Source organism: Nicotiana tabacum, chromosome 13 (genome assembly GCF_000715075.1).
Source record: "Nicotiana tabacum cultivar K326 chromosome 13, ASM71507v2, whole genome shotgun sequence".
Lineage (NCBI taxonomy): Eukaryota > Viridiplantae > Streptophyta > Magnoliopsida > Solanales > Solanaceae > Nicotiana > Nicotiana tabacum.
Genome location: NC_134092.1, coordinates 930,530 through 1,000,821, shown reverse-complemented (window position 1 = coordinate 1,000,821; position 70,292 = coordinate 930,530). Strand labels below are relative to the sequence as shown.

General features: G+C 36.6%; 7 protein-coding genes, 1 non-coding gene and 1 pseudogene across 13 annotated transcripts; 6 read left to right on the top strand and 3 right to left on the bottom strand.

The window, feature by feature from the left end:
* Positions 1–2,044: 2,044 nt before the first annotated feature.
* On the top strand, positions 2,045–4,112 carry LOC107782519 (uncharacterized; annotated as a pseudogene).
* An 18,324-nt stretch (positions 4,113–22,436) lies between these two features.
* Positions 22,437–22,805, top strand: LOC107819702 (uncharacterized). The gene has a single exon (XM_016645841.1). It carries the CDS (start codon positions 22,437–22,439, stop codon positions 22,803–22,805), a length of 369 nt encoding a protein of 122 aa, XP_016501327.1.
* A 10,075-nt stretch (positions 22,806–32,880) lies between these two features.
* Positions 32,881–35,340, top strand: LOC107781899 (remorin-like). 3 transcript variants are annotated; one of them, XM_075227665.1, is made up of 5 exons: positions 32,881–33,189; positions 33,687–33,731; positions 34,182–34,269; positions 34,432–34,513; positions 34,680–34,953. In XM_075227665.1, exons 1-5 carry the CDS (start codon positions 33,141–33,143, stop codon positions 34,755–34,757), a joined length of 342 nt encoding a protein of 113 aa, XP_075083766.1. In that variant the 5' UTR covers positions 32,881–33,140; the 3' UTR covers positions 34,758–34,953. The 3 variants fall into 3 exon arrangements, with proteins under 3 accessions (XP_075083766.1, XP_075083765.1, XP_016458207.1); XM_016602721.2 differs by lacking the exon at positions 34,680–34,953 and adding an exon at positions 34,960–35,340 and having other exon boundaries at positions 32,905–33,189; XM_075227664.1 differs by lacking the exons at positions 33,687–33,731; positions 34,680–34,953 and adding an exon at positions 34,960–35,340 and having other exon boundaries at positions 32,893–33,189.
* A 6,587-nt stretch (positions 35,341–41,927) lies between these two features.
* Positions 41,928–46,307, bottom strand: LOC107781910 (transcription factor MYB17-like). Of its 2 annotated transcripts, XM_016602733.2 has the most exons (4): positions 46,094–46,307; positions 44,183–44,488; positions 43,206–43,335; positions 41,928–42,878 (listed from the first exon to the last, which is right to left on the bottom strand). In XM_016602733.2, the coding sequence occupies exons 2-4, from the start codon at positions 44,313–44,315 to the stop codon at positions 42,245–42,247; spliced, it is 897 nt and encodes a 298-aa protein (XP_016458219.2). In that variant the 5' UTR covers positions 44,316–44,488; positions 46,094–46,307; the 3' UTR covers positions 41,928–42,244. The 2 variants fall into 2 exon arrangements, with proteins under 2 accessions (XP_016458219.2, XP_075083764.1); XM_075227663.1 differs by lacking the exon at positions 46,094–46,307 and having other exon boundaries at positions 44,183–44,839.
* A 2,289-nt stretch (positions 46,308–48,596) lies between these two features.
* LOC107781918 (LIM domain-containing protein PLIM2c-like) lies at positions 48,597–51,598 on the top strand. 2 transcript variants are annotated; one of them, XM_016602741.2, is made up of 5 exons: positions 48,597–49,117; positions 49,384–49,486; positions 49,588–49,616; positions 50,246–50,335; positions 51,067–51,598. In XM_016602741.2, the coding sequence occupies exons 1-5, from the start codon at positions 48,983–48,985 to the stop codon at positions 51,364–51,366; spliced, it is 657 nt and encodes a 218-aa protein (XP_016458227.2). In that variant the 5' UTR covers positions 48,597–48,982; the 3' UTR covers positions 51,367–51,598. The 2 variants fall into 2 exon arrangements, with proteins under 2 accessions (XP_016458227.2, XP_016458234.2); XM_016602748.2 differs by having other exon boundaries at positions 48,600–49,117; positions 49,591–49,616.
* A 132-nt stretch (positions 51,599–51,730) lies between these two features.
* LOC107781935 (uncharacterized) lies at positions 51,731–56,852 on the bottom strand. Its single transcript, XM_016602756.2, has 3 exons — positions 56,624–56,852; positions 53,596–53,650; positions 51,731–52,227 (listed from the first exon to the last, which is right to left on the bottom strand). The coding sequence occupies exons 1-3, from the start codon at positions 56,780–56,782 to the stop codon at positions 51,881–51,883; spliced, it is 561 nt and encodes a 186-aa protein (XP_016458242.1). The 5' UTR covers positions 56,783–56,852; the 3' UTR covers positions 51,731–51,880.
* Positions 56,853–58,509: 1,657 nt separating this feature from the next.
* Positions 58,510–62,184, top strand: LOC107781945 (voltage-dependent chloride channel 1, chloroplastic). Its single transcript, XM_075227662.1, has 4 exons — positions 58,510–59,355; positions 60,503–60,670; positions 60,904–61,110; positions 61,788–62,184. The coding sequence occupies exons 1-4, from the start codon at positions 58,654–58,656 to the stop codon at positions 61,962–61,964; spliced, it is 1,254 nt and encodes a 417-aa protein (XP_075083763.1). The 5' UTR covers positions 58,510–58,653; the 3' UTR covers positions 61,965–62,184.
* Positions 62,185–62,869: 685 nt separating this feature from the next.
* Positions 62,870–62,943, bottom strand: TRNAV-CAC (transfer RNA valine (anticodon CAC)). The gene has a single exon. It is a non-coding gene; the product is annotated as a tRNA-Val (tRNA).
* A 437-nt stretch (positions 62,944–63,380) lies between these two features.
* Positions 63,381–67,044, top strand: LOC107781955 (uncharacterized). 2 transcript variants are annotated; one of them, XM_016602780.2, is made up of 2 exons: positions 63,381–63,763; positions 66,511–67,044. In XM_016602780.2, exons 1-2 carry the CDS (start codon positions 63,484–63,486, stop codon positions 66,717–66,719), a joined length of 489 nt encoding a protein of 162 aa, XP_016458266.1. In that variant the 5' UTR covers positions 63,381–63,483; the 3' UTR covers positions 66,720–67,044. The 2 variants fall into 2 exon arrangements, with proteins under 2 accessions (XP_016458266.1, XP_016458259.1); XM_016602773.2 differs by having other exon boundaries at positions 63,382–63,763; positions 66,502–67,044.
* The last annotated feature ends 3,248 nt before the right edge of the window (positions 67,045–70,292 follow it).

The window sequence follows — 70,292 nt, the reverse complement described above, 5'->3', positions numbered from 1 at the left end:
TCTTGCATTCCAAAGTAATTAATTAGCTAACTAACTCAAACTCTTTTAATCTCCTATAATTCAAGGGCTAAAAGATTATGAGAGAGCGAAATGAGTAAGAAACTAATTTAAGACTCCATGTAGTAAGTAAAAAAGAAAATATATATAACTAAATGTCTCGGATAAAAAAGATAGATAAATAGAATACTCTAAGTACGCTAGTATGCTTTAAGCGCGTGTTAACCAATCAATTATCGTGATTACGTACACGTTCGCGTGACATAGTTACGATTTCCCAAATTAAAGGCAAAGTATGCGTTCGCGCAACTTTGACAAAATAATCTTAAAAATAATAAAGTGTTATTAATTGTGTACACGTACGCGTGACATGATTCATGACATACCAAACAAAACGAATACACGTACGCGTGATTCGTTTCAAGATAATTTCATAATTACGAATAATAAAGCAATTAAAAGCGGTAAAAAGGTAAATGTACATAGGTTCTAAAATGAGTAATTAAATAATTTAATTAAGCCAGGTATGATTAAAGCGATCGTGCTAAAACTACGGAATTCGAGAGTGCCTCACACCTTATCTCGAGTTAACAGAATTCCTTACCCGGTCTTCTGTGTTCGCGGACCGTAATTCGGAGTCAAAACTTCCTCGATTTGGGATTTCAAATAAATCGGTGACTTGGGACACCAGAAATTATCCCAAGTGGCGACTCTGATTAAATAAATAATCCCATTTCGAATAATGTCACTTAAGTTGGAAAAACTCCTTTCTTTCTTATCCCACGAGAAAAGGGGAGGTGTGACAGCTCTAGCGACTCTGCTAGGGAACAAAACCCAGAATCTCTGGTTCAGGGTTCAGAATTCGAGCTTGTAATGTGATATATACTTGGCTTTATTGATTTGATGTTATTACTGTATTTTTGGGCCTAATGTGCTAATTGTCGCTTATTTACCGCTTTGATATTATTTGAACTGTATTAAATTATCTTCTTACGCCTCCCTTCTGAGTCTTCTGAATTTATGGTGCACACGTGCGCGTGGCCCACTTTTCTGTTAGAAGTCATACCAATTAGAACGAGGCTGGGTCAGTAACTAGGCCGGGTAGACTTTCGTGCTCCCGGTACATTGCTCCCACCTCGGCTCGAGTTGTCCGCTTGGGTAAGCCATGTCTAGAACACTCCCCTTAGGATTTAAACCTAGAATAACATAGCCTCATGCCGGATCCCTAGTAGGAACGTTTGTTTGCATCATGTGCATTTGACTTTGGGGACTCAACACAGGGGTTGGGTCCGTCTAGGACAGGTGTACCCGAAATTACAAGACCATCCTGATGCATCTTATGTGCTACTTGTGCATTATGTTTGATTTGGTTTGTGCATGTTGACCGGTTTCTAAAATAAAAATAAAAATATAAAAATATTGAGGGAAAACCAGAAAGAAGAAAATATGAGGGAGAAAATTTACCCGATTTTCGAAAATCTCAGTATTTACCCCCAAAAAAAAAAAAAAAGCCTGAATTTTTCAAAAAAAAAAAGTGTCATCCTATTCCTGAAATATTTACGAACTACGCGGGTCTGATTCTCACCGGATGTGAGATACGTAGGCAACCTTCATAGGGTTAGGCCCCATTTTTATAAAATAACTAAAAAAAGAAAAGAAATGTGTCTAGTGTTTTTTTTTTTAATCAAAAAACAAATAAGCAGACCCAGCTTCGGTTAATCCCAAATCGTTCCGGTCGGAATAGCCTTAGAACATCTTCAAAATTGTTGAAGGGCTGTTCTCGCAAGAACGGACGTGTCTGTCAATTGGGAATCACTTTTACCATAATGCCCTTCCCCGGCCCTAAAGCTATCCTTGAAAGTAAGAAGGGGCCATAGTTGCAAAAATAGCCACCCTTTCTTCGGTCACAATTGCAAAAATAGCCCCCCTTTTCGTTGATTTTTCTTAAAATTGAGTTATTTACAAAAGATTGTTTGCAAAAGGAGTGCATTGGTTCTGTCTCTTGAGACTAGTGTCAACCCTAACCTTAACCACCCACAGGTACAAAATGAGCACTGTCCAGAACACACCGTTCACAGTTGTAGACGAGGCTCCACTTCAGCTTCAGATGTGGTGGTATGATTTAGGAGAAGATGGTCAGAAATGGGTCACCAAGCACTTGGGAGCCCTTACAGATATTATGAAAATTAAACCACGGGACGATTTGATTGAGGCACTAGTGACTTTTTGGGACCCCGTTCACAATGTCTTTCGCTTCTCCGATTTTGAGCTAACTCCCACTTTAGAAGAGATAGCTGGATATTCCGGGTTTGGCAGGGATTTGAGAAACCAGGAGCTCATATTCCCAAGGGCTCTTTCTGTACACCGATTCTTCGATCTTCTGAACATCAGTAAGCAAATTAGAAAGACCAACGTAGTCGAAGGGTGTTGTTCTTTCTACTTCTTGTACTCTAGGTTCGGGCAGCCAAATGGGTTTGAAATGCATGAAAAGGGCCTTAACAACAAGCAGAACAAAGACACATGGCAGATTCATCGTCGCTTCGCCTTCATAGTGGCGTTTCTGGGAATTATGGTCTTCCCAAACGAGGAGCGGACAATTGATACCCGCATAGCCAGGGTTGTACAGGTCCTCACTACCAAAGAACATCACACTCTTGCCCCGATCATTCTATCAGACATTTATCGGGCGTTGACTTTGTGCAAGTCCGGGGCAAAATTCTTCGAAGGGTGCAATATTTTGTTACAAATGTGGTTGATTGAGCATCTCCGACATCACCCCAAGTTCATGAGCTATGGTCCGAGCAAGGACAATTTCATTGAGAGTTACGAAGAAAGAGTAAAAGATTACAACTCTCCAGAAGGGGTGGAAGCCTGGATATCCCACCTAAGATCTTTAAATGCAAGTCAAATTGAGTGGACTTTGGGATGGCTCCCGCTAAGAGAGGTGATACACATGTCGGCCCTAAAAAGTTATTTGTTGTTGTTGGGTTTGAGAAGTGTCCAGCCGTATGCGCCACACAGAGTTCTAAGACAGCTAGGAAGGTACCAAGTAGTACCTAAGGATGAAGATTTGAGTGTGCAAGTTGATTGAGCTACACCCCGAAGCCCCACTCCCCGAAGCTTTAATCCAGCAAATTTGGAATGGTTGTCGCTACTTGAAAGATGATACTCAGGTGCCAGATCCTGCGAGAGGTGAGGTAGATCCGGGTTATGCTATATGGTTTGGGAAGAGGTCTCGCGTGGATGATGTGCCAGAGCCCAAAAGGCCCACAAAAAGGCCGCATGTTCAAGCCTTTGATGATAAAATCCAAGAACGGTTGGCCTGGGGTGAACGGGAAAAGGGATACAAAACAACTATTCATGCCTTAGAAGAAAGGCTGAGAAACCTCAATTTTGAGAAAGACTTGCAAGAACAAGAAGCCGAAGGGGAAAAGAAGAGTCTGATCCGCAAAAATGAAGCCCTTCGTGCTCAACTTCAACAGATGAAGAAAGCCTCTGAAGTGCCAGTGAGAAGTTGGAAAGACCAGAGAACCATTGCCAATCTGATGGAAAAAGTGCAAGATTATGATTCCCTCTTGGCAAAGACTGAAAAGGCATTGGACAAAGCCAAGGAAAAGATCGTACAGCTAAATGAGAAGGCCGAATCAAGTAAGGATCGCCAAGTAATAAAATTTGAAGAAGAGAGGGCTCAATTCGAGAGAGAGAAGGCCCATTGGGTACGTTCAGAAGCTCAGCTCCATGCACAGTTGGAAGAAATGAGAAGGTACAATAGAGAATACCAGCATGCAGATTTTGATAGGGAGATGGCTCAGGCGAGACTCGAGCAGGCTAGACTTCGGGCTCAGTTGGAGTCAGCCTTAGATCGTGAGGGCCACATAAGGGAGATAGCCACCACTCGCCAGCAGCAGTTACAAGATCGAGACCAGAATTTCCAGTACTTCAAAGAGCAAGTTCATAATTTGGCTGTTTATACCGCTCAAAGTTATGTGAACTGCCAAGGGATGGATTATGAGAAGTTTTTGGAGCATGCACCTACTTTTGCCCGTCATCTTGCAGCAGAGTTAGAAAGGATGTACCGTACATTAGGGGGTCAACCAGGGCAAGCCCCACCATGAGCAGATGTTCCAGTGTTTGAAAGCCAGAAGATTGTGGAGTTGAATTATAGTCGTAGTTGTTAGAACTTTTCATGTAGTAGTTATGTTTTAGTTTGAGTCATTGTTGAATCTTTAAAATCGCTGTCTTTTAGTCTTGTCAGAGTTTGGTAAGTCATTTTCAATGTAATGTCCTTTCTATTATTGTATTATTTCGTTTTGTTAAAAAAAATCTACTATTATTGTTTTCCCCTGAACTACGTAATGGTCTGATTCATGCGGCGTCATGATACGTAGGCAATCCTCATCGGATGCGATCATAACCATAATTAATCTAAAAAAAATGAAAAAAAAAACCCGTTAAATTCAAGATGAAAATAAACCAATAAATCAATAAGCCGGGATGAAACATAAAGCCTTCCAAGATCATTTTAGAAATGAAAATGGCATTAGGTGCATGACATATAATGTGTGATTAATATCTGCAAAATGCCTAACTCTAACACGTTTGTTGTTTGTCATTTTAAAAGATAAAGTAAAACAGAGGTGGTTGGTTTGTGGTTTAAACTGGCGACTCACCCTTACAACACGAGATCAAAAGGAAAAAGTAGAATGGCAAACAACAGTGAGAATGAGTCAGATAATGATGATGTCCATGGACAATTGGTTGAACAAGGTTCAGGACTGGTTGAAGAAGTAAGAGTGTTGAAGCAACAATTGGCAGAGATGTACCAAGCCTGGGTGAATGGACAAGCACCGCCCTCACTACCCATAGGGCCTTCGGATAATCTTCATAATGTGTCAGTTGCCACTCAAGTGCCTATCTCCATAACAAGTAACCCATTGTACCAACCTGGATTCAGTCCGAGCATTAACCTTCCCACTATCCCCAGTACCTCCATTCCACGTCCTCCAATCGCACCTCTCAGAAATGACCCACCTACTATACCCATTGTCCATACTTTCACTGTCCCTCAACCGGCTCTTGCTCAAAAGTCCAATAATGATCCACAACTGGATGCTCATGATGCCCAACATTACTCTCCAGAACTGACTTTAAAGGTTCCAGATTCATACAAGCATACTCCTCATAACGTGTTCCCAATTGAGATCGAAAAGCACGAAAAGAATATGGAACAAGAGGAAATGACCAGAAAAATGAAGAGCTTGGAACAAACCATGAGAAACATACAGGGTTTGGGGGGCCACAAAAGTGTTTCGTTTAACGATCTATGCATGTTTCCCCATGTTCATTTGCCACCCGGCTTCAAGACCCCCAAGTTTGACAAGTATGATGGGCATGGTGATCCCGTTGCCCATTTGAAGAGGTATTGTAACCAATTAAGGGGAGCGGGAGGCAAAGAAGAATTGCTCATGGCTTATTTTGGGGAAAGTTTGACAGGAATTGCTTCAGAGTGGTTCATAGATCAAGACATCTCTCACTGGCACGTTTGGAATGACATGGCTCAAGATTTTGTCCAACAGTTTCAGTACAATATTGATATAGTGCCAGACCGCTCCTCTCTCGTCAACATAAAGAAGAAACCAACAGAAAGCTTCAGAGAATATGCAATCAAGTGGAGAGAGCAGGCTGCTAGGGTCAAACCACCAATGAAAGAGGCAGAAATGATTGACTATTTTCTCCAAGCTCAGGATCCTGATTACCTCCATTACATGTTGGCCGCCATTGGTAAACCTTTCGCTGAGGCGATTAAGATTGGTGAAATAGTTGAGAATGGCATGAAGTCGGGCAAAATTGTGAGTCAGGCAGCCCTTAAGGCGACCACACAAGCAATTCAAAGCGGGTCAGGCAGTTTCGGAAATCGAAAAAAGAAGGAGGAAGGATCCATGATGGCATCTGGGTTCGGGGGAGTTCAAAGAGGAATAGCTCCTTCTTACGTGCAATTCCAACAAGGACTATCCAATTCTCTTCAACATTATTATCCGCCTCAAGGTCCCCGATACTCAGTTCCCCTGCAACAATACACAGTGTTTAATGCTCAGGCTTATGTTAGGCCTCCCAATCACCAACAATGGCGGGCACCGATTCCACAAGGCTCCCGTCAACTCCGGCCGAATTTTTAGGCACCATATAATCCTCGTCCCCGACAAGAATATGTGAGAGAACAGGAGCCAAAGAAAGAGTTCACCCCAATTGGAGAATCGTATACAAGCCTATTTCGAAAGTTGATGCAGTTGAAGTTGATTGAACCTATTATGCCGCGTTATGTGAATCCAAATTCAAAAGGTTTTGACTCAAATGCAAGATGTGAGTATCACTCTAACACCCAAGGGCATAGTACTGAAAACTGTTGGACATTAAAGAAAGCCATTGAAAATTTGATTGAAGCAAAGGCAATTGTGGTAACAAACAATGAGGATACTCCTAATATCACAAACAATCCGCTCCCAACTCATGATAATACACATTTTATTGGGATGATTTATGATGATCGGGATTATAAGCAGTCTGGCAAGACAGAGATGGTTGTTAGAACCATAGGGCCAGAACTAAAAGTGATAGTGAGCCCGCCGCAATTGGCACCGTTGATGGTGAAAGGTGCGAGTTCTAGTTTGAACTTGGCATGTTCTGAAAAAACGATTCTCTATGTTCCTGGAAGCACAAAAAAGGTTGAGGTTCAATTGGGTGGGCCAAAACTTTACATCCCCGGGGGCATTCAAAAGATCATTCCGAATAATGGTTTGAGGAATATAACAGAGCCAGTCGTGATCCGACCTGTTGCCCAACTCCTAGTGACAAACACAAAAGCTATTCCCTGGAATTATAACAAGACTGTCATGACATACAAAGGAAAAGAGATAGTTGAAGAAACAGGTGAAATGGGGGGCTTGACCCGCTCTGGAAGGTGTTATTCACCAGAGGAATTGAGAAAAGCTAAGCAAGCCAGGGAAAGTCACTTGCCAGTGAAAGAACCCGTTGCAGAAAAAGAAGCGGAGGAATTCCTTAAGAAGATGAAATTGCAAGACTACTCAATCATTGACCAACTAAGGAAAACTCCTGCTCAGATATCTTTGTTATCTCTGCTTTTGCATTCAGAAGAGCATCGTCGTGTGTTGATCAAAACTCTGAACGAGGCATATGTCTCAGAAAAGACAACGGTGAATCAGCTAGAAAAAATGGCTGAAAGATTCTTTGAAGTAAATAGAATTACTTTCAGCGATGATGATTTGCCTGAGGAAGGGGTTGGCCACAATAGAGCTTTGCATCTTATGGTCAAATGTGAAGGGCACTACGTAAAAGGAGTCATGATTGACGGAGGCTCAAGTGTAGATGTGTGTCCTCTTTCTACTCTACAACAGCTGAACATCGACACTAACAGAATTCGAACCAGTAATGTCAGCATCAGAGCTTTTGATGGTTCAAAAAGAGACACTATTGGGGAAATCGAACTCACCATGACAATCGGCCCGGTTGATTTTAACATTGTCTTTCAAGTGTTAGATATGGAAACTTCCTATAATTTTCTTTTGGGAAGGCCGTGGATCCATATGGCCAGAGCTGTACCATCCACCCTACATCAAATGGTCAAATTCGAGTGTGACGGGCAAGAAATTATTGTTCATGGGGAGGACGACTCATCCGTCTATAAAGACCCATCCATTCCATATATCGAGGCCAAGGAAGGATGTGAATCCATCATATATCAAGCATTTGAGGTGATAGAGGTGGACCAAGTGGAAGAAGGAAAACCAATTCTGCATCCCCGTCTTTCAACCACATCTATGATGGTAGCTTCACTGATGTTGAGGAACGGCTATGAACCAGGAAAAGGATTGGGATCCTCTCTACAAGGAATTGTGAACCCCATTGCTCCATTTTCGAAGAAAAATACCTTTGGCTTGGGCTTTAAACCAACATCAGCTGACATAGACAGAGCCAAGGCCCGCAAAAAGAATGGTTGGAATTTGTCCAAACCAATCCCTCACATTGCCTACTCTTTTGTCAAGCCACAATTTGAAGAAGTCCAAAATCCTTCTACTCAGGATGACATTGACGGAGTTTGCCAGGGTCTCAAGGAGATGTTCTATGAGATCAATATGGTTCAAGTTGGGGAGGGCCCTAGCCGTGCAAGTGTTCAACTGATTGGTCCAGATACCTCGCTCAGCAACTGGGAAGCAACTCCTCTTCCCATCAGGAAGGAGTCTTGGTAGCCTGTTTTGTTGTTTTTTCTGTATTTGGATTATTTTAAGGGTTGTAATCCAGATATTTTAGTTTAATTGCTTTGCTGTGATGTTAACCCTTCTATCCTTTCAAATTCAATGAAATGAAGTTCCATTTTCGTAGTAAAATTCTATCTTTTTATTTCCCTAATTTTTGTTAATTTCTTATCATTTTCAGTTTTGATAATGCTGGCTTTAAATACATGACATACACGCGGAATTCATGCCCAGATTTTAAAAAGCTGTTTAATCTCGAAATAATGAATCAAGAAGTTGAGTATGACGAAGATGAGGCTTTTAGAGAAATAAAAAGGGAATTGGATCAATTTGAGAATAAGCCTAAGCCTAACTTAAATGAAACTGAGGCAATTAACCTGGGAAGTCCTGAAGAAACTAGAGAAACAAAAATAAGCATTCATACTGAACAAAAGACGAGAGATGCCATAATTCAAGTTTTGTTCGAGTACAGAGATGTATTTGCTTGGTCGTATGATGACATACCGGGTTTGAGTGCCGATCTAGTGGTCCATAAGCTTCCCACACATCCTAATTTTCCACCAATCCAGCAAAAACAAAGGAGGTTTAAGACAGACATGAGTGATAAGATTAAAGAAGAAATCACGAAGCAACTAAGTACAAATGTGATCAGGGTCGTCCGATACACTACATGGTTAGCAAATGTTGTGCCAGTGCCAAAGAAGGATGGGAAAATCAGAGTTTGTGTTGACTATAGGGATTTAAACAAAGCAAGTCCAAAGGACAACTTTCCCTTACCCAACATTCATATCCTTGTTGATAATTGTGCTAAACATGAAATCCAATCTTTTGTGGATTGTTATGCCGGATATCACCAAATTCTGATGGATAAAGAAGATGCAGAAAAGACCGCCTTCACAACTCCATGGGGAACTTATTGTTATAGGGTCATGCCATTCGGTTTGAAGAATGCAGGGGCAACTTACATGAGAGCCATGACTACCATATTCCATGACATGATGCATAAAGAGATTGAAGTGTACGTTGATGATGTGATCATTAAGTCGAGAACACAAGCTTACCATGTGCAAGACTTGAAAAGGTTCTTTGAAAGGCTACGAAGGTACAATCTCAAACTCAATCCAGCCAAATGTGCATTTGGAGTTCCTTCTGGGAAGCTTTTGGGTTTTATAGTTAGTCGAAGAGGCATTGAGTTAGATCCCTCCAAGATAAAGACCATTCGAGAGCTGCCTCCCCCGAAGAACAAAACAGAAGTCATGAGTTTACTCGGGAGGTTGAATTACATTAGCAGGTTCATCTCGCAGCTTACAACCACATGTGAGCCTATTTTTAAGTTGTTGAAAAAGAACGCCGCTATCAAGTGGACAGATGAGTGCCAAGAAGCTTTTGATAAGATCAAGGAATATTTGTCAAATCCCCCTGTTTTGGTCCTGCCGGAACCTGATAGGCCTCTGTTTTTATATCTGTCAGTAATGGATAGTTCCTTTGGTTGTGTTCTGGGTCAACATGATGCCACAGGCAAAAGGGAACAAGCAATATATTATTTGAGCAAAAAGTTCACCACTTATGAGGCCAAATACACTCTTTTGGAAAGGACATGTTGCGCCTTAACCTGGGTCGCCCAGAAGCTTAGGCATTATCTTTTGGCCTATACAACTTACCTCATATCCCGAATGGATCCCCTGAAGTACATCTTTCAGAAGCCGATGCCAACAGGCAAATTGGCAAAAGTGGCAAATCTTGCTCACAGAGTTTGATATTGTTTATGTCACTCGCACTGCCATGAAGGCACAAGCTTTGGCTGATCATCTGGCAGAAAACCCGGTTGATGATGAGTATGAATCTTTGAACACATATTTCCCAGATGAAGAGGTTAATTTAGTTGAAGAAGTAGTCCAAGATGACAGTCAAATTTGGAAACTATACTTTGATGGGGCTGTCAACATCAAAGGCATAGGGATTGGGACAATTCTGGTATCACCTACTGGGCAACATTACCCTGCTACGGCGCGACTTTGTTTTTTCTGTACAAACAACACAGCAGAATATGAAGCTTGCATCATGGGTCTGAACATGGCAATAAATCTAAATGTGCATGAACTGTTGGTGATGGGAGATTCAGATTTGCTTATTCGGCAGGCTCAAGGTGATTGGGAGACTCGAGACATCAAGCTCATTCCATATAGACAATGTGTGGAGGATCTTAGCAAAAGGTTCAAGTCCATCGAATTCAGGTACATTCCCAGGTTTCACAATGAATTAGCTGATGCCTTGGCCACCCTAGCCTCAATGCTTCCATATCCGGGTAATACTCACATTGACCCATTAGAAATTCAAATTCGGTATCAACATGGTTATTGCAATACAATTGAAGCAGAACCAGATGGTGAACCATGGTATCGTGATATTAAACAGTTTCTGAAAGCAAGAGAATATCCGGAACATGCTAACAGGGATCAAAAGAGAACTATTAGGCGACTCTCTAATGGTTTCTTTTTGAGTGGGGAAATCCTATACAAAAGAACTCTGGATTTGAATTTGTTGAGATGTGTGGATGCCAAAGAAGCTGAAATAATTATGAATGAGGTGCATTCGGGAGTTTGTGGTCCGCACATGAATGGATATGTTCTAGCAAAGAAAATCCTTCGGGCAGGATATTATTGGCTTACTATGGAACGAGATTGCTTTCGTTTTGTTCGCAAGTGCCACCAGTGTCAGATTCACAGTGATTTGATTCACTCGCCACCTTCAGAGTTGTATCCTATGTCGGCTCCTTGGCCTTTTGTTGCTTGGGGAATGGACGTCATTGGCCCAATCGAGCCAAAAGCTTCAAATGGGCACAGATTCATCTTGGTTGCAATTGATTACTTCACCAAATGGGTGGAAGCTATTACATTGAAAGCAGTTACCAAGAAAGCAGTAGTAGACTTTGTTCACTCCAACATTATCTGTCGTTTCGGTATTCCAAAAACCATTATTACAGATAATGCTGCTAATTTGAATAGTCATCTGATGAAGGAGGTATGTGAACAATTTAAAATTGAGCATCGCAATTCTACTCCTTACCGTCCCAAAGCTAATGGAGCTGTTGAAGCTGCGAATAAGAACATCAAGAAGATTCTTAGGAAGATGATCCAAGGGTCTAGACAATGGCACGAGAAACTGCCTTTTGCTCTTTTGGGATACCGGACAACTGTCCGTACATCAGTTGGCGCAACGCCCTACTTATTGGTTTATGGAACTGAAGCGGTCATACCTGCTGAAATTGAGATTCCCTCTCTCCGAATCATTGTTGAAGCAGGGATTGAGGACACTGAATGGGTGAAGTCCCGATTGGAACAGTTGAATTTGATTGATGAAAAGCGTTTGGCGGCAGTTTGTTTTGGTCAGTTATACCAACAAAGAATGGCACGCGCTTACAATAGAAAAGTGCGCCCAAGACAATTCGAGATAGGACAACTTGTTTTGAAACGTATATTTCCGCACCAGGAAGAAGCAAAAGGAAAGTTCGCCCCAAATTGGCAAGGTCCTTACCTCGTCAAGAAAGTATTGTCAAAAGGAGCTCTACACTTGGCAGATATAGAAGGAAAGGTGACTGATATATCCGTCAATGCAGATGCGGTCAAGAGATACTATGTATGACATGGCTCTGTTGGGGCATTCTTATATTTAGCATTTTCAGGTTGGGATGACGAAAGGCTATCATTCTCGCTACCCAAACACTGGTCAACCCTAGTTATCCCTTTGAAGCCTTGTTTATATTTCTTTGTTTTCCCCTCTTTTGGAACCAATGTACTTTAAAAAAGAAAAACAAAAAAAAAAGTTCATGTTAATTGAACTACGTTCGACCTGATTCCGAAAGGATACGTAGGCAGCCTCACTCTGGGGTTCGGTCACACCAAAACAAAAATCCACATGTCCCCAGTATTCAAATAAACTGGGGCATGGTTTTATTTTATTTTCGATGGTTGTTCCATCAAAATGGTTCCAAAAGTTGTAATTCAGTTGAATATTTCTTTTTACCTTTCCCTGCTAAGACCTTCTGATCAACTTTCGAGAATGCTAAGTCAGTATACTACGGGTGATGCCTCAGTCATTGTAAAGAGAGAAAAATAAATGAGAGAGTCTTATTGGTGAAAACCCTCACGGGCACTATAAGGCAATGGTGAGTTGAGAGAAAGACAAATGAGAGAGGTCAATTGGTGAAAACCCACAAAGGGCATCATTGATCGATTTAGGTCTTCATATATCTTGGCACAAGCATGGTTAAGACAAAGAACTCAGTTTCAAAGTGAAGTTTACAACAGATTTCGAGAATTAGACGGTTCAAACGGATCGGGCATCCAGTCCAAAGTGCATGTCATGTTCATTGAAGTCAGCATATTCCTCCAGATAAGTCCTTTCTTATTTTTAATTTTCCCCTGAAAGGGACACTTCTTGATTAAGTTGTAAAACTTGTTAGTTCACTTTCTTGTTTTCTTTCGCATTACTTTCTTGAGTCCCTTTCAGTCTAATTTTGTCAAAGCAAAGCAAAGAAAAGGCCACAAAATTAGGTACAGTCTCCCCGTTATATAAAGCAAAGATTGCTGGGCATAAACCGTATAGGAAAAGGCATAAAGCCATCTGTGATTTTCCTTGACGAGAAAAAGGCTGGAAGGACTGAACAATGTTCCAAGGGTCAACAAAAGTTACTCAGTTAAAAGATTTTTGGGAAGCAAGGTTGTTTGCACCATGAACACAAATGGTGATAGGCGCAAAATGGTTAGGTTTTGATGTTGAGAAAGAAGATCTCTAGAAAGAAAAGACAGAATCTCCCGGCAAATTGTACAATCATCGACGGAGTCAGTTTTTCTAACAAGTGTAATAGACGCAAGGTCAAGTCACCCAAGAAATCAAGGCCACAAACTGACCACCATTTTAAAACTAACAAATCTTTCTTTGTTTAGAACAGGAACATAACAATTTTAGGAAACAGTTCGTGAAAAGACGAACACCACCAAGTGAAGTTCTCAAATCCTTGATTTTCTCCTAATATACATGTAATCATGTTATTTTTAGTTTCATTATAGGGAATCAATACCCTATCTTCAATATAGGGTACTACATCCCTTGGCTGCATTATTTATTGCCTACATAGGGTACGCCATTCCCTAGTAGCATCCCAGAGTGCCACGAGTCTCATTTTATTTATAACACAGGGTACTACATCCCCTGCTCACATTATGTTTTGCTTACGTAGGATATGAAATTCCCTAGTAGCATTCCAGAGCGCCACGAGCCTCATCTTATCACCAACATAGGGTACTACATCCCCTGATTGCATTACTTTCTGCCTACATAGGGTACGATATTCCCTAGTAGCATCTTAGAGTGCTACGAGCCTCATTTTTATTGCAAACATAGGGTACGACATTCCCTAGTAGCATCCCGAGGGCTACGAGCCTCACCTTATTGCCAACACATGGTACTACATCCCCTGGTTGCATTTCTTATTGCTAACATAGGGTACGACATTTCCTAGTAGCATCTCAGAGTGCCACGAGTCTCATCTTACTGCCAAACACAGGGTACTACATCCCCTGGTTGCATTTTAGTGCCAACATAGGGTACGACATTCCCTAGTAGCATCTTAGAGTGCCACAAGCCTCATCTTATTGCCAACACAGGATACTACACCCCCTGGCTGCGTTACGTTTTGCCAATATAGGGTACGACATTCCCTAGTAGTATCTCAGAGAGACACGAACCTCATCTTATTTCTAAACACAGGGTACTACATCCCTTGGTTACATTTTAGTGCCAACATAGGGTACGACATTCCCTTAGTAGCATCTGAGAGTGCCACCAGCCTTATCTTATTGCCAGCATACTACATCCCTTGGTTGCCATCCATCTTATTAACATAGGGTACGACAACCCCTATTATAAAAAAAAAAAAAAAAATTCTTTTACAATTCTTTATTTTGCAATAGCAAAGATAGTTTAATGTATTTTCAATAACTCACAAAACTTTTCTAGTGCAAACTAGGGCAGAAAATTTTTGTTCGTTTTGTTTGTTTGTGATGGCTTGTAGGTTTTTCTGCAAAGCACGGATTGGATGTGCAAAAATAAGATTCCAACTCTTGCCAAAAGAAAGTGGAACCTTTGATCTCAACACCAGCCGCAACCAACTTCGACATAATGCATGCGAAGACATAGGGTCTCAAGATCCATCTTCTCATCATCAGATCAAGAAACAAGCTTGTGAGAATATTTCATAGTCTGTTGCATCGAGAGCATCAAGTTTCAGTCTAAAGTCAATGGGAGAAGCAACTCAAGAATCAAGACTAGACTCCAGATGACTTTTAGTTAGGAATTTTGTAACTCTTAGATTTTAAGAGTATGTAATTTTCTATTCATTTTGCTGTAATAGTAGGAACCGCGGACCAGAACCTCGACGGAACTTCGCTCGATTCTCCATCTAAGCATACTCCATCACTCTTCTTCCACTTGAACTACACGTGACCTGATTCCCTTATAACCCTGGATATGTAGGCTGCCTAAAACCAAGGTTCGGTCACATCTTTTCTTTTATCTTCTTTTCCTTTTTAAATAATAGTGAGGTCAAAAATCAGTCACCTTGTTCATTTTCTTTGCCTGAAAACTCTTCATGTTTCCAAGCAAAGAGGGGCATGCTGTGAACAATTAATTTTTTACCACACCTGAATTCTATACTATTTTAGTGTAAATATTTTTTCTAGGTCTAATCTTGATATTTTAAACTTTTATATTATTTTTTAAATTTTATTTGAAAAAAGTCAAAATTACAAAAAAATATATTCACATGCTTATAGTATAAATTTTATTTCCATTTATAAAGAGAAAAAAAAATTTACAAAAATATATGATTTCTTTTAATTAGAATTATAGTAAATAAGTTAGCTTAGCTTTAGTATATTTTGGATTTAAATTATAGTATAATAATTTAGTTTGCCTATATTATTTTAGTCTAAAAATTAGTTAGTTAATTATCTTATCTTTATATTTTATCTTTTAAAGAAAAACAAAACGAAACTAAAACCAAAAGATTAGCAAATTTCCAATCTAACTAATCACTACCTACCCACAGCACTCCTCACGTCCCAACCCCATATCCCTATTTCCCTTCACACACACGTTGCGCACACACACATTCCTCACATCCCAACCCCATATCCCTATTTCCCTTCACACACACGTTGCGCACACACACACACGATCAGCCCCCTCTCCCTCACATCTTATTGCCTGCTCCTCCACTCATCACTTTTAAGGCACACACATTCTATATATAGTGGGCATACACTTTATATTAAGGGGGGATTTTCACATATACGGAGAGGAAGCCATTGATTATATTCCACAGAGAACTAAGTGAGAAGGATCAAGAGAAAAAGTTTTTTTTTTCTTTGAAAGAGACGAAGTTTCGATTTTAAGTTTCGGATCCGGGTTACGTTTGTTGTCTTCGTTCGTTTTCTTATAATTGCTGGGTGTTCTTTTATATTCTTGAAAGCTTCTGCAAAGGTTCATATCCTCTATCTTTGTTTCTTCAGCCTTTTAATTTGTATGTATTTTGTGTGTTTGTAATGTCTAATGTGATATTTATCTTATTTAATATTATTTTTATTGTTTAGTTATCTCCTTAGTTTCTTTTTAACGTGATTCTGATACCCTAGATAGTGCTAAATAACTTATAGTTAGTTGAATACTCATTTGCTGTTAAAGTTAAAAATTAATTATAGGAAGTATTTTATTATACAACACTAAGTATTTATTATTTTATGTTCTAGTATATAACGATTTTCACTAGTTTTCGTAAAGATTGTTAAATAAAACTGAGAATATCATTCTTAAAGTTTGTTTAAAGTACTGCTAAGGTATCTCATACCTATTGTTTGATTTAATTTTCGTTCAGAAATTGAGATGGTCCTTTAGCTAAAAAGATAAAGTATTTTTTAATAAGAAGATTCACAATTTGCTCGTTTTTTTATATGTTTCTTTATATTTTTTCTAACATGGGTAAAATATATATATATATAAATTCAGAGGTCTCCATTAGTCCTTAAAAAAGTTGTCAATTTTGCATCGTAAAAATAATGATAATAAAACTGATTTACCTTCAACGTAGAAATCCATATAAAATTTCGCATAAGGACTTTCTTTTTTTGCAAATTGCAGACTTTAGTATAGGTTGAAGTACTCTAATTAGTATATATGTGATGTGAATGTCCTTCTAGTATAACATATTAAATATTCTGTATGTGTTTTAGTTTTAAGATGATTTAGCTAGTTAATTTTACTTCTTTGCTTAATTTTTACTTTTAAATCTTTAGAAAGTAATAGTAACAGTAACATATTAAATATTTCAATCATAGTGATAATTTTAAAAAAAAATTATAAAAGATGATTAAACTTTAGTTGCTCTTAAATATTTTTAGCAAGTTTAGGTTTGAATTAATAAAGAGTGAAAGGCTGAGCTTAAATCGATGAGAAATTAAGTATGTCAAGGATTCGTCTTATAAAATAACTTAGGCTTAATAATCAAGTCTTGCATTCCAAAGTAATTAATTAGCTAACTAACTCAAACTCTTTTAATCTCCTATAATTCAAGGGCTAAAAGATTATGAGAGAGCGAAATGAGTAAGTGAAAGTCAAGGCCGATTGATTGGTAATAAAAATAATTGTGAGTGAGTGAGATATGTCACAAACTAATTCATGACTCGTTGCAATAAATAAATAAAACATATTAAACAATATATAACTAAATGTCTCGGATAAAAAAGATAGATAAATGGAATACTCTAAATACGCTAGTATGCTTTAGGCGCGTGTTAACCAATCAATTATCGTGATTACGTACATGTTCGCGTGACATAGTTACGATTTTCCAAATTAAAGGCAAAGTATGCGTTCGCGCAACTTTGACAAAATAATCTTAAAAATAATAAAGTGTTATTAATTATGTACACGTACGCGTGACATGATTCATGACATACCAAACAAAACGAATACACGTACGCGTGATTCGTTTCAAGATAATTCCATAATTACGAATAATAAAGCAATTAAAAGCGGTAAAAAGGTAAATGTACATAGGTTCTAAAATGAGTAATTAAATAATTTAATTATGCCAGGTATGATTAAAGCGATCGTGCTAAAACCACGAAATCTGAGAGTGCCTCATACCTTCTCTCGGGTTAACAGAATTCCTTACCCGGTCTTCTGTATTCGCGGACCGTAATTCGATGTCAAAACTTCCTCGATTTGGGATTTCAAATAAACCGGTGACTTGGGACACCAGAAATTATCCCAAGTGGCGACTCTGATTAAATAAATAATCCCATTTCGAATAATGTCCCTTAAATTGGAAAAACTCCTTTCTTTCTTATCCCACGAGAAAATCGGAGGTGTGACAAGGATAATGATCCTCCACAAAGAAGGATGGACCTGGCCTAAGGTTACCTGATATTGTCGACAGAAGTCAATAATGACGGAATCGAGGGGACCCAAAGTGAAAGGGTAAGTATATACGTTCAAAAACCCTTTCACGTAAGAAGTGATATCTTCGTCAGGGGTAGGAATTATTACTTCTTTTTCACCCCAATTGCAATCCTTCTTTAACAGATCGAGGTGCTTCTCGGTTATCGAACACATGTACCTCGATACCGGCTCGCACCGACCAGGGAACGATGAACCTTTATCAACCTTAAAATCTGAAGTAAGAACGCACTCCCCGGGAACACACTCCTTAGGCCGTGGTTCTGCTGGCGCCTCATCGACGACGCACTGTGAAGATGAAGCCTTCTCTTTTTGAGGAATGGTTTGCGATGTTTTTGCCATTTTTGAATTCAAAAATAAGGAATAGAAGAAAGTGATAGAGATTTGGTAAAATTGAAGAGGGGTTTTTTCGGAAAGAAATCACGGCTTTACTGGTAAGTTAGAGAGTACGAAGAAGAACTTGGGAAATTTTGGAAGATAGAAGATGTAAAAATGATAAAAGATAAAAGTAAGGGTTATTTATAGGTTCAAACGATGGCGGTTCAGTATCAGCAGTGGCCGACCACCGCCTGACATGCATTAAATGCCTTGAAAGACTAAACCAACGGGACAGCTACCAGATACATCATGGTCGAACCCGATGGAAATGACAAGATATAATCCGATCGAGCCGTTGGAAATCATATCGTTTCTCGCCATATTCTTTCTGAGAAACGAGGGGACTATCTGTATACGGTCGAAATAGATTTCAGCCTTGGACTGTCCGGTATGATTCGAAGGGTGATGTATCGAAGTAAGATCCCGAAGGGGAGGACGAACTAACCTGGAACCCGGGGAGGCCGGTCCGTGTCGAGATCGATATCATAATCAATCTCGAACAAGAATCGAACCATGACGCAGGTAGACCTATCGTACTGATAATCCAAAGACCAACCAACATTGACCTGGAATCAATTCGAGGGCTCGAACCAGGGTCGAGCTCGAACCAAGATCACAAGTTCGAGCCGAAATCAAGCTCGAACCAAAATCAAGGATTCTAAGTGAGATCGAGCTCGCAGACAAAAGCCGTTGCAATCCCACTAGAGGAAATCTTGGCAGAAATTATGGAAAAGCTGACTCATCATGAGTCTCCCACTGAATGTTTATTTTATTATGTTTGGAGCCGAATCCTTCCACTATAAAAGGGCTTGGCTATCATTTCTGGAGGACAGATTTTTCCCGAGACTTACATTGTAATGAAAGTATTATATTCCTCTACAATAAAGAATGGTTATTCCAGTTTCTTAGATTGATTCTATTTGTTGAATCCCAAGGTTCATTGTTCTTGATTGCCTTATCTAGATTACATTCTCTCCAATCTACATTCACATTTTATTTATCCTTGCATTTTGTATTAAGTTGCACCACATATCTTCGGAACTGCGTACAAATTCAACTCTATCCATTTTTCGGGTAAACAAAACTAAATAAAATTATATTTTTTCGGAAACTTTTCTTTCTTTATAAATGAAGATAAAACTTATACAAAAAATGTGACTCTTTTTATTTTTCTTAATTGTTTAAAGTAAAACCTATAAAAGGTAAAACAAAAGTTAAAATATGTAAATTAAACTTAAACTTACTTACATACTAAAAAATGATAAATATCTAAATATGATCAAAAATAGGTGCTCACGCTTATAAATAATTTGTCATTCTTATAATCAAGTTAACATTCGTTTTCTGTAATCACGGATGAAGAAAGTTCTTTCCCATCTCCACAAAAATACTTAGCCAAATTGGGTGGACTTTCTTTTCTATTTCCTTTACAAATATTGAATTAATTAAACTCAAATGAAACGATAAAAAATGATTCCTGGGAGGAATAAAGAAGGAAGAGGGGCGCAATAAAAATCGCCAGAAGGAATTTTTGGACTTCTTTACAGCGCCACCAGCACATAGGAAATTATAATAAAGAAGAAGAAGAGATTAATTGGTTCTCTATTGCCCCATTATTTTTTTCAAAAAGTTATAAACACGTTGAATTATTTAATGTATAAAATTGAAAAGAAAAAAAGGTGAATACCACATGAAAAAAAAAAAGGGTAGGACATATCTTTTTCGAAAGTTCTTTAAAAAATTTACGAAGCATTTGTGCAAAAGATGATTAATACCAATTCGAAAATCAAACCAATGATAAGTCTTTGAATAGTTATTTGGCGCCTTATATAGAAAATAAAGTATTTAAAATTATTTTTTGTGAGGCTATTATGACAATATTAAAAAAATAAAAAACCTCAGCCAATATAGTTGTAATAATGTACTTAAATTATGTTTTATCAATAACATTTAAATTGTGTATTTTTTTATACGACATTGTTACGGTGATTTTGTTATTCGTTCACTTCTTTAAATATTGATATCACTTACGCAAAATCATGCATACTCTAAGATTTACTAGTAGTTTTTTGCTTTCAATTAAGAGCCCGTTTGGACATAAGAATTTTTTTACTTTTTTCGAAAAAATTTCACTTTTTTGAGAAATTAGTGTTTATCCATGAAATTTTTAATTTTCACTTGCAGATAAATTTTGTAATTTTTCGAAAATTTGAAAAACTCCAAAAAGTTATTTTCAAAATATTCACTCAGATCAGTCACAAGAATTCAAAAACAATCCAAAATTATATTCATGTCCAAATATAACTCTAATTTTCAAATATCATTTTCAGTTGAAAAAAAAATTCATTTTTTTTTTTTACTTTAACAATTCTTATTTCCAAACACCCACTAAGAGTAGTATTGAATTTTTCATAAAATTCAATGGTGAGTTTGAAAGTAGTTTAGTGGGTCGTGGATTGTGAAAAGTTTGTTGGACAATAGGCGTAGGCGTTGTTAGATCATAAAAAAAGTAATGCACTATTCTATCATGCATCTTGGTCTTCTCGTCTATCCGTAAGAATGAAAAAAACGTTTCCTCAAAATGCTCACACAAATTGAAGCATAAGCTCTGAAACAACTACACATAAATTTCTATTGCTACTATATATAACTAGATTATTATTTTTTTCTTAAAAGAGAATATATATCTACTACTATATATTGTCTGATTGTCTCTAGTTTCTAGGTTAATGTTAATACAATGAGACATCTCTATAACAATATCCCTATATAATAACACTCTACTATAAAAGTCAAGCTTTTTCGAAATCAATTTTTAAGTTATGTTATAATATATGTTCCATATAACAACACTTCGCTATAACATCCAAAAATATTCAGAACAAACGAGGTTGTTATAAAGAACGAGATTGTTATAGAGATGTTTGACTGTATTATAAATCGCAAATACGAATGAAGACGCTCAAAACAGATGATGAATGTTTGATTATGTCTTCATAATCTCCATGTTATAATAAAGTATCAAAGTAGCCACATCATTTGTTGTGCCAACCAAAGCTCTCATGTATCAGTTTCCTCGTAAAGTTGCCTACGACATTCAGCTGTGAATTAGCCATCCAGCTTGGCTCAAAAAAATTAATGTGGCATCCAAAAAGAAATTCAGAATATATTCTAGTTCTATCAAAAGTCTATTGAAAACGACCTCTTTACTATATCGGGATAGGTATAAGGTCTGTGTACATACCACCCTCCCCGACCCCTCACCTATGAGATCCTGGTGGGTTGTTATTGTTGTTGTAATTCAAATATAACACTTTAAGAAATCACCATCATGCTAAAACAAATTTTCCTTACTCTTTTATTTTTTTTTCGTTTTTGGTTGTGAAATAAATTTTCAAGGATTCGTTGTTGCTCCTTATTCTTATTTCTCGTTTTTATATTATATATATGCGCTGGGTACTTGAATTTTTCTTTGTTGAACCATGTGATAATCGAACATTAGAATCAATTGAAATATTCACTTTATAATCTTCTGAAGGAAAAAAGAATGTGACAAAAACCTAATGTCGCACCCTTTGTTAGAGCTCAAACTGTTGGACCTTCTACATAATAGGCCCAATAAGACATTGTATAGGACCCGGGCCCAATTACTTATAAATGCCTATTTATTGATGTAAATATAAATACTTCAATAATGAAATAAAGAAAGCAGATGGTCATTTTCTATTTTATTTTTTTTCGCTGTCTCTCTCATCTTCTCGACCCTTTTAGGGTTTTTTTATTCAATTTCTTCCATAGCTCGTCTAAGCTTCATTCCAACATGGTATCAAAGCCGGAAACCTGATTCTTCATCTCATAAGCTTAATTCTCAATGGAGATTTGCTCGGAGATTCCATCAATATCGATTTCTCTTTAAAATCGGAGATTTCGTTGGGGTTTTCATCTGTAGTCAGAAATTTTTAGGGTATCAGCTCAAATCGTCTCCTGCTATACTCGTATTGATGAGAAGTCACAGTTTTGTGAAAGATTCAACAGAAATTTCCCTTCGATTCAAGCTAGGGTTTCTGCGCTACATGTAAGGTCTTGCTTTTTCGGGTTTTTCAGAGGAAGGCTGGTAATATCAATCTAATCTACACACTTGAGGATTATTTTGATATATCTTAGGATTTAAATTGTGTGAGTTCTGTATTTGCACGTCGTCATTTTTGAGTTGTTCTCAAATTGTATGAATAAGGATTTTTTTTGTTAATTAGTCGTCTCTAATTAGTCTATACTATGGGTAGTACTGGTGATAGTTCAGTTTCTACAACCGAGGGATTTGCACGTTTTACACTCGATCCCTTCTATGTCCATCCCTCTGATAGTCCTGGTAGCCAATTGGCACTCGTGCCATTTGATGGACATGGTTTTATACTTTGGAGGAGTCGTATGTTCACTTCTCTTTCAGCCAAAAACAAATTAGGTCTTTTAGATGGTAGAATCAATCAACCTAACCCTAATTCACCTTATTACCCCTATTGGGAGAGATGTAATGATATGGTGAAAGCCTGGATCACCAATTATGTATCTCGAGATATTGCTACTAGTGTTATGTGCTTTAGAACTGCAAAGAAAGTTTTGACTGATATGAATGAGAGGTTTTGACAATCAAATTTATCCAAATATCTCCAGATTCAAAGAGAAATAAGTGGTACTGTTCAGGGGTCTTCAGATATTGCCTCCTATTTCACCAAACTTAGAAGTCTTTGGGATGAGTTGAATTCCTTATATGTAGGGCCCATATGCTCTTGTGGAGCCCCTCCCAAGTTTATAGAAGATCAACAACTTTTTCAATTCTTAAATAGTCTCAATGACTCCTACTCATCTGTGAAAAGTGAAATAATAATCATGAATCCCCTGTCACCTATAAACAAGGCTTATTCTCTCCTATAAGAGGATGAAAGCCAAAGGGAAACTCCATCTACAATTCCAAATAGATGGTAATACAGTGGATAAGTGCTCTTCTTTGTCTGCTTCACCAAACTGATTCTGCTTCCTTCTTTGTCTCTTCAACTCCTACTGCAAATAGAACTTACAAACAAAAGGTCAACTTCGACTCCAGGAAGAATATGTCTTCTGTTTCTTGCAAGTATTGCAAGAAACCTGGTAATACAGTGGATAAGTGCTACATGTTACATGGGTTTCCTGCAGACTTAAAGTTTACTAAAACCAGAAATCAATCTCCTGTGTTCAAACTGACATTCCTCATGGAATGCCAAGTGTTCCTACATAGGGCTGTTCATTTGGATCGGTTATCCGAAATTCGAACCGATCCGCTCAATTTAGGATTTCGAATATTTGCATCGGATTTCGGATTATGTTTACTAAAATTTCGGATATTCGGATTGGTATAATTTTAACCCGATCCGATCTGAAATCTAAAATTATTAAGGCATGTATAAATACTAAACTTTAATTTCGGATAGTTAGTACTTCCTTTACATCTTCCTCAAAGTTATCACCTTTACAATTGTTGGATTAGCTATATTGGCACCATATTACCCTCATAATTGCAGAAATATGAATTTTTCTTGTTGTATTTACCTCTTTTACAAAGAAAATATACGTATGAGTTTGCAACTTTGAGGCACAACAACTCGAACCTCCAGAGAAATATTTTCTTAGATGCAATGCTGATAAAAGGGATGAAAAGCAAAGTATGTTTGTATTAGCACATAACACAGAAGAAGCAGATAAGGCAACTGCATTAGCCTATTAGATTAGCAATAGCCTTAATAATACGTATAATCCGATCCGAAATTCAAAATATTGATCCGATCCAAACTTTAAAATCCGATCCGATCAGATATTAATTTGAATTGGATTCGAATTGCATTTTGTAAAATTCGAAATTCGAAATTTGAATCAGAAATATGCTAAATCCGATCCGATCCATACACATCCATATTCCTATATCTCCATATTCTGACAGTTCTCCTCATGGGTTCACAAAGGAACAATATTATCACTTGATGACTTTATTCCAACAAGTTCAAATGTTTCCTGGTACTAGTTATTAGGCTTTTCCTGCTGAGAACTCTGGCTTTGCACGCTTTGCAGATTTATTTACTGCTTATGCTGTTGATTCTGATAATTTTCATGTATGTGCAACTTCTTAGTTAGGAATAAATCCCTGGATATTAGACTCAGGGGCAACAAACCACATGACTCTACATAAACACATGCTTCACAACTATTCAATTTCTGTTGAGATTTTTTTTATTTAAGATGAATATTCTTAAAATGAGGGTGAATGGGAAATGGAGGAAAAATAAAATTTTGAGTAAAATTTTAAGTTTTCCCCTCTTAACAATAAGACATTGTCCCATATTGGAAGAGGAAGATATTTTTGGTGGGTATATATATAATTGCTCTTCTTGTAGCTCTTAAAGAGTTAAGAAGAAAGCAAGCCTCGCGCCGTCGTCGTCGTCGTCGTCGCTCGCTCGGCTTCGGCTTCGGCTACGGCTACGGCTACAGATTTGGATTTGGATTTGGATTTGGATTTGGTCAAATGATCGATTGATTGATTAATTTTTTGGACCAAATTTATTTGTTAATAGTAAATATTAACGTAAGATTATCCGTATTTGTAACGGATAATTTCCAATCTGTGTATTGATCCTTTGGCAGCCGGATAATGGTCTTCCCACCATGAAGTGCTTGCTCCACAAACATGAAGTGCTTGCTCCACAAACATGTAATGCTTGCTCCACCATGGAGGGTGGACGTTTGGTCTTCTTCAACATTTTGCTGCTATATATATGTGCAGCAGATGTTGAAGAAAGACACTCAACACTCAACACACAATTCGCTCAACAAATTGGCTATACATTGCACTCCTTCCTCTCAGCATTTCCATACGATTTTCTGAGTTTATATTCCTTCGTTCTGCATTGTTTTTAACTTCAAACAAAGCAACTGTAAGTGTGATTTGCTACCGAACTTTGTGTTCGCTGAAACACTGGGGTTTGAAGTACCTCTACACCAGTGTGTTATTCGTTCTATCCTGGGAGGAAATAATCCATTACCTTGGGTACTAGGAGGGGATTAAATTCCTTAAGGAAACACTGTGAATTCAGTGGGCTCGAATTTATTATTGTTTCATAACGTTAACTTATATTTTGCAGAATTATTATTTACAAATACAGCAATATTGGCGGGAATAACAATCTTAAGAAATTTAATATTTATTTCTGTATTTGTGTTATTCTTATTATTCTGCAAACTAAAACCTTTGTGGTTTTGTGTACTCCCGTTTTGGAGAGTTAAGCCTTCGTGGCGTTTTGTTGGATATTAAAATCTACGTGATTTTTACTCCAGTTTGAAAACGTGTATTAAACATTTGTTTGTGTCATTCTTTTACAGAAAAAATGATGACTGAAAGCGAAAACCAAGCTGTGCCGATGGTAACTGCCAACGCATCGACAAGCCAAACACTGGCGTTGGCACCGGCAGAAAAACCCGAAAAATTTTCCGGGATTGATTTCAAGCGCTGGCAGCAGAAGATGTTCTTCTACTTAACTACGTTATGTCTACAGAAGTTCATCAAGAAAGATGTTCCTGATCTGCCAGATAAAACTCCAGAGAATGAACGCCTTTCTCGTGATTGAAGCGTGGAAGCATTCTGAATTTTTATGCAAGAATTATATTCTTAGCAGGCTGGATGATAATCTGTATAATGTATACAGTAGCGTGGAGACCTCAAAAGAATTGTGGAATGCGCTTGAAAAGAAATATAAAACTGAAGATGCCGGAATGAAGAAATTCGTTGCCGCAAAATTTTTGGACTACAAAATGGTAGATAGCAAATCTGTTATTACCCAAGTCCAGGAATTGCAAGTGATTATTCATGATCTACTTGCTGAAGGTCTTGTCATCAACGAAGCATTCCAAGTAGCAGCAATGATTGAGAAGTTGCCTCCGTTGTGGAAGGACTTCAAAAATTATTTGAAACACAAACGAAAGGAAATGTCCCTTGAAGATCTCATTGTTCGGTTGAGAATCGAAGAGGACAATAAAGCTGCTGAAAGGAGAGGCCGTGGAAATTCAACAATAATGGGAGCAACTATTGTTGAAGCTAACAAAAAGAGGAAGAAGGCTTCTGGTCCGAAATACAACCCAAGCAAGAAGCGGTTCAGTGGAAACTGCTACAACTGTGGGAAAATCGGACACAAATCTACGGAGTGTCGTGCTCCGAAGAAAGACAAGAAAAGGGGTCAAGCAAACATGGTAGTAAACCATGATGATGTTGATAACTTGTGTGCCATGCTTTCTGAATGTAACTTGGTGGGGAATCCTAAACTGTGGTGGTTTGATTCAGGAGCCACTCGCCATGTTTGTGCAGTTAGAGAGGCTTTTGCTACCTATGCTCTTGCTGAACCCGGAGAGACAGTTTATATGGGAAATGCTTCAACAGCAAAAGTTGAAGGATATGGGAAGATATTTCTGAAAATAACTTCTGGCAAGGTCATGACTTTGAACAATGTCCTCCATGTTCCCGAAATGAGAAAGAATTTAGTCTCTACTGGACTTCTTGTTAAGCACGGTTTTAAGTGCGTTTTTGTGTCCAACAAGGTTGTAATTAGTAAGAATGAAATATTTGTGGGAAAAGGTTACCTCACCGAGGGCCTTTTCAACCTAAATGTAATGGTTGTTGAAAATAATAATAATATTTCAGCTTCTTCTTACTTACTTGAGTCAAATAATTTATGGTATGTACGTTTGGGTCATGTCAATTATAAAACCTTGCGGAAAATGATTAACTTGGAAGTACTGCCCAAGTTTGAATGCGAAAAATCAAAATGTCAAACATGTGTGGAATCTAAGTATGTTAAACATCCTTATAAGTCAGTTGAAAGGAATTCAAATCCTTTAGATATTTGTGACATGAAGTCAATACCATCTCGCGGTGGAAAGAAGTATTTCATAACTTTTATTGACGATGGTACTCGATATTGCTATGTTTACTTACTGAATAGTAAAGATGAAGCAATAGACGCATTCAGGCAATACAAAAATGAAGTTGAAACGCAACTTAACAAGAAAGTAAAAATGATAAGAAGTGATAGGGGTGGTGAATATGAATCTCCTTTTGAAGAAATATGTTTAGAATATGGAATTATTCATCAAACAACAGCCCCTTACATGCCCCAATCTAATGGGATTGCGGAAAGAAAGAATCGCACATTAAAGGAGATGATGAATGCGTTGTTGATAAGTTCTGGTTTGCCACAGAACTTGTGGGGGGAAGCCATTCTTACGGCTAATCGAATATTAAATCGAGTGCCCCATAGCAAAACACAATCCATTCCATATGAAAAATGGAAAGGAAGGAAGCCCAACTTGAATTATTTTAAAGTGTGGGGGTGTTTGGCAAAAGTGCAAGTTCCTAAACCCAAAAGGGTAAAGATAGGACCGAAAACCGTTGATTGTGTTTTCATAGGATATGCGACAAATAGTAAAGCATACCGATTTCTGGTTCATAAATCAGAAAATCCCGACATTCATAATAATACGGTTATAGAATCAGATAATGCTGAGTTCTTTGAAAATATATATCCGTATAAAAAGGAATGTGAGTCGTTTGGTGAAGGATCTAAACGACCTCGGGAAGAAACAAAAGAAAGTACATGTAATCAGGAGAATCCAAGACGTAGTAAATGTCAAAGAACGTCTACTTCATTTGGACCAGATTTTGTGACTTTCTTATTGGAGAATGAGCCTCAAATATTTAAAGAAGCTATGACTTCTTCGGAATCATTGTTTTGGAAAGAGGCAGTCAATAGTGAAATAGAATCCATATTGAACAACCATACATGGGAATTGGTTGATCTTCCTCCTGGAAATAAACCTTTGGGTTCTAAATGGATTTTTAAGAGAAAAATCAAAGATGATGGCACTATTGATAAATTCAAGGCAAGGCTCGTAGTCAAAGGGTATAGACAACAAGAAGGTCTAGACTACTTTGATACATACTCTCCAGTTACAAGAATTACGTCCATACGAATGTTGGTAGCATTAGCTGCAGTGTATGGTCTTGAAATTCATCAAATGGATGTTAAGACTGCCTTCTTGAATGGAGAGTTGGAGGAAGAAATTTACATGGAACAACCTGAAGGGTTTGTGGTTCCAGGTAAAGAAAAGAAGGTATGTAGACTTGTTAAGTCTCTTTACGGACTAAAACAAGCACCCAAACAATGGCATGCGAAATTTGACCAAACAATGTTGTCAAATGGTTTTAAGATAAATGAATGTGATAAATGTGTGTACATTAAAAATGTTCCAAATCACATAGTCATTGTTTGCCTATATTTGGATGATATGTTGATAATGAGTAATGATATTGCCAACATAAATGCTACTAAGCGTATGCTCAATAGCAAGTTTGATATGAAAGACTTGGGAGTTGCTGATTTAATTCTGGGAATTAAGATCCATAAGACTCCTCAAGATCTGGCATTGTCACAATCTCATTATATTAAGACAGTACTTGAAAAATTCAAGCACTTGGGCTTTAAAGTTGCAAAGACTCCAATTGACGTGAATCTTGCATTAGCAAAGAACAAAGGCCAAAGCATATCACAATTGGATTATGCTCGTGTGTTGGGATGCTTAATGTATATCATGAATTGTACACGACCAGATATAGCTTGTGCTATAAGTAAACTGAGTCGATATACGAGCAATCCAGGCCAATCTCATTGGATGGCAATGAAACGAGTTTTGGGATATTTAGAACATACCTAGAACTTTGAATTGCACTACAGTAATTTCCCTGCGGTGATTGAGGGATACTGTGATGCAAATTGGATCACCGGTTCAACTGATTCTAAGTCCACGAGTGGATATGTATTCACTATTAGTGGAGGAGCGGTATCTTGGAAGTCGTCTAAACAAACATGTATTGCTCGCTCTACAATGGAGGCTGAATTCATAACCTTAGATAAAGCCGGTGAAGAAGCTGAATGGCTCCGGAATTTCTTGGAAGACATTCCATTTTGGCCCAAACCGTTGTGCACCAATATGCATACATTGTGATAGTCAAGCGGCAATTGGAAGGGCTGGGAGCGTTATGTATAACGGTAAATCTCGTCATATACGACGAAGACATAAAACCGTTAGGCAATTACTCTCTAGAGGAATTATCACGATTGACTATGTAAAGTCAAGTGATAATGTGTCGGATCCACTTACAAAAGGCCTAACTAGAGAGGTAGTTGAGAAATCATCAAGGGGAATGGGGCTATGGCCGAGAACAAGTCATTGTGGCGGTAACTCTACCTAGAAGACTGGAGATCCCAAGATCTAGGTTCAAGGAGATCAAACAAAGTCATTAATGACGGTTCAACATTGTCAAATAAAATTTTAGTCCGTTCTCGTGATAAGACAATGTTCAGTACCAAGGATAAAGCATTAAGGCTTTTTAATGATTTCTAAATTTGATACGGGGTATATCAAATAGTGTATCTACAGGATGACACGTTTAGGAATCACCTATGTAAGTGTGAAGTGTGAGCCGCTTCAAGGAGAACTTTGTAAGGCCAGTTCTCTACGCACTTATGAAACCAGGCGGTGTTCATGGCTGAAACGAACACAACAATGAGAACCAAAGACGGTTAAGGGTTGATTGTGTGACTTATGGTTATCTAGGTATACACCAAAGATCGACGGTTCAAAGATATCAAATCTACCGATTGACCGAGTATATCCGACATAAGTTTACTACGGAAAGTTCAAAGGGAAACCTACTTATCCAGATGCGATTAATCCTTGCTTGTAAATCACACAGTTTTTCCATGCATACTTCCGTGATATAGCCATTCCCCATTCATGTGGGGGATTGTTGAGATTTTTTTTATTTAAGATGAATATTCTTAAAATGAGGGTGAATGGGAAATGGAGGAAAAATAAAATTTTGAGTAAAATTTTAAGTTTCCCCCTCTTAACAATAAGACATTGTCCCATATTGGAAGAGGAAGACATTTTTGGTGGATATATATATAATTGCTCTTCTTGTAACTCTTAAAGAGTTAAGAAGAAAGCAAGCCTCGCGCCGTCGTCGTCGTCGCTCGCTCGGCTTCGGCTTCGGCTACGGCTACGGCTACGGCTACGGATTCGGATTCGGATTCGGATTTGGATTTGGTCAAATGATCGATTGATTGATTAATTTTTTGGACCAAATTTATTTGTTAATAGTAAATATTAACGTAAAATTATCCGTATTTATAACGGATAATTTTCAATCCGTGTATTGTTCATTTGGCAGCCGGATAATGGTCTTCCCACCATGAAGTGCTTGCTCCACAAATATGAAGTGCTTGCTCCACAAACATGTAATGCTTGCTCCACCATGGAGGGTGGACGTTTGGTCTTCTTCAACATTTTGCTGCTATATATATGTGCAGCAGATGTTGAAGAAAGACACTCAACACACAACACACAATTCGCTCAACAAATTGGCTATACATTGCACTCCTTCCTCTCAGCATTTCCATACGATTTTCTGAGTTTATACTCCTTCGTTCTGCATTATTTTTAACTTCAAACAAAGCAACTGTAAGTGTGATTTGCTACCGAACTTTGTGTTTGCTGAAACACTGGGGTTTGAAGTACCTCTACACCAGTGTGTTATTCGTTCTATCCTGGGAGGAAATAATCCATTACCTTGGGTACTAGGAGGGGATTAAATTCCTTAAGGAAACACTGTGAATTCAGTGGGCTCGAATTTATTATTGTTTCATAACGTTAACTTATATTTTGCAGAATTATTATTTACAAATACAGCAATATTGGCGGGAATAACAATCTTAAGGATTTTAATATTAATTTCTGAGCTTCATTCCAACACCCTTTTCAGAACAAAAAAATATTGTAATATAATCAGTTAACTAATGCAGGCCATAAATCTTAGCGTTTCTCATTAAAAAAATCATTGAAAATTTTAATCAATGCAGTCCATAAAACTAATGAAGTAACTAGTCTTATTTCCTTTAATTGCTTTTTTAAGATCCACGTTATTTTCTAAAGAAAGACTAAGGGGGCGTTTGGACATCAAAATTGTAAAATTTTAGAAAAAAAGTGAAAAAACAATTCAAGTAAAAATGGTATTTGAAAATTACAGTTATGTTTGGACATGAATATAATTTTGGGCTGTTTTTGAATTTTTGTGAGTGATCTGAAGTGAAAATTTTGAAAAATAACTTTTTGGAGTTTTTTAAAATTTTGAAAAATTTCGAATTTCATCTTCAAGTGAAGATCGAAAATTTTATGGTCAAACACTGATTTCGAAAGAAAATAAAAAAAAATTCGAAAAAATGAATCCTTTTTAATGGCCAAACGGGCTCTAAACAAATGACTCAACTTTTCATTTAGATATTTTTGAATGTGATCTTAACGAGGAGATGATTAACCCTAAACATTAGTATGTATATCAGAAGGTAGAGAATTTTTATCTTGTTTTTCATTTTAAATATTACGTAAAAGAAAAGAGAAAAATTTACAAGTGGAGGAGATAAAGAAGGAAAGAGTTGAGCATCGGCATAAGGGATTTTCAACTCCTTTACAGCACCACTTTCACTTAGCAAAATTATAATAATAATAATAAAAGGAATTAATTGGTTCTCCATTACCTCACTAATTTTTCTAAAAGTAAACACGTTGAATTAACAAAAAACAAAAATGAAAAGAAAAAGACGAGAGACCACATGAAAAAAATGTTTAGAACATATCTTTTGAAAACAAATTCTTTAAATTTCTTAATTTAAATTTTTAAGAAGCTTTTGTGCAAAAGGAAAAAAAATAGAAATAGTCTAATTTACAATTGGTAATTGAAAAATAACTATAGTTTCAAAAGTAATTAAAATTAATCACTTTTTCATGTAAAGATAAAATCTGAACAAAAACACACTTAAAAATCCGGAATAATTCCAGCATAATATATTGGAGTTTGAATTTTTTACATATGAGATTCCACCATAATGTGCTGGAATTTTATAATGTGCCGGAGTTCCAACATAATATGCTGGAAATTTATATGCAAGAGCTCCAAAATCCAGCATATTATGCTGGAACTTTCTGTGTTTCAGCTAAAATAATGGCTATTTTTCAATGACTTTGCAAACGTTTGTTATTTTTTAATTACCAATCCGAAAACTGACTAGCACATGCTATTTCCACGAGAACGTTATAACAAGACAGGAAATTTGATTAAAAAAATCAAATCACTACCTAACTAGAGAGTTGGGTGGAAATTTCTCTTTTTTCTTTTATTTTTGTATCATAACTATGTACAATATTTATGAGTTAAAATTTTACGCATTGACGGTGTAAAAATATTTACACAATCAAGCCGCCTATTAAGTAGTAACTACAGATAAATCTCTATAATAAAATATTTATAGGTAATTTGGCAAAAAATAATAACTAACCATTAATCACAGGTTAAATGACAACCATAGTATATACCAACTTAAATCCAAATTTTATTTAAAATATAAAAGAATATGAATTTATAACAAAATTAAAAACTTTGACTCCAGTATTTTACGCCCTACCATTCTTTGAGAATGGAGGAACTAAAAGTTGATTACTTCTAATTAATAGTCCTTTGTTCATAAAACACACGTTCTCTACACTGTCTCTACCCCTAAATAAATGGAACCTTAAAGTTTCTGAACACTGAATAATATACTATCATATCTTATAAAGAAAACAAACCATGCATCTTTAGGCTTTGGAGAAGAAAGCTCCTTCTTCACCTTCTTTCTTTTTACCTGCAACAATAGAAAGATCATAAAGCACTTTAATTCTTTTTCTCCTTTTCCTTCATTTTTGAATATTGCAATATATAGTGAATTTAATTTCCCAATTCTTTTTTGGAAATCACCTTTTTTGTCTATCTATATAATTGACCAAAATGGAAGCCACTCAACAGCAATAGCCATGGCCACCAACAATTCTAAAGCTGTCACCACCATGCCACCACCTCAAAGTAAATCAATCAATCCTCTCTATCTTTATGTGTATCTGCATGTGTTTTTGTTTTCTTGATTTCTTTTGACTCTCTTTTTCCTGCATGTATTATTAGTGCAAAGGAAAACGCCTGATTTTCTTGTGTTCTTAGTTACGAATTCCAATGGCGCAACTGGTAAAGTTGACGCCACGTGATTAGGAGGCCACGGGTTCCAGCCGTGGAAACAGTCTCTCGCAGAAAAAGATGCAGGGTAAGGTTGCGTATAATAAACCTTTGTGATCCGCCCTTCCCGGATCCCGCACATGGCGGGAGCTTAGTGCATCGGACTGCCTTTTTTCTAGTTACGAATTCCAAGTTAAGGAATGAGTGATCAGAAGGTTGAAATAGGAACATAAAAAAATTGTAAGAATGTCGCATCTAGGACCATATTCTGTAGGGATGTCTAATTGATCATATAATTACCAAAACTTTGAGAAATCTGAACATGTTGTCATTTTATTTCTTTTTCTTGACAGAGACAAATCCATCAACGAAAAACTCAAAAGGATCCCTCGACAGAGGTATGTATATATCGCGGACTAGACCTTAATTAACCACTTTTTACAACATTGTAACACAAGACAATCCATGGCGAAGCCAGAAATTTTCGCAAGGGCGTTCAAGTTTGAAAGAAGTGAAAAATTTCCCGACCAAGGGTGTTCAGTATATGTTATGCACCTCTAAAACCTAATATTATATCTATATACACAGTGTAACTTTTCGACGAAGGGTGGTCAATTCAAATAATGTGGCTTCGCACCTGAAAACAATAGTAGGATGTGCCTACTTCTGCTATAATGTCTTAAGGAGTCAAAACTTATGGCGCGAAAACTCTGAAGTTTCTTTGAATATCTGTTTTTTGGAAGTTCAGTTTGATGCTCTAGTGTTTAGTTATCAAATTCTCCAACTGAATGATTTTATTCACATCTCAGAAGCTAACAAGTGTCCTGTTTCTTGTTTATTTTCCTTAGATACTGCTCTTGCGCAGCTTAATAACGATAAGAAGTCTGCTTTTATCAAAGCATGGGAAGAGAGTGAAAAAAGCAGAGTGGATAACAAGTAGGATTTCTAACTTCCTATATATGTTGTCAATTGTTAGTTATCATACAATTAATTCTTGCTTATGTAGACCAATTTTTGTATACTCTTTTAATTGTATAAAAGCTGTCTAGCAATTCAATTGCTCAAAGTCATCTTAACATTGTTTGTGTGATTGAATAGGGCACAAAAGAAGCTATCTAAAGTTGCAGCATGGGAAAACAGCAAGAAAGCACATCTTGAAGCTAAACTGAAAAAACTTGAGGTAAACATGCACAAAGTCTAGTGTTCGCATTTTCAAAAATTTTTGACATTATATCCCGCAAAGAGGAAAGTACTAGCGAAAAATTTCTCAATTTGAAATTGTTCTGAAGTGCCTCTTAAAATACAAGCGCTTTATAAGGACTTTTAATGTGTGTTTGATATGACAGAAGTCATTTTCCATGAAATCATTTTATGGCAAATGCATGGCATGGAACAACCTCTTTGCGCTCTCGGGGTTGGGGTAAGGTCTGTGTACATACTACCCTCCCTGGACCCTACTTGTGGGAATTCACTGAGTTTGTTATTGTTGTTGTTGTTGTTGTTGTTGTTGTTGTTGTTGCATGGCTTGGAAAAATCCATGTGCTTTAGTTTAGGATAGCATTGAGTCAAATGCTTATGAAAAATATAGACTTTTCAGCAGTATTGATAAGCTTGTGGAATCTGCAGGAAAGATTAGAGCAAAAGAAAGCAGAATATGCAGAAAAGATGAAAAATAGAGCAGCTTTAATACACAAAGAGGCAGAGGAGAAGAAAGCGATGGTTAACGCTAAACGAGGGGAACAAATTCTTAAAACAGAAGAGATGGCTGCCAAATATCGCGCCACAGGACAAACTCCTAAGAAGTTACTTGGATGTGTTGGATGATAGAAGCTTTTCCCTTTTGTATATTTTCATGCCTTCTGCTTTTTAGTGTGTATTCTTTTACGCGTCCATTTTTGTTGTATGCTTCATAGTCTGTAAAGGATCTTAGTAGTTTGCATAGGAAAAACACTCTTGTGCTCTGAAGAATTCAATGATAATAATTTCACTTGAGAAGTTTTCACAAAAGCCAGCATTAATTGGCGAAGGATATAAGGAAATTTCTCCCATGTTTTTAGCTACTCAAAAGATGTATAGTGGAGTAACTTATAAAAGATATGCTTCAAGACATGGCGATAGCTGAAAAAGGATAGCCTGGTGCACTAAGCTCCCGCTATGTGTGTGGTCCAGGGAAGGGTCGGACCACAAAAGGGTTTATTGTACGTAGACTTACCTTGCATTTGTGCAAGAGGTTGTTTTCACGGCTCGAACTCGTGACCTCCTGGTCACATGGCAACAACTTTACTAGTTAAAGTAAGGCTCCCCTTCAACATGGTGATAGTATGCCACTAGAACTAAATTTGCCTGACATTTCTGGCTTACATAACACATAAGATGGCTCTATTACTATAACATTAGTACATAGTGGAGTCAAAATAAAAACCTTTTCTGTATCTGACCTACTAAAAACAGAAAATTTTGACAATTCAGGCTTTTGCGACCACCATATTCAGAAAAGCCAACTTCATGCTCTGGTGAAGAGCAATTCCAGAAACTTTCACTCAAAAAGCCAGTATACACGATGTAGGTATCACTGTGTCCAAAAATCAGACCTGCATATGATTTATGTATCCAAAGCATACCATTTTTAATGAAATGCCAATATGATTTCTGTAATGACCCGGCCAATCGTTTTAAAAGTGGTAGCCTCGTTCCCCCATTTACTGTTCATTCTGTACCTTATAATTGTTATGTGACTTGTCGGGGTAGAGAGATTTCGGAAGGAATTGAGACACTTAGTCTCAAGGTTGAAAGTTTAAGTTGAAAAGGTTGACCGGATATTGACTTATGTGAAAACGACTCCGGAATAGAATTTTCATGATTCCAATAGCTCCGTATGGTGATTTTGGACTCAGAGCGTGTCCGAAAAATTATTTGGAGGTTCGTAGTTAAATTAGGCTTGAAATGGCTAAAATTGAAATTTGAGTTTGGAAGTTTAAACGGGGAGTTGAATTTTTGATATCATGGTCGGAATCCGATTCTGAAAATTTAAAAAGGTCAGTTATGTCATTTATGACTTGCGTGCAAAATTTGAGGTCAATCGGACTTGATTTGGTAGGTTTCAGCATCGATTGTAGAAGTTGGAATTTCTAAGTTTCATTAAGCTTGAATTGGAGTATGATTCGTGGTTTTAGCGTTGTTTGATGTGATTTGAGGTATCGACTAAGTTCGTATGATATTTTAGGACTTGTTGGTATATTTGGTTGGGGTCCCGGGGGCCTCGGGTGAGTTTCGGATGGTTAACAAACTGAATTTTGGACTTGGAGCTTTGCTGGAATTTTTCTGATGCACCATCTGGTTTCCTTCTTCACGTTCGCGGTGAGAGTCACGCGTTCGCCAAGAACAATTGGAGGCAGGAGAAGATTTGTTCTTCGCGTTCGCGAAGCAAGGGACGCATTAGCGAAGGGTGAGGGCTAGTGTGCATCACGAACGTGAGAGAGGCCACGCGTTCGCGAAGAAGAGTGAGAGATGAGATGGACATCAAGCGTTAGCCTACGCGTTCACGAGTGAGGCGTCGCATTAACGAGTGAGGCGTCGCGTTCACGAGTGAGGCGTCGCGTTCGTGAAGGCATGGGACCCCTGGTCATTGCGTTCACGAGAGGACCCTCGCGTTCGCGAAGAGGAAATTTGGGCAGCACATTTTGTGCTTCGTGAACGCGAGGCAAGGGTCGCGTTCGCGAAGAAGAAATCCCTGGGCAGAAACTTTAAGTTCTCATTTTCTATTTTTGACAAATTGGAGCTCGGGAATAGGCGATTTTCGGGAGATTTTCAAGAAAAACAATGGGGTAAGTGTTCTTAACTCAATATTGGTCAAATTACCCGAATCCATGGTTGTTTTTAACATTTAATTGAGGATATAAGTTGGAAGATTTAGAAAACCCTCTTGGCTTAATTTGAAGATTTGAGGGTCGAGTTGATGTCGGATTTTAGTAAAGATTGTATGGTTGGACTCGTGGTTGAATGGACGTTCGTATTTTATAACTTTTGTCGGGTTCTGATACGTGGGCCATACGGGTGATTTTTGGGTTAAATTTCGGATTTTGTTAGAAAATTTGTATTTTCATATGGAATTTATTCCTATAATTTGTATTGATTTATGACTAGATTCGAGCCGATCGGAGTTAGAAAATCGAGAAAAAGACATACTACTTGACTGATTGAGCGTGGTTTGAGGTAAGTGACTTGTCTAACCTTGTGTGAGGGAAATTCCCCTTAGGATTGGTATTGATATGAAAATTTTGATGTGTTGAAAGTCGTGTACACGAGGTGACGAGTGTGTACACGGGCTAAATGTGAAAGATTATGTTTTTAAATTGTGTAGATCACTGTTGCATATTAATTAAATTATTGTATTATGTTATATTCATTATCATTAGTATATTTTCGTATTTTAAATTTGTCTGACCTGTTCCTGCTAAGTGTTTTACCTGTTTAGTTGAAACTTTATTTTTTTTTGTTCTGTGCATTATTTGAAGGTTGGATTTCCTAATTTAAATATTATTAAAATGAAATATTTTACATTTAAAAATTTGATATTAAGGCAAGGTGTTAAATTTGTGAAATATTATTTTTGCTGAGTTATTCATTCCTGAATATTTTGTGAGATTTTGTACTCATTGTGATCGAGTCGTGAGCTCCTTATTGTGAAAAATATTCTTGTTGTTGATTTATTTTAGCAAGTTGAAATATTTGGGCACTTGATGTGTAAATTGTGATATATTGTGATATTGATATGCATGCTGTGGTATAAGGTTTGGGTGTTGAAACGCATGCGGTGAGATAAGCGTGGCTTGATACGTGTGGCTAATAGGGGAACTGCTAGAAGTCATGCGGTGTGATAAGGGTGGCTAAAACGCGGGATGCTATTTTGGGAAAATGATTTTTTTAAAATTCAATGTGAAGGCTCCCGCTGTGATATAAGGAAATGAGATATTGTGAACATATTTATGATTTGGGACTACGAGGCGGTACTTTAGGAGTGCCCTTGTTGATATTTCTTTATGGTTGCATTTGTCTTTGGTTATTTTGGTGATTCTTTAAAGTTGTAAATTTCTGTTTTCTTTTAGCAAGGTATTATTTGTCCTTATTCTGTGAAGTTAAATTGCGACAAACTACTTACTTGATTCATTTTTATTGTCATTTTGTTATTATTATATTGTTGAGCTTTTCACCATGTCTTTTATTATTCCAGTAGGGCCTGATTTGACCTCGTCACTACTCTACAGAGATTTAGGCTTGACAGTTACTGGGTACCGCTGTGGTGTACTCATACTACGATTCTGCACATCTTTTTGTGTAGATCCAGGTACACCCTATCAGACCAGGCATCAATGAATTTGACTGTACACGGAAACTTCAAGGTACATCTGCCAGCATCCGCAGACCTCAGAGTCCCCTTCTATCCTTATTATGTTGATTTTCTTATTTTCTTTAGACTGTGATGTATAGAGACACTGAGGATAAATTCTTAGAAGCTTGTGACTTATTCCTACCGGGTTTTGGGAGTTGTAATTGTTAAATTTGCAGTTCTTATTTATTCAACTGTTAAGGATTAAATTTCAGTTTATATTCAGTTATTCCGCATTAATAGGCTTACTTAGTTTTAGGGATTAGGTGTCATCACGACAACCTACGGAGGGAATTTGGGATCATGACAATTTCTGTGTCCATTTGGATAACAGAACTAGATGTTTCAAGCATACCATTGTCTCCGTGTCCAAGAAAGCTCATGTCAGTGTTACCTGTTGGGGTATGCTTGAAACATCTAATTCTGTAATCTAAATGGGCAAATATCATTTCGGTGTTGCACTTGAAAATGTTACTTTTATCCTAGATAAGAAAATTTTTATTAGGTGTTGCACTTAATTTGTAGATGGGAAGTTAGCTTAAACATGCCATCTTGCTGCTCCAACAACCTTACACTCATTCCACCTCCAGTATTTTTTTTTTTATTACTATTATTTTGGCTTGGATGAAATTCATGAGTAGAAATATTCAAACAAATTATCCCAATAACTTTGAGAGAAAGAGAAATTTCCTCGGTAGAAAATTGATGCAACAATTAGCTGTGATATGTCAAGTTCCTGCTCCATGCATGTACGATGATGTTTCGAGTGACTGAGGATTAAGCCCGCCAAAAAATTATGAAGTTATATTAACGTTAAAATGATGTAACAAGTCTAGTCTTTTTAAAGAAAAATAAAGGACATAATTAAAGTGAACGTTAAGTTGTACTGATTGATTTATTTGCTGTGCAGTAGACATAGGTTGATCATGAAGTTGGAAGGGTTGAGGATTAAGCGCACGAAAAAAGTATGAAGTTATATTAATTAATTCTCCAGTGTCTATATAAAAGGACCATAAATCAGACTCAAATGCATCCAATTTTCGTTATCAACATCCCAGTGAATCATTTGGTCTTCATATCTTGAGATTATTGAGTTCTTTCTAATGGCTGCTGATAATTTATTCGGTGAGAGAGTTTTATATATGCAGTATCCAAATTCTAATTAAGTAGGTAGCACTTAAATTAAGCTCATGCTTCTTGGGTCACTTAGAATGGAAAGAGCACTTCCTCAAAATGCTCATTTCTGCTTCTATATATATATAGTGAGTACGTACATAGTTATGTGGTTTTGCAACTGTTCGACAACATCAAGAATTTAATTCAACTATGAACACCTTCAAGAAAGATGGAATTTTGCGTAACCTTGCAGTACTGTTGCTTTCTTGTTCAGTACTGCAGTCTGCAAACAACATAAAATTCCATCTCTGTTGAAGGTATTCATAGTTGAAATTCTTTATGTTATCAAACTGTTCCAATTCTATGTTGCATGTAAAACCACAAAACCATGTACAGACCATATATAGTAGCAGAAATTTATCCTATAGGTTGTTTCATGACAAGATAGTGCACTTGAATGCTGAGCATTTTGAGGAAGTAATCTTTTCATTCTAAGAGAAACCCAAGAAGCATATTGGGTTTAATTTAAGTGCTACCTTCTTAATTAGAATCTAGATACTGCTCTTGTGCAGTTTTGATAGCGATAAAAAATTTCATCATCAAGGCATTACCAAAACTTTGAGAAATCTGAACACTATTACATACACTATTCAAAAAGAGAATTATGATGTTTTTCCTTTTTCTGCGTAGAGGTGTCTAATTGAAGATCGTATAATTACCAAAACTTTGAGAAATCTAAACATGTTGTCATTTCCTAATCTTGACAGACAAATCCTTCATCAAAGAAAAGCTCAGAGGAATCCCCTTGATAGAGGTATATATGTATATATCGCGAACAAGACTTTAACCACTTTTTGTAACATTATAGGACACGATGTGCTTCTGCTACTATAATGTCCTGAGGAGTTAAATCTTGGTGGAAGAACTCTAATATTTCTTTGAGTATCAATAGACTAAAGCTAAACAAAACCAATAGACTAAAGCTATTTCTTGTCTAAAAGTGCAATAATCAAAGTTATATTCCAGTTATTCTATAAATTTCGACACCGCTTACAAAGATTCTCCATACGCCCCTAGTTCTGAAGTGCCTTTTAGAATACGAGCGTTTAAACACTTTTAGAGTATGCTTGATATGATGAAAGTCAGTTTCCAAGAAATATTTACATTTTTAGACTATGTTTGACATGACGCAAGTCATTTTCCAGTATAAAAATGACTTCCATCGTATTAAACACGCCAAATGAACTATTTTGTGGATGCAAAACAGTACAACAACAACAACATACCCAGTATTATCTCACACTGTGGGGTCTGGGGTGAGTACGCAGACCTTATCCCTACCTTGCGAGGATAGAGAGGTTGTTTCCAATAGATCCCTTGGCTCAGGATGCAAAACAGTGTATGATTTAAATGTTTCTTTTCCTTCAATTAACTGCAAGGAGGATGTCAAAGACAATGCCAGATTCATGTATTTAATATATTCACGATGGTCCATCGATCTAACCATTGATTGAGGGGCAACTCACGAAAAAATGGCCCATGCACAGTCAGAAACCGTGGTGCATGGATGTGGCCTTGCATGTAGGCCACAGAAGAACATCCCATCGTTCTAGTGCTGGTTTTGTTGGGTGGTTCTGTACAAAATTCGGGTAGTGCATGGTATGGAACAAACCATGTGGTTTAGTTTAGAATACTATTGAGTCAAATGCTTTTGAAAAATATAGACTATTCAGGAATGTTGATAAGCTTGTGGAATTTGCAGGAAAGATTAGAGCAAAAGAAAGCAGAATATGCAGAGAAGATGAAAAATAGAGCAGCTTTAATTCACAAGGAGGCAGAGGAGAAGAAAGCCATGGTTGAAGCTAAACGAAGAGAACAAATTCTTAAAACGGAGGAGATGGCTGTCAAATATCGCGCCACAGGACAAACTCCTAAGAAGTTACTTGGAAGTGTTGGATGATAAAAGCTTTTCCCTTGTATATTTTCGTGGCTGCTGATTTTTAGTGTGTGTTCTTTTACGCGTCCAGTTTTGTTGTATGCTTCTTGTTTGAATAGGATCTTACTAGTCTGCATAGGAAAAACACTCTTGTGCTCTGAAGAATTCAATGTCAATAATAATAATTCCACTTGAGAAGTTTTCACAAAAGCCAGCATTTTCTCCCATGTTTTTAGCTACTCAAAAGATGTACTAACTTACAGAAAATATGCTTCAAACATGTCGATAGTTGCAAAAAAGAAACATGCCACTAGACCTAAATTTGCCTGACATTTCTGGCTTACATAACACATAAGATGGCTCTATTACTATAACATTAATACATAATGGAGTCGAAATACAAACTTTTTCTGCATCTGACCTACTAAAGAACAGAAATTTTTCGACAGTTTAGGCTTTCAAAACCACCATATTTAGAGAAAGCCAACTCTGTGTTCTGCTAAGGAGCAGTTCAAGGAACTCTCACTCAAAAAGCCAAGAAAGCTCATGTCATTGTTACTCGGGAAATCCAAAAGAAGTTGCAGTGCTGATTCAGATGAATCCTCCAATTCACTGGAGCTAGAGGTGTCGGAACCTTGCAAGATATCTTCAGTATATGGTTGGCTGTCCTTCCACTCGGTATCTTCAACAAGAGTAAGGTCCATCTCAGTTGTGATGCCTGAAGCAGATCCATATTTTGTAGATGAAGATACTTGAGAGGCTGGACTTTGACATTTGTCTTCATTCTTGAATTTCCTAAATGCTTCTCCTATCTCTGAATTCCATATGCGTAAAAAATAGTCGGTCTCAGACCTTCCTGCTGATGATGGAACCAAGAGTTGTGATTCCCTGGATAGACGAGCTTCAGCTTCGAGCCTTGCACTTTCCCATTGTGCCATGTGACGGGCTGAAGTTGATGTAGGTAGTCTTCTCAACAGCCCATTAGAGGGTTCATGAGTCAGAGGATCAATGCCCATAGAAAATAGGCGTTTCTTCAGGTGAGTATTCCACAAATTCTTGATCTCATTGTCTGTCCTTCCAGGAAGTTGCGATGCGATTGCAGCCCATCTGGATAGAGATTCAGTTTCTTGGTTATTCATAGTTATACAAGTAAAAATTCAGCTACAGATTCTGATGAACTACGCTTGACTAGGTTCCTAATGCTGGATGAATGCTCAATCTGATTACTCGGCATACATGGATCAAATTGATGTTCTATTTGTTGCAGAAACTCTGAGAAATTACTAACAAGAAACTCCAAATACATTTTAGTAGCTTATCAAATTTTCAGAGAATTAAACAACAAATATTTTTAAGCAGACAAAGGGGTAAATTGAAGACCAATGGAAATGTCATTCATATAGATATATTAAGTTGAAAGTTTCATAATATCACCTGTTGCCAAGAATGCCATGTAACTGAATGACAAGCTTTTCTTCTTCAGGGCTAAAGGGACCTCTTTTGATATCTGGCCTGAGATAATTTGTCCATCTAAGACGACAACTCTTCCCACAACGAAGAAGACCTAAAAGAAAAAAAAACTTACAACAATTAATCTCAGACATTAGCAATGCTTTTCTTTCCTTCATTTCCATTGTCGACGTGTTCTAGTAAAATAAATCTTACATCCATAAAAACAATCAAACCATAAAACAACAATGAAGTAAATGGATCTGTATTTGCAAGATACAATACCATACTATGTATTACTGACCAAGATCCAGCAATTTAGCATTTTAGACATGTTACATATATAACTTAATCAATGCCCATTTGATATCTGAATATGTACACACCATATACCAATTCATCCCAAAAAGTGTACAGTGAATTCTTCTATACACACCATCTTAAAGCTAGCTAGCTATTCTACCAGAAAGCTGATTTTTCTTCAAAATAGTTACCATAATTTGTTTGAGAAATAAATATCCTATTTTTCCAATGAGTGAACATGATACTTGCAATGTCTAAATATTTGAACATGGATAGTAAAAGCAGAGGAAATTCACCCTCCTCATCACCATTAACACGAAAAGAAAACTCCAATGCCCATTAAAAGAGTAGAGAACATATGGCTGCTTCACTTTCCTCTGTTAGTTCACTTCATCCAAAGTTGGAAATGGGAAGTATTTTCTCACTTCCCTTCGTCTTACCACATAAACACAGACACAAACAAGATAGTCCAAAGGAAGTTACCACTATAATGTCTCTCCTTCCTCTTTTTATACCATAGTATATAGGATTCCAGATTAGTATAGCTTGGGAAGTAAGACTACAAGATCAGTTGACTAGTAGTTATGTACAAAAGATTTTGTTTTTCTACAGAACAAAACTAAGGATATACACACAAAAGAGAAGGGTTGTGAAGAAACCTGCAAGATTTGGAAGAGAACGCCAGCTACCATGACCATATTTCTTGATATACTCAACAAGCTTTTCATCTTCCTCAGGTGTCCATGGTCCTTTCTTTAAACCTTTCTTATCACAACATGGTGTTCTTCCCATCTCTCTCTCTCTCTCACACACACACACACTCAATTCCTTTGTATTTGTTTCTCAATGTTTACCTTGAAAAACAGGTCTTTAAGCTATGAAAGCGGAGTCTTTTTATGAGTAAAATGGCAGGACGGTGTGACGTAGACAGCCTACCTGATGCAAACATCAATGGCTCCTTTGGTCTTTTTATGAGTGAGGGGAAAAAAAGAAAATGGACATGTCAAATGGAGTAATAGTACAAATTGTAGGTCATATATCAATAGGGGAAAAGCATCAACAGGTCTTAAGCTGGCCATGCATTTAATGCCATGATATGATATCTAAAGAGATACTACTACTATTACTAATGTAAATAAATGTACACAGGCCACATGTTACAAGAAAAATTGAATGATTGATGCAATAGAACAAGAAAGTTGCATTGAATGCATGCCTAATCTTCAATTCTTGAGGTTTGAGAATCTGATCTGAGATAGTATTGGATAGCAAAAGCTTTTGGTTAAATGCACAGTACACAGACAAATATATATAGAGAAAAATAGAGAAACCCCACAAAAATGCATAGTGAGCATTAAATCCAATTAAAATCAGCATAGACTTAACTCTGTCTTTAGATTGAGAACAGAGAAATAAAAGCAGCAATTGGTCAACAAGTACTAGTATCTTGTCTGTGAAAGTCTATATTGACACTATGTACAGAAATAAATGCGTAGACAACTTAAGTACTACATGTGCTATCTACACTATAATTGCTTTGAGTCAAGGTATAGAATCTAACTACACATGAATAGGCTCTTCATTAAGCCTGACCGGTTAAAAGCTATATTGCTCGGACTCTCCGAAAATGTCGCCGAAAATGTTGCCGGATTTGTGTCGGATCCTTCAAAAGTAGTGTATTTTGGAGGATTCGACACGGATGAAGCACCATTTTGGAGAGTCCGTGCAACATAGATTAAAAGAAACAAATCTTCCTATGTCAATGTTGTCATTTGCTACCCTTTTCAATACAGATTGGTTATTTGTCAGCACCAATTTAGCTTAGGATCTATTTGAAAGCCTTTAGCTTCTTTAGCCTTTCTAGCTGTAGAAAAAGTTACCTCTGTTCCGTTTTATGTCATCTTTTCTTTAGTCTGCTCCAAAAGAAAATGACACTTGATATATTTGAAAACAGTCTAACTATAAATTCTTATTTTACTCTCAATGACATGTACTTAGAGTCACAGAAATATATGTTTAAGATTACAGATTTCAAAAGTTATTCTTTCTTTCTTAAATTTTATGTCAGCCAAACAGTGTTATATGAAATGAAACGGAGGGAGTAACTGATAAATCATTCTATCAAAATCGCATCTAATTTAAATATGGGGATGTAGCAGTACATTTGACACCTAATGAGGTACAAAAGTAAGTTTTCTTTTTCACTTTTAATCTCATTATTAGGAGGAGATGGTTATCAGTTACCATTGCTATGGACAAACTTATAAGCAGAAGATATGGGGAATTATATATATCAGGAATTTTTTGAAAAATTACAATACAAACTCTGAACTCGAATCCATTTTTATCACAGGAAAATAGCAGGTGCAATGACTACATTTACTAACATAAATTCTTGGGACCCCTTTACTTATACGATTGAAAAAAAGAGAATGCATTAAATATGAAAGAGAAGAGCAGTTAATGGGAGGATCATGAAATTTCAAAGCATTCATAAATACAAGAAGACAAAACCAACACACATCATATATGTAAAACACACTTTACTAAATTTTGGTGGATAGAATTACCAGATACATGTGCTGATGACGTTGAGCGATAGAAAGTAGTTGGTGAAATAATCGAGACGTGCGCAAGCTTACTTAGATACCACCGTCGTCATAGGAAAAAGAATGTAAAAAACACAGTTTAGAACAAAGGGTCATAGAGAAAGAGCATTAATGGAGGTGAAAAAGAATACTCAAAGGGAGGGAAGAGTGTAGAGGGAACACTTGTTAGGCAATGAAAATGGAAACATCTATTTCTTGTGATAGGTTAACATGGCCTTCGTTTTCTGGGGCTAGGCTAGTATTTGAAAAATGAGAAGGTCTATTCTATGTCAGTGAAATGAATGTGGTCAAACCTCATGTTTGCTGTACATGAAAGCCACTATAGGTATAAGTCTACACTTAACAACCCAAAAATTATTGCAAGTGTCCTGGTAAGTGGTAAAGTCTATCAAAGTGACATGATTATATTATCAATATATAATCAAATATACAGAAAATAAAAAAAACAATAATAACATGCCTCAATTCCAAATTAGTTAGAGTTAAAGTATCATTCTGTTTAGTGGCGGAGCTAGAGTTTATACGAGCGAATTCGAGAGTAGCAATTTTTTAACCAATTTTCTCGAGATTCAACAACTCATACATAATCAATATTTTTAAGTCGCATTTTGAAATTGCGCTTTCGAGAAGTTCTTCCATTGCTTCTATCGACATCACTCATATTAAATTAATAATTTAAGCTCTCTAACACTAAAAGTTTTCAATAATTTCTATATAAGTTACCAATATAACTAGTTATATACAAAGTGTTGTAAAGTGAAGAATGTTTAAATGTGAATTTTCCGCTGCCGCCCGGAGGCAACTAAAACGAAAATGACTAAACTCCACCAAAAATTAAAACAAGTAATAGAGAATTTGAAGATTGCGAGGTAAAGGTAGAATTTTATTTTGAGTTCCAATTAATTTATGTTGGTCGCCTTCTAAATAGCTACCTGTATTGTTATTTTGTAAAAGAAAATTCCAAATATTCTTGCGATACATAAGTCGCATTTGGAGGTTGCGATTTGTAAGTCGCATTTGGAGATTGCCCATTTTGCGATTTATAGTTGCATTTGGAGATTGCGATTTATAAGTTGCATTTGAATATTGTGATTTATAAGTCGCATTTTAAGATTGTGATTATAAGTCTCATTTGTTGATTGCGATATATAAGTCGCATTTTAAGATTGTGATTATAAGTCTCATTTGTTGATTGCGATATATAAGTCGCATTTGGATTGCGATTTGTAAGTCGCATTACGAATTGCGATTTATAACTCGTATTTAGAGTTTATAGGTAACATTTGGTGATTGAGGGAGGTTGTGATTTATAAGCATTAACTTATAAATGCCGCATTAACTCGTATAAGCGTTAGGTATTGTGATTTATATGTCGCATTTAGAGAATGTGATTATATATCGCATTTTGAGATTGCAATTTATAGATTGCATTTAAAGATTTTTTAGTATCATTTGGATTGCGATTTATAAATCGCATTTGCAATTACGATTACAAATCCAATTCCTCCGATTCCCTTTTTAAGTCCCACAACTCAAATGTTATTTACAAATTGCATTCAGAGCGATTTATAAGTTGTATTACGTAATGACTATTATAAGTAACATTTCTGAAATGTGATTTGCAACTCTCAACTTATAAATCACGTTTAAAACTATTACAAGTATCATCTGTCAGACAGTACGTTACCTCAATTAACTCAAAAATTACATAGTAATTAATTTTTTATTAACTCGAACGAGCTCTTAATTAAGAATGAGGCGATGCTCAAGCATATTGTGAAAGTTCAAAGTAAAAGATTATTACGAAACGTCACAAGTTAGAAAATAAATATACTACTAATTAAGAAGAATATAATTTATTCACAACTAATTGGTAGTACATGTAAAAAATCATGTTATTCCACATTATGCCCCATTTTTACTAGATCTGTACGGATTAAAAAGTTACTACTATAAGTTTTCAAGATGAATTCCTACTTTTTTTATTGTAAGTAACTAGCTCGTCCGTTGCTCTGGTGGTGAGCAGACAAGAGTGGGTTGCTCTAGCGGTGAGCACCCTCCATTTTCAACCAAGAGGTTGTGAGTTCGAGTCACCCCAAGAGCAATGTGGGGAGTTCTTGAAAGGAAGGAGCCGGGGGTCTATCGGAAACAGCCTCTCTACCCAAGTATAAGGGTAAGGTCTGCATACAAACTACCCTCCCTAAACCCTACTAGTGGGTGGTATTATACTGGGTTGTTGTTGTTGTTGTGGTAGCTCGTCCGTTGACTGGTTACGTCTATGAAGTCAGTGACTCTTACGTTGGTAAAACTCTTAAACTCTTACGATAATAAGAACTTTTAAAAAATCATTAATCCTAGTATTATTTAAAAGATAAATTCGGGAAAATAGTCAGAAGAAAGAAGGAAGAAAAAAAGAAGAGAGGATAAAGTAGAGCAATGAAAACGGTTCAGCCTAATAAGTTAACTACCTCGAAGAAGAAAAAAACGAATATTTGTTGTGGTAAAGAGTTAGAAAAGGGCCTCATTTCACACCAATTTAAGAGAATTATATCCACAATTTTTTAGAGGTTATTAAATTCCATCAATTTCACCTCCTATTATGTGGATCTCCCAATCACGTGTCGTATTTTTATCGGTGTAACAGCACAATTCAATGAAAAAAAGTTTGTAAATATTTCTTCATTACCGGCCAGGACAAATTTATTCGTTCGTTCGTTTGTTTGTTTGTTTAATGTCAATGACCAAGAAGGAAAGATAAGATTATTGAAGTTTTTTTCTCTGCCATTTGACATTGAAGAAAGTTATATTGAGAACAAGAAAAGAAGAGAAATAAGAATAGAGGAGAAGGAAATGGCATTCACAGGTACATTGGATAAATGCAAAGCTTGTGATAAGACAGTTTATTTTGTTGATTTGTTGTCTGCTGATGGAGCTACTTTTCATAAGTCCTGCTTCAAATGTAGCCATTGCAAAGGCACTCTTGTGGTATGTTTAGTTAATTACCTTTCTCTTCTTTTTTACTCCTTTTCTTTTGCTCTACTTCACGATTTGGCAAGTTTTACGAAGAGCCGATGTATAGCCGCGGTAAAAATAATAGTCGAAATATGTATAAAACTTGTATATTTTTTTGTATATATATACATTATGTATGTTATATACAAAAATTATATAAATTTTATACACTTTTTCGACTACCAGATATAAATAGTTTCTGACGCAGGCTAAAAGTGATAATATCCCTTTTTGGACAGATGAGCAACTACTCCTCAATGGATGGTGTCCTCTACTGCAAGACGCATTTCGAACAACTTTTTAAGGAATCTGGAAACTTTAGCAAGAACTTTCAGACTGCTTGTAAGATATTCTTTTTCTCAAAGTTCACGATACATTTGCAAAGGTTTCATTATATCCATATTGACCAATCAGTTTTAACCTTATTTTTTTTAATTTATAAGCAGCCAAACCTGAGAGGGAAAATTCGCTGGTACGTTATGTCTCAAACTTCACATTTCTACGATATTATATTGGTACAACCCAGTCCGCCAGTGATATTGTTCGCTCTGGGCCTAGATCCTCACAGGTTTAAAATACGTCTTTAGAGTCTAAGGTTTGTTAACTTATATAACAAACATCCCTCTTGTGTTTTGCCGATGTGGGACTCTATCCAAAGTCTGGGGTGTTACATACACCCCCTCTTATGGACTCAGCATCCTCGTTGAGGTTTGTCTAGACTCAGCACTGAGGTTTGCTCCGCCTAACCGGGATTTGCCTAAACTCAGTGGAACTCTGACCTATCATCGGCAAGACTGACACAAGAGTGACTCTGATACCATCTGTAACAGCTCAGCTCGCTAGTGATATTGTCCGCTCTGGGCCTAGGCCCTGACGCGTTTTAAACCCGTGAAGGCCCAGGACCAGAGCGAACAATATCATTAGCGAGCTGGGCTCTTACAATATAGTCCAATCAAACCAACCAACCCCTCATTTTCCTTTTTTTTTTTTTAAAGAAAATTATTTTAGTTCGTTCCTGTATGTGATGGAGCAAATTCTAATATTTTCTTTTTGTGTCTCCTTCAACAATCCTAATGGTTAAATGCCATAAATTTTGTGTAGACAAGGGCTCCAAGCAAACTCTCTGCCTTGTTCTCTGGTACTCAAGACAAATGTGCTGCTTGCAACAAAACTGTTTACCCTCTCGAAAAGGTAAAAATTATATATATTTCGGAAAATATGCTTCATAAAATATAATTTTTCAAAATATAAGTCATTTTCTGGTGTTTGAATGCCATAAAACATTCTCCGGATATAAATGACTTTTCTCGCTTTTGAGCGCAGAAGTTATTTTCCATCAGGATTATTTTGCTTTAACCAATATTTTTTTATCAAACAGTGAAAAATATTTTCTAAAAAATTATTTTCCAGAAAAAATGAGTATGTTTTCGGAAATTTACTTTTATCAAACCATTTTGCTTATATTATCCAAATTTTATTATCCATCTTGAATCAATATTTATTGTCTATCTTTAATATTCAAAATTTTCATTAAACAATACCCAATTTGCTAATATTTTCATCAAAATAATATTACTCCTATCAATCTTTAATACAATATGTGCTTTTTTCTGGAAATATTTTCACTCTCCAACCAAACAATGAAAAATATTTTCTAGGATTTTTTTTTTCAAAATAAGAAATTTTCTAAAAATGACTTTTCTCATACAAAACACTCAGATCAATATGATTTTGTGTTGAATAATAGCTTCTAAAACCCCATATAAACTTATCTCCTAATGATGATTTGATTTCATCTCCGTTTTTTTTTACGTTCTTGAGCCGAGAATCTTTCGGAAACAGCCTCTCTATCCTCATAGGTAGGGGTAAGGTCTGCGTACATATTATCCGGCTGTTGTTGTTGATGATTTGATTTCATATAGGTAACAATGGAGGGAGAGGCATTCCACAAATCATGCTTCAAATGTGCACATGGAGGTTGTCCCTTAACTCATGCAACATATGCTGCACTTGATGGAGTCCTCTATTGCAAACATCATTTTGCTCAACTTTTCATGGAGAAAGGAAATTACCAACATGTCCTCGAGGCTGCTAATAACAAGAAAAATAGTGCTGAAAAGGCAGATGATGAGCAAGAGACTACTGAAAAGGCAGAAGATGAGCAGCCACAAGACAAGGAGCCTGATGATAATGAGCAACCACCAATTATAGAGGAATTCTGATCACTTAAAATTTTATACTATTATTGATTGCTTTAACCTAAAATATTTGTGTTTTTTATAAGTTTGAAAAGGTTTTTCTCATTTAAATCCAAGACAAATACTCTTATTTTGTGATTTAAAATTCTTGTCTTGATTTTTTTTACTTTCATTTTTTTCCCCTTCTTGGTGTCCAGCTTGTAAACATGTTTGAGAGGTTGTTCATTTTGACAATACAATAATTTGTTAGATATTATTCTTATTGTATTGTTGCAAGCATTGCTGAATGTTGCTGGCTAATGAATCAATTAAAAGAAGTACCGGTGAGGTGATTAGGCAGACGAACCAGCAGTCATACTCAGTACATACAAGAAGATAGAAAGAGAGGTTGCAGGTTGTAATAGGCTATAGCAGCCGCATAGGACTAACTCTGAAGCCTGAACTTTTGTAGTGCCAAATATTCCAATCTATTATAGTACACACACATCAAACCATTGTAATCCCAAAAATAGAGTGTTGTAAGTGTACTTAAGGAACTTTATTCAGATTTAACATTTGCAGATCGGAAGGACTCTTTAGTTCGTCCATAATAGATGGCCTGCCCGCTGGTGTATGTTATAAAGTTCCAACCAAATGCTGATCCTCCAACGACATATGTGCCTTGGACAACACCATCTCCAGCTTGGTGTTTCTGAGATGAATTCGCTTCAGTTTTTGCAGATGTCCCATTTTCTGGAGGCTTCATGTCTTTCTGCTGCTCGCTAGGCTTTTCTCCGTCCTTGATATCCACGGACATAGGCTGAGCTCCCGGTGCATCCTTAGCCGCCTCTGGATTTACCGTTTCAGTCATCATTTCCTTGTAAAGATCCATCAGAAGATTTAACTCTGCATACCAGCATTTAAATGCACATAAAGATACGTCTGATATAATATAACAACATGCTGATTGTCATGCTGAAGATCTTGATCATAGTTTGACAACCCAAACAAAAAGGAGGGGACACACACATAGTTCCTAAACAGTAAATTACCATATCCATGGCCCTCAGGCAATTGAATTGCTATAGCTAAAAAAGGAGTACTCTGTCTTGTGCAAATCATGCTAATAAAGCGTGCTTGCACTAGAAAAAGAGCCACATATACAGAGAGTGTGGTTGCCCAATGAAGACACTCCTGGACTCGCCATGTCTAGAGCTTTCGGAGATTTCATGCTCAAAAACTATGGTATCATCTCAAGGCCTGATGTTTCTTATCACCATCTTTCTCCAAATGATCAGTTTCTTGTTCTAGCATCCGATGGGGTAACACCATTGTAACTCTATACTTACAATTTTATTCTGTTTTTCCTCTGTGTCTACAACTCTTGACATATCCTTTTTTCATTGTAACACATTAGGTATGGGATGTGCTGAGCAATGACCAAGTCGTTTCCATAGTGTGTTCAACAAATGATGGATCAGCAGCCGCGAAAGCAGTGGTAGAGGCTTGGAAAATGAAGTTCCCTAACAGCAAGAGAGATGACTGCACTGCAATCTGCCTATTCTTCCAACAAAATGTTTCTCCAATAAATAGTACTTGAGCTATGACTATATGCAAATACTAGCTTTTTGTTATACTAATATTCCAGACTGCAAAAGCACTAACAAGCTTTATTGAAGTTTGATGTACTTTGAATGTCAACTGGCATGGCTACTTGCCATATATCCTTGAGCTGTTTTGGGTGCTGCTACAGTCTTCAATTATGATGCATCCAAGTGCCCCGAAAGTGAATCACACTGAATACAAGTTCTTATTGAGATAATCTGATCAGTTTCTCGTGCTAACATAAGATCCAAGCATTTCCTAAATGAAAGCTGAAAACTGCTGCTATGTAAATCAATATACAAGGCATAAGCTCCAGAGGAAGAAATGGCTTGGAAGGTAGATCTTTAACCACAAAAGTACATCACTACTACTAGTATGCTGCTGCAACCAACCAGCATGTACTAAAAGTAGACACACTAGAAAACAAAGCAGCACACAACCATGTAACTAGAAAGATAATGCAGTAAACAGCCATGCATTTCTTACTGACTCCAGAACTTTCACGTGATGCATTACATTAGTATCAGCAAAACAGAAACGAAGAGCATGCACTAGCATGTACATAATCTCGTGACTAGTGTGGATTAAATTGCTAGTAGTATGGTGATGTATTCATGACAACTGCTCAAAATGAAAATTCGATAGGAATAAATTTGATAGAAAGCTTACGTTGACGAATTTCAGTAGCAGCCTTGCAATTCCGGAAGTCCGGCGTCCGGAGAACCTTCAAGATGACAAACAAATGTAAGCTCCTATAACATCCAATTAAATGAGTTAACATTCATGAAGGCAATAGGAGAAAGGTGAGATTTTTTTTTATGGATTGGACTTTTACAACTTTCTTCCCAGTGTCATTTGGTGCTTATAGATAAGACCTCCAGATGTTTAGCTTATCATTTTGCATTGCTTGAGGTCTCATTTTAAAAAAATGAATCTAGAGAACTTTAACAAGCTAACTAAAATAACATATGAGAAAATAAATTAAACATGATATACATTCCTTTTTGCACATAATACTTCTCTTATTATGGTTCAAGATCTTACATCAAATTAGCGAATGAAAACCATTTACAGTTATCAGCTCAAGGCAAAGGTGAGTCCTCAGTTCTTTAAGACATTCAGCTCCAATGCATGGGGAGAGCAACTTTCCCTGTTATGGCACATCCAAGCAGCTTAATGGAACAAAGGATTTTATATCTTATATTGAAATAAGTTCAAGCACAATCGCAGGGTCTAACCACATTAGTGCCAGTTAATAGACACCAGCTACAATTTACACATGTTTGAAATGAACTGAGATAGATTAAATCCATTGTGATACTCAAGGAACCTATTGGAAACATGACAAAACCTATCTGGATTCATATATCAGATAAAGTGTCATAGCGGAAAATTATTTACATAATGTACTGTATTACAATGCTTTACTGTATCAACCACGACTTTACAGCTTGTCTTGGAATATTAGTCATAGACTAATAGCTTTAGGTTTAGTACTAAGCCACTTCATGCCCATGTTTGTCAAAGTTCAAGAACACATGTTGTTCAAAGTTCAAGAACCCAAAGTGGGATTATAATAGAAACCAGATATAATCACCTAGAAGGGGAGCCTTAAAGGAACGGTAAATATATCTCCAAATGACGTATAAGTCACGGGTTTGATCCGCGGAATCGACTAACTCTTGCGTCCTGATAGGTTTCCTACATCACATCCACTTAGAGTGCAGTCCTTCCACGGACCCTGCGTGAATGCGGGATGCTTCATGGCTTCTTGCACCGGGCTGCCCTTTTTATATAAACACCTACCTAACCTATACCCCTAATAAACAAACAGAAATAGCAGAGACTTACAGTCGCAAGGAGAATAATGGCAATTCTTGCCTTGTCACTCTTTATGTAGTTTCTAACCTCTTTAAATCTCACCAACTTTGTTTGTTTTAGATGCTTCCAGGGAGCATACACAAGGAAAAATATGCAGAAGAAGCCAGTTCATTTAGCAAGATAGAAATCCTTTCATTATTGGTTTAGAAACAAAGAGTTTTTGTGCTTGTTCCTTACTATCAGTACTCAGACGTAAGAAAAATTCAGAATGAAAGGAAAAATGAAGAGCATTCAGTGTGAAACAAAATGTCTCCTATACAAGTCTGAAAAGGAAAAAGAAGACGGCCAGAGGGTATGCATCATGGAGGAGGGTGAGGCTAGGGAGAGGTAGAGGAGCACCAGGGATTGGATGCGAATGAAAGCGACTTCCGAAACATAAAACTATGCTCTTTCCAGAAATAACCCTTTTCTACAAAACTTTTGGGATTTTTTACTAAAGAGCTCTTGTTATTGAAAGGTTTTCAATAAAATGAGAAGAAAAATTGTTTCTGTACATGCTTATGAAAAAATGGTATCTGCACACTTGTATTTCGTCCGTATAAAATTGAAAAGCATCTTTCTACAAAACACCCTTAAGTTTCTATTACCGCTGAATGGTTTGATCTTGGACACGTAAGCACCACCAGGTTCAAAATAAAGCAGCCAAGTTTTTTTCATAGAACATTTAACAGAGAAGGTCATAGCTGACACAGACAGAGAAAAGGCGAAACAGTTAGCTAAAATATGCCAAGTTCTTCACTTATTTCTAAAAGGAAATTCTATTTACAGAGACGGCGATGTGGCTTCTCAAGTACTAGTCAGGTTAAGAAAAAATGACACTTCTACTGCATTTGTACAAACTCACAGAGTTCTCTTAATGCAGATCTCCTTACGCTAGTACAGTGAATTATATTTCACTGAAACACCTAACCTGCTCTAAACCATACAGAATTCTATGATTTTCTGAACCTACTTCATCACCCAGGAAACATATTCCCAACTTACCAACTTATATAGTATAACTAATACTAGTAAATCAGATTGCACAGAAAAAAAAAGTTATTACTGCTGCTACAATAGTTTCTTTCAACGACTAGCGAATACATGGAAATTGCACTAAAATGTTCATAAAACCCAAAAGCCCTAGTATGATAAATGTCAGATTTTTACCACCTTAGGCGCTAGAAAACCTCTAAAAATGGAGAAAAGAAATCAAAAGAGAAAATTATACTCCAACATTGAGCAGGAAATGTGGACCTTTAACAAGAGTAGTCCAAACAAAGCCAAGTTATTCACAAATTTTCTTATTATGATAAATGTCAAATGTTTACCACCACAGGAGCTAGAATACCTCTTAAACTGGAGAAAGAATAGAAAATGTGACATTTTTTAAATTTTTTAATTTTTTATAATATCAAGAACGGATTTTCACAGCCAAAAATTATACTCCTACTAAATTCAGTTTTCTAAGAAATCTAATAGGAAAAACAACAAAATGAAGGACACACACAAGCAATAACAACAAGAAGAATCCAAAAGAAGTCAAAGTTAGGCAAAAAAAAAAAAATCACATTTTTATAGAGCAAAAATATATACTCCTACTAAATTCAACTTCCAAAGAAATCTAATGGGAAAAACCGCAAATTGAAGGACACCCACACGAAATAATAACAAAAAGAGTCCAAAACAAGTCAATTTATGCAACAACAGAAAAAGTTCCCATTTGGAAGTACTTCCAAACAAATCTACTGAGCAAAAACCAAAAAATTGAAGGACGCCCACAGGAAATAAAAACAACAACAGTCCAAAAAAAGTCAATTTATTTAGAGATTAGTACCTCAATAACATGGGGTCTGAGATCTTTAACAATGTGTCTCATCTTGTAATAAGGGGTGTTGTGCAATTTGGAGGTGTCAAGTGGCCTCTTTCTACTGTTCATAGGTTGCTGAGAAGAAGAATTCTGAGTTGGGGGTGCTGCAGTTTTAGGGTCTTCCATGGATTCCCTTTCCCTTCTACGCTGTGCTGAGAGTGGAGGTCTTTCTACTTATAGCAAATGTCACTGAGGTCCCAAACTATGCTATAAGTACAATGTGATCCTATAGTACCACTACTTTTTTATTATTAGATTTTTTTATCAAATCTATAGCTAGATAATTAAGAAAAATTATTTCAAATCTCTAACATAAATAAAGAAAAAATATTGGATAAGTCTACTTTGGTTTTCCTTTTCTCTTTTCGTTTTCTATTATTTTAGTAAAAGGTGTTGCTCTTATTGATAAAATCAATTTTATTATGTCAAATTACAGGTGTTAATATCAAAACTTGAAATGAGTTAGTAGAATTGTCAGTTTAACTAAATTGAGGACCAATTCAAACGACCTAAAGATCACTTCAAGGACCAATTTGTTTATCGGTCCATTTGATATGATTTTGAAACATTTCACTTCGGTATTTTGGTATCCCAATTTCTTATCCATATCAATACCAAACCTACTTAAATTTTGTTATGGTTCGATTTTTTTTTCTCAATTTAGATTTATTCGATCCAATAACTCCGCTTTATTTAGTTTGGATGAAGAATTGTAATTTTTTCAGTATTTAAGGATCATGTGGATGGTGGAATTAAAAAACAAAATCACTAATTTGAGAATACATAACAAAAAATATAACAGTGTATACTTTGAACTCTACTCGTTTGGTACGAGGGATAAAGGATAATTAATCCCAACATTAAATTTGAGATAAGTTTATTTCATGGTTGGGTGGGACAAAATATGGTATAATTAATCCCGAGATTAGTTATCCCGTGATTGTAGTATTTTTTAATCCCTATGAGAGTATAACGAATCCCGGGATACTAATCATGGGATAACTTGTTTCCCAACCAAACGACATGGGTCCTTGGTATGATGAATAAGGAAAATAATCTCAGTATAAAAATTTAGTACCCTTACCCCTTGTGTGGTTACTAATCCTGGATAAGTTATCACATGATTAAAAATAGTACCAAGATAACTTATACCTGTCAGATAGTGGAATAGTAATCCCGAGATATTAATCATGGGATAACTTGTTTCCCAACTAAATGACAAGGGTCCTTGGTATGATGAATAAGGAAAATAATCGTGGGATAAAAATTTAGTACCCTCTTATCCCTTGTGTGATTACTAATCTTGGATAAGTTATCACATGATTAAAAATAGTACCAAGATAATTATACCTGCCAGATGGTGGAATAATAATCTTAACATAAGTTATCCCAGGATAAAGCACAATATCAGGATTAATAGGGTGTTTGGTACATGGGATAAGGATAATAATCCTGGGATAAAATTTGGGATTAATGTTATACTACGTTTGGTTTGGGTTATTAGTTAATATCGGAATAAAGTTTGGAATTAACTTTATCCCACATTTAATTTAGAATATTAGTTAATCCTGGGATAACTTATACGCTAAACTACCTGCATTACAAGAGTACCAAACAGTTAATAAGAAACTAAACGACCCTTAAACGTAACTCCAAAGCACGCAAATCACCAGGATTTTTATATACCAAAGTTATGCACACCCTTATATTTGACGACTAGTTCAATCCAGTCAAATACCAAATCAATTGTGCAAGCTAAAAATGGGCCATAGACATTGACTCACCTTGCTGTGACACCAACAATTCCATTTTTTTCATTTTTTTAATTCATAATCTTGGAACAAGTGAAAAAATGAGATTCACAAATTAACCGTTACCAAATACCAACTACCTAATCCAGTATCCTTAACAGAACTCTTCACTTCACTCTTTGTACACTCCCATGTTGTCACCTTCCTCTCCCATTTCCAAACCCTAAACCCTAATTCCCATCATCAATGACAAATTCAAGAACCCTTTTCAGCATTCAATCTCCAACCAATGCATCTTTTTCTTCCCATTTTACCCTCAAAACACCTTCAAAATTACAACAACAATCATTCCCTTCCAAACTTAACTTCAAGAAGCTCAGGTTCAGTACTTTCAAAGTCCGTTGTTGCCCTCAACAAACTCCACAGAATCAAAATCCGACTTCTGCCCTTATCTCAATTCTTCGTATAATACCTGATTGGGCTGACAGAATTCAAGAAGGGGGTATGAAAAAGAAGAGATCTTTATACACACATGAAAGTTGGATGCAACATAGGAGTTCTTTAAGGCATGTTAGGCACTTGTTTTCGAGCTTGAATTCGCGTGTGATTCTATCGTTGGTTCCTCCGGTTATAGCTTTTACCTCAGTGGCAGTGGTCATTGCTAGTTATAATTCAGCTGTTTCAATGCATTGGTTGCCTGAGTTATTCCCTGTATTGAGAGCTAGTCCACTGCCTTATCAGTTGACAGCTCCAGCTTTGGCGCTTCTCTTAGTGTTTAGAACAGAGGCATCGTACTCGAGGTTCGAAACAGGGAAGAAGGCTTGGACTAAAGTGATTGCTGGAACCAATGATTTTGCTAGGCAGGTCATTGCTTGTGTTGATAAGAGTGATGCTGTTCTCAAAGCAGCACTTTTACAGTATATCATGGCATTTCCAGTTGCCTTGAAGGTATTTTTGGTGTAGTTAATCAACTTAGCTCGCTATAAATCTTTGCATACAACCACACATTTTTTTTTTTTGTATAAGGCCTTCAATTATGCTCAATGACTCTTGCTATGGGGTTAAAAGTGGACGAGGTAGACCTAAAATCACATGGAAAGAAGTTGTCTCGAAAGACCTACAAATCCTAGGAATCAATGCAAACTTAGCTAAAGATAGGACACAATGGAAGAAAGAGATCCATATAGGTGATACTTACTAGTTAGGAATATGCTTTAAATTTGTTAGAGAACTATTAACGTTAGTACTATGTTTTATTTTTAATTTATTTATTTATTTATTATTATTATTATATTATTTTATTCTGGCATGATGATGATATGAGTTAAGCTTAAAGAAAGAAGTGAGGATTCATATTGCCGACCCCAACTTTGTTTTGGGACTGAGACGTAGTTGTTGTTGTTGATTCTTTCTATGGGGTTACAATGTGTCCCTGCACTCTGTGTAGGAGAGAAATTCATAGATCATTTTGATAAAGGGAGAATTTTGGTATTTCTGCAACTAGTTTTGTCACGAAATAGAAAAAAATTAAGAAAACAAAACTTAGGTTAAACTCCTAAATACAAGTGTAACTAGGATTAGTCTGCTGTCTGCTGGCTAATGCAATGATCAGATAGTTGAGAATGTCTTATTAACTGGAAATTCACATATGAAATATATCCGTGAATTACAAATGAATTCTGAAAGTAGCCTAAAAGAGCTAAGTGAATTATTCAAAATTTCAATGGCCTAAGGCTTTATCAAAATCCAAATGGCCTATGTATATTCTTCCTTGTTTTGATGATTTAACCTTGTCTCTGCATTTTCATTCATAATTAAAAGAAACTTTCTCAAACTGCATCAAAAGGCCATCTATCTCAGTATTATTGTTGTATATTAACTAAAATGACCTTAAAATCGCAGAAGCTTTAAATCCTTATTTTACTTTCTAAACATGGAACATCTGGTATTTTGAGTTAATTTCCAACTGATAAGTTTTATTCAACATGTTGTAATGCACCTAAAAGCAAAATATATTTTCTATGATAAGCAAAGGGATAATGCTCCTTGCATCTTGCATAGTATTAAACACTAAGATTACAATATTTTTATGCAGTGCCACATAACATATGGCTCGGATATAGCAAGTGATCTCAAAAACTTACTTGAGGCTGATGATCTAGCAGTAGTTCTCAGTTCTAAGCATCGCCCTCGTTGCATCATTGGGTTCATCTCTCAGTGCCTTCAGTCATTACACTTGGAGGGAACAAAACTGACTCAGCTGGTAATTTTTCTTGATGAAGATGTACTCTTTTATGAAGTAGAAAGGTTACATCTTACATGTTATTTATTTCAGCTTTAGTTTTTTTCTTCCCTTTTTCTGTATTAGAAGACCAGTGTAAATTACATAGAAATCTCTTTAAGAAGGAGCTTCACTTGCTAAATCACACTGATTTCGTCACTAGCAGGATAATCTTTAGAGTTAGACCTAATGACTTGTGGTTTTAAAAAGTGCAGGAGTCAAAGATTTCTTGTTTCCATGAAGGTATTGGTGTATGTGAACAACTCGCGGGCATACCTATTCCGCTTTCATACACTCGGTTGACTTCAAGGTTCTTGGTCCTTTGGCATCTTACTCTTCCTATAATACTTTGGGATGATTGCCATTGGATTGTGGTTCCAGCTACTTTCATAAGTGCTGCTTCCTTATTCTGCATTGAAGAGGTCAGATTTCACTTTCTTCAATTAACCAGAGGAACTAATACTTTGTGATATAACTACTTCCTGCAGTAGAGATCACTTTGTCTGAAGGCAGGACTGTATTAAAATGTCACAGCTTGAACTGCCGTACTCTTCAATATGTACAATGGCAGAGGCAAGATTTTCACCAAGGGGGTTAAAAAATAAAAAAAGTAAACATGCAAAGAATCCAAGGGGATTCATCATCTAAAGATGTACATAAAAGAAAATTTGATCTTATAGTGAAGGGTGTTCGGATTAACCCCCATCCGCCCCTTAGCTCCCCTCATGAAACGAATATATTATTATTTATCTTAAGTTTCAGTTTGTGGGGCATTCCAGCTGATATCATCTTCATTTTAAATTATTACATAGAGTATCCGATGAATTGTCCGAGGCCCCAGGAGTTCATGATACTGTAACCTTGGTTTTCAAAATCAAGGCCTATGTGTATTCCTCCTTGTTTTGCAAAAGGTTAAATAATAAAAATAAAGAGGAGAGAAATACAGTTGAAGATTTCTATTTGATTGGAGCGTTGACACTGTTCAATACTGAGGTCACAGCTTGGTTAGTAACCTTCTGGACAAGGGAGGGGCGTAGAGGATGACAAATAATATCAGTTAATTCACATTTGACCAAAACTAGGATGTCCATTTTTGCAGGTTGGTGTCCTTATCGAGGAGCCATTTCCAATGCTTGCACTTGATGAGCTCTGTCAGCTTGTTCGCGACAACATCCAAGAAGCAATGGCAAACGAGAAGAAGATTCAAGAAAGATTAAGTGCCAAAAGAAAGAGACGTTTCAGTGAACATTCCCAAAATGGTTGGCCAACCTCATAGGATGATAGAAAGTACTACGACTTAAACGAAAGACTGAAGTATGTGTATAGAGCATTTTCTCTATCATGACTTCAGCTACTGTACAGAAAGAGGGTGCTCCCAATACATGACTTATTTCTATCCCAAATGTGTAAATATAGAGTTGGTAGAAAGTATTTGTTCTAGAAAAAATAAAACACTTGAAGTACAACTTATATATTCAATGACTTCAAAATTGGCTTACAGAATGCACCCACATATACAAAAGCATGTATCATCTTGTGTATAACCTCATGAGAAACATGTACTCTTTGTAATATAGTAGAAGAGACATGACTCAGGAAGCAATTTTCATCGCGCTTCTCTTTTCGAGGAGAAGATTGTAGTTTTGACTGTTAATACTGTGGTGTTACAATAGCTGCCTGTCTCCTACTATTTCCAGTAGCCTAAGGACATCCCTCATATGATAATTCTTGTTTATTCTACCTAGCAGCCACAAAATTATTATGTTCTTTCATCTAAAGTTCCAGGGCTGTACAAATTAGATCACTATATATCTTGTGAGAAGTATCCTCCCAGAGGAATGCTCCCTGCAGATGTGCTTGATGTCAACTTGTTCAGACTTAGATTGAAAAACTCAACTTTCATATTTTTGGTGATATAATATGAATCGTGGTTGTACAGCCCTGGAACTTTAGATGAAAGAACATAATAATTTTGTGGCTCCTAGGTAGAATAAACAAGAACTGTATCATATTCTTGTAGCAGTTTTGAGTTTTATCCTCCACACTTCATGACTTCCTCTCCCAGCTTATGTGAGAAACTTTGGTAGAAGTATGTGTGGTACGAAAAAAGTTAAATCATAATATTAACAAATCAACTAATATAAGCATGCCAGTAAATGTCTGAGAAGGCAAAAAAGATAATGTCTGAGCCCGGGTTCGAACCGGGGACCTCTAGTGTGTGAGACTAGCGTGATAACCAACTACACCACCCAGACTTTGATGTTAGTTAAAAAAGGAAAAATGATAGGAAAGAAAAACCAGATGGGTTTCTAGGTTGATGAAGGCTGCTCTCACTAATTATCTCCAGCTCCTCCTCATTTCAAACATTTTGAACGAAGTACACCCCTTGGGGTCGTTTCATATGATAGATAAACAAAAATAATTATGAGATAAAAATTTAGAATTATCTTATCCCTTATTTAGTATATGTGTCGTAGTAGGATGGAATAATAATCTCAGAATAAAATAGTAAAATTAGCGATACTAAAATTAATACAATGTACTAAATAATCAATAAGAAATAATATAAGTATAATTAATTTTATCATAATTTGTATCAATATAACTAATCTCAATATAACTAACATAACTGTGTGTTAAAACCAAACAACCCCTTAACGTTTTATTCCTTAAAACTGCGGCTTACAAAGTGGACCTCTAACTATTCTAGTTTTCTTTTTGTTTTTCAACATTCAAAATTTTCACTTCACTCTCTATCTTCAATTCTTTCCCTCCCCCTCTCTCTCCAGCAAGTAATGGAAACGAGCAGAGCGCAGCAGCAGCAAAATCAGGCAGAATCCCTAGTCCAAAACGATGACGAATTGGAGGTAGACGAAGCAGAAAGGCAACTGGAAGAAGAAGTAAGGGAACTGGAAGAAGGAATTAACCAAACCGCTGAGAGAATTTTGGAGCTCAGAACCACACTTCCGCATCAGCTTAAAACTACTCTCGCTTCCCTTCTTGTTGCTCAAAGACCCGTTTCTTATGCGAGATCCGAATCTCAACCTGGCTGCTCCAGTGACCCACTCACCTCCGGTATGTTTCTAGGGTTCTCTTTTTCTAATCCATTGGCATATTTTATTTTTTTAGATTCGCAGTGTTATTAAACGGCAAATTATTTAGTGTTGTAATGAAATGACGTATAGAGTGCAATAGTTAAAAATTATCAGAGTTAATTCCTTGTATGACCCGTTATTTCTCTTAATAAGATATACACTTTGTAAACAAACATTCTTGAATCACATTTTTGTGTGATATCCAAAAAAAATAGAAAGAAAAAAGTAAAAGCTGAACTCCATTATTTCACTCATACAGTTGCTCAAAATTTTCCATTTCTAGCATCAGTTATGAGAAAATGCCAACTTGCAGCTTCTGCCTTTTTTGTTTGTTCTAGGATTTGAACCTTGGTCTCCTGCAGTCTTATCAACTGCTGGGTTACACCCTTGATATTTTTCTCCATTTTTTACATATGAAGTAATTTCAGAATTAAAGAAGACCACGACTATCCAACTGTCTTAGAAGCACATTGTAGAGAATGGTGCAATGAATTGAAAGAGGATCTAGTGTTTCCTTGCGAATATGAAATTGTCTATCCTTACCTTATAAAGAAAGAAATTTGTCGATCCTAGTTCAGTATAAACTAAAACCCCATCTCTTATAGATAAACTTTTTAGATGTCATGTTATTATTATGCGAGCTATTGATCCAAGGGAAGTTGTCAAAATTTGGTGTCAGCGGGGAGTCCAGACTCCAGACACTGTATAAATATTCTACACTGAGTTTGAGCCTTTGAGGAGGTCATAGGTAGATAGAAGACTTGGGGCGACATCATTATTGTGGACATTGAACTTGGACCCATGTCATGCTTTGAAACGCGTACATTATGGTAAAAAGGAGTCCTTCTATCTTAACACTTGGAACTTCTTTCTCTTTTCACTTAGACCTTCTATTAGTTGGTTAACACATCGGTGAACTTGCAGTGCTGTGAACTACTGTGGTGTCATAGGCTTCTCCATTGAAGTGAGAGCTCATTCTTGCTTTCTTATGTCGAATCTAGTATTCTGCTGTAGGATGCAGGCCTGAAGCACCCAAACTAGTTATTCATGTCACCTATGTTATTGTATAGAAGGTTAGTGTGTGGTTCTAGCTTGATATATTGAGGCCACCAAACTAGTTAAGCAGCTTAAGCCATGTACCTATTGTCGTGTACTGAAGGATAGTTTGTGGTTTAGCTTGACCTATCGAGTTAAGCTATTATCTGAACATGAATTTTCCATTATTCTCACATTCTGGAGTTCACGATGATTGAAAAAAAAAAGAGTATTGCCATCTTAATTGAAATTTTGTGCAAACATAAAACCATGTCACACTAACAAACGCTGCACATAAAATGATTATAAAAAGAGATTAGTAAAAACAACTACTTCTCCCGCCGCCCCCAACAATATAAGCTAAGGATGAAAGGGAAGTTTAAACATAATAATTTTTAAAAAAAAATTATGAAGTTTGTAATATGGTTTATGACCAGGTTCCATCATAATGCAGGTGGGTGCAAAACTATCTGGAGATAAGGCTCCTTTGCAACAATCCTTTGTTGAGTGACTAGTTTTCCTCTTCGTTTTTTCCCTTTTCATAAATGTTGAAGGGTTTGTTACTAAATAAATGGTCTTCGCATTATCTTAGCAGGAGTACGTGCTGTTTTATTATTTTAGTACCTCTTGATAATAGTGGAAGTAGTTTTTTTAACTGTCTGTAATTTTTTCAGAACAGGGTTGCATTTCCTGATGTGCTTTTCCTCCTTTTTGTATGGTGTGCCCTGATTGTCCTTTTTGATAAACCCTTTCTCCTTTTCAATTATTTTGGACCAGTACCTTTAGAAATAATGAACCATCCCTAGATATTTGTCTCTTTTGATTGTCAACTTTTGGCAGAGTGAAGTTCTCCCAGTTTTAAAAACTAGAGGTACTTCTGATCTGGAAGATTTCCTGGTTAACTGTTTTAAGTTGGACGATAAAATTCTGAAACAGTATTATAGGGGTAGTGGTAAAAGATCACACAGACCTTAAGAACAATAAGCTCATGTATTATACGAAGAACATTAGGAAGCGCAAAACACAGACCTTAAGAAAAATAAGCTCATGTATTATATGAAGAACATTAGGAAGCGCAAAATCAACAAGATAATTATCTGGTTCCACCTACTAGGATAGATACCTAATAAGCTTTTGTCGTGATTCCCTGGAAAGTGTAAGCCCGAGATTGTATATATGTAACCTTTTAACCGTTGAACAATTGTTGACTATTTCAATGTGGGATCTCTACTGTAATAAAAGGAAAAAGGAATCACACAATCTTCTTTCAGTTCAATATGAGTACTTACTTTTGCTTTACCTTTAAAAAGAACGATTGCTTACTTTTGCTTGAGAGCTACAAGGCCAGAGACATACTCACAGCGTCATTAGGAGCTATAGGGCATCCCGGTGCACTAAGCTCCCGCCATGCGCGAGGTCCGTGAAAGGGACGGACCACAAGTGTCTATTGTACGCAGCCTTATCCTGTATTTCTGCAAGAGACGCGTCATTAGGAGCTAAGTGCACTTAATACAATTTCCTTTGTAAGGTTTTAACTTTGTCATTAGTGGGAACCTTAAAAAATGCCTGTAGAGTTTTAACTCCATACATGCAAAGATCGATGTCCTTGTGTTGATACTTCAGTAAACTTGTGAATTTACAGAATCGTTTTCTTTGTAATTAATATCCTGATCGCTGTCACAGCCGTTGCAGGGCCTAGTCAACGTGGTGCCCCCTTAGCTGAAGAGGTACAGAAACAAGCTGAGAAAGTGCAGCTCCTTAAACAGAAGATATCAAGTATTGGATCCGCCTTACCTGTTGTATTGAACAGGAGGAAGGAATGTATGGCAAGGATTGACAAACTACAGCCGAACAAAAAAACCATTCATCCTGCCTTTAAAAGGAAAAGAACTAGCGGATAAGCCCTGCTGGATATGCTTGGTATGGTATAGAACGTTCCGTTTATTACTAGTATATTTAACAGCTTTGCCTGCTGCAGAACTCGTGAAATGTCTTCCAGAGAAGTATTCATTGACATAGATCTAACATAGTCGGGGAACACTTTCTTTCTGTACTTAATTGAATCATTAGTTAGTTTGTATGATAGGAATTTCTTAGTAGTGTTAGGGTTAGGTTATGATGATGAGATGAAAACATGTAGAGTAATCCATTTAGTTAGAGGTTATGATTCTTGTGGTGCTACATTGTACAAACCTTATTCTGTATCCTCGGATAGAATTTCAGTTATTGTTGCTGTTGGGCATGTGCTGAGCAAAAGCTTTGAACTCCAAACTGTGCAAAACATTGACATTACTGAATTAATTCAGAAATTATTTAGGACAGCTAAATAGTACTATTTATTCATGAAGTTACAGTGTAGATGATTATCGAAATCTGCACCCTGAATATTAGTACAAAGCAAGTTTACTTGTTACGACAATAGTTAAATGAATTTAAACTCTTAAAAAGTTGTGAATATTGTATACAACAATATTACAAGTTAAACGTTGAGCTATTGTCACTTCTAGCCATCCGGAAAAAGCTAATAACAATTGATAGCTATAAATTATAATATACATTTTATAGTCCAAAACTAATTCTAGCGGCTAGCCACTGAAATTGACAAACCCAACTATCATGGAAACACAATATTGAGTTGCAGCAAGAACCCTATCTTGTCCTTCTATAGTCGCCGCCATCAACCCTTCTCTCTCTCTCTCTCTATTTTCCTTCCTTTCTCTTTCAACCTGGCTCTATGTATCTATATGTGTGTGGATTGAATTGAATTGATATATGTATAGAGATTTGGGGGGGTTTGAAATTAGGGTTTCGGAGGAAAGGGGAAGAAAAATGGGTCCTCGATCGAAGTCAGAGGGGGAAAGAAAAAAGAAAGAGGACTAGAATTGTTTGGTGGGTTTTGGGAGTTGGAATTTTGGAAATTCAAACGTGAATTGTAGCGTCCATTTCTGCAGTTGCTGCCTTCGTCCTTCCAACTTCCAAAAATAGATTTTAGTATTATTTTTGAAGTATTTTGCTTTTTAAATTTTTAATTTTTTATCTCATGCATAATCTTCACATATACATATATATATATATATATATATATATATATATATATATATATATATATATATTGTATAGTGAAGATTATGCATGAGATAAAAAATTAAAAATTTAAAAAGCAATATATATATATATATATATATATATATATATATATATATATATAATAGACTAAGTTAAAACACAATTTATATACATAGACTGTCACTATACAAAAAATATACAAAATAGACTGTCACTATATAAAAAATATATTAAATAGGCTGTCACAATACAAACAATATACAAAATAGATATTTCGGGCTATTAGATATAATGTGTTTGAACCGGAGGATCATTTCGTGTCAATAAAAAAAAACATAGGCTATTAAAATTTTGAAGTTCCACGGGACAGTTTTCTCTTAAACGTTTGTCGAACACTTCTTGAAAGTCTTAAAACGAAAAGAAAGTCCTATAACTTGGAACTGAATGTAGTAAATAATTTTATCCACGTCCCAATTTAGTATGTAGTAGTACTTTTTTTGTGACAAAAAAATCAACTTTAAACGGAAAGATTACAACTTTGTCCAACCATTAACTTTTCATCTAATTAAAACCACATGCATTAGATAAACACAAAACTTAAAAATACTTCTTTCCTTTTTCTCCAAAATGCTAATTAGGTTCATGATAGAGTACACATCTTCCAATATTTTGATGCAAACATTACTACTATATTTCATACATCTGACTAATAGTAGTGTTTACCCGAAAATCGGACAGAGTTAAATTTATGTATAGTTTTAAGGACACGTGATATAACTTGATACAAATTGTAGAGTGAAATGTAAAAATCTCTCTTCTTGGCAAAATGGAATGAAATATGAAACAGAAAAAAGGAAATGTTCATCAACCAGGCAACCGCCCCCATAAATGTGTTAACATCCCCCTTTTATATTAGAGGGATCCTACTTTTTCTATAATAATAAAAATATAGAGTGGACGTCCCACGATGAATTGTCTTTTCCTTGATTTCTGCCAAGATTCTCTCCCATAGTGTGGTTGCAACAGCTCTTGTCTGCGAGCTCGATACTGGCTCGAGCTCGGTATTAGATCGAGCCCCCAGTCTTGGTTCGAGCTCGATTCTGACTTGGGGTCTCGATATTCGGAATGAGTGTTGGTCGGTCTAGGCATCTTCGATAATCTCTGCCTGCCTCGTAGTTCGATTTGGATATGAGCTCGATAATGATACCGAACTTGTCATTGATCGGTCTTATAGCTCGAAGCTCGACGCCCTTACTTCGGACCTCGACCGAGCTTGTCATGCAAATACCCTTTGATCGAAACATCATCGTCTCGACCAGTCCGTACGACTGAGTCAATCGGTTTTGACCGTACACAGATAGTCCCCTCGTTTCTGGAAAAAGGATGTGGCGAGAAACGATATGATTTCCCAACAGCTCGATCAGATATATGCTGACGTTTATATCGATCCCGACCATGACGTATGTGATAGCTGTCCCATCGGCTCGATTTTACCGAGGCATTTAATATGTGTCAGACGGTGGTCGACCGCCGCTAATATTGAACCGGCATTGCTTCAATCTATAAATAGCATTTCCTTCCACCATTCATCACTTTTACGTTTTCAATCCTCCAAATTTTCTAAGTTCCTTTTCGTCTTTTCTGAGTTTTCTACCTGCAAATCTGTGAGTTTTACTGCAAATTCTTTCTTAAAACACCAAATACTCCCGTTCTTTGTTCACGAAATTTTAAATGGCAAAAACGTCTAAAACTGTTCCGTAAAAAGAGACCGCTTCTTCATCTCGACTTGCTGGTGGCGAGGATGTGGAAGATCCCCGCCCCTGAGGAATTCGTTCCGGTAGGGTGTTCGACTGTAGGTGATTTTAAAATTGAAAAGCCTTCTCCGATATCGGGTCAGTGTGAGCCGATGTCGAGGTACCAATGTTCAATTACCGAAAAATTTCTCGATAAAGTCATACAAGAATGCAATTGGGATAATAAACTCGTAGTAATCCCATCGCCTGATGAATCAATTACTACCCATGTCGAAGGGTTCTTAAGTGTTTGCATTTATCCTTTCACGTTGGGACCTCTAGACCCTGTCATCGTTGCTTTTTGTAAGAGGTACGATGTGACCCTCGGTCAAATCCACCCTTCCTTTTGGAGCATAGTGATTCTTCTTCGATATTTCTCGAGCAAGGTCGACGGGCGTATCTTCACCCTCGATCATCTTATGCGCCTTTACAGTCCCTGACTTTATCGAGGAGGGTTGATCAAGCTTGCTCGTCGAGCAACCAAAGCGCCATTCTCGAGCATAGACGAGACTCGGGATCGAGGTTGGATGGGCCGTTTTGTTCGAATCAAAACCTCGGACTTGATCCCTCCCGATGACTTGCCATTTCCCGAGAAATGAAATATGAGCCGTGAGT

Excerpts from the sequence above, each read along its gene's own strand:
- LOC107781955 (XM_016602773.2), top strand. The coding sequence starts at position 63,484 with ATGGAAACGAGCAGAGCGCAGCAGCAGCAAAATCAGGCAGAATCCCTA. Across the intron at positions 63,764-66,501 it reads CAGTGACCCACTCACCTCCG|CCGTTGCAGGGCCTAGTCAA; the intron begins GTATGTTTCTAG and ends TCGCTGTCACAG.
- LOC107781899 (XM_016602721.2), top strand. The coding sequence starts at position 33,141 with ATGGCCACCAACAATTCTAAAGCTGTCACCACCATGCCACCACCTCAA. Across the intron at positions 33,190-33,686 it reads CACCATGCCACCACCTCAAA|AGACAAATCCATCAACGAAA; the intron begins GTAAATCAATCA and ends TTTTCTTGACAG. Across the intron at positions 33,732-34,181 it reads AAAAGGATCCCTCGACAGAG|ATACTGCTCTTGCGCAGCTT; the intron begins GTATGTATATAT and ends TATTTTCCTTAG.
- LOC107819702 (XM_016645841.1), top strand. The coding sequence starts at position 22,437 with ATGGGTAGTACTGGTGATAGTTCAGTTTCTACAACCGAGGGATTTGCA.
- LOC107781918 (XM_016602741.2), top strand. The coding sequence starts at position 48,983 with ATGGCATTCACAGGTACATTGGATAAATGCAAAGCTTGTGATAAGACA. Across the intron at positions 49,487-49,587 it reads CAAGAACTTTCAGACTGCTT|CAGCCAAACCTGAGAGGGAA; the intron begins GTAAGATATTCT and ends TTAATTTATAAG. Across the intron at positions 49,617-50,245 it reads CTGAGAGGGAAAATTCGCTG|ACAAGGGCTCCAAGCAAACT; the intron begins GTACGTTATGTC and ends AATTTTGTGTAG.
- LOC107781935 (XM_016602756.2), bottom strand. The coding sequence starts at position 56,782 with ATGGAAGACCCTAAAACTGCAGCACCCCCAACTCAGAATTCTTCTTCT. Across the intron at positions 53,651-56,623 it reads TCAGACCCCATGTTATTGAG|GTTCTCCGGACGCCGGACTT; the intron begins GTACTAATCTCT and ends GTCATCTTGAAG. Across the intron at positions 52,228-53,595 it reads TGCTACTGAAATTCGTCAAC|AGTTAAATCTTCTGATGGAT; the intron begins GTAAGCTTTCTA and ends GCTGGTATGCAG.
- LOC107781910 (XM_016602733.2), bottom strand. The coding sequence starts at position 44,315 with ATGGGAAGAACACCATGTTGTGATAAGAAAGGTTTAAAGAAAGGACCA. Across the intron at positions 43,336-44,182 it reads TTCTCTTCCAAATCTTGCAG|GTCTTCTTCGTTGTGGGAAG; the intron begins GTTTCTTCACAA and ends TTTTTCTTTTAG. Across the intron at positions 42,879-43,205 it reads CATGGCATTCTTGGCAACAG|ATGGGCTGCAATCGCATCGC; the intron begins GTGATATTATGA and ends ATCTCTATCCAG.
- LOC107781945 (XM_075227662.1), top strand. The coding sequence starts at position 58,654 with ATGACAAATTCAAGAACCCTTTTCAGCATTCAATCTCCAACCAATGCA. Across the intron at positions 59,356-60,502 it reads CATTTCCAGTTGCCTTGAAG|TGCCACATAACATATGGCTC; the intron begins GTATTTTTGGTG and ends ATTTTTATGCAG. Across the intron at positions 60,671-60,903 it reads GAACAAAACTGACTCAGCTG|GAGTCAAAGATTTCTTGTTT; the intron begins GTAATTTTTCTT and ends TAAAAAGTGCAG.